Here is a 72,089-nt window from a genome sequence, read left to right on the forward strand (position 1 = left end):
TCGGTTACCAGTGCCCTATGGCGCCTCCTGCGTTCCATGAGCACGTGGTGCATAGATGGCCTTTCTGATTGTATCATGTCTGGAGCACGCGACCGTATAACAGCGCCTTGTAAATGATGGCGTGCTAAGGAGACGATCTGCGCTTTCGCGCGATTGACTGTGATCTGCCTGTCAGGTGAGGGCTCCATAGCAAGACATTCCCGTAGGACGGTGTAATAAAAGTTTTCCGTGCTCCTCCTCCATGCCGCTGCTTCCCGGCCGTAAGCCATGAAGGTGCGCCTAAGAGCTGGCTTCGCACATTCAATCCACCAACTGAGGGTCGATCGGTAACGACCACGACGCAGTAAGGACGCGTTCCACGACTCTTCGACAGCACCTTTACATGCCGGCTCGTCCAGATGGGCGACGTTCAGTTTCCAGGGGGGCCTACTGCGCCACACACGTGCAGGTTGGAGGGCAATGGTACAAATATAGGCTGTGTGGTCGGTGAATGCAGTGGGCCAGAGCTCTGCTCCTCTCGTCGCCGTCGAAAGGGTGCTTGTGACGTAAATCCTGTCCAACCGACTTGATGAATGGCTTGTATAATGGGTGTAACCAGGAGCTGGGCCATGGATGTGGCGCCACGTGTCAATCAGGTGGAGGTCACGCACTAGCATTTCCAATTCCGCACACGGGACGTGATGTGGCTGCTGATCAGATGGAGATAATGTACAGTTAAAATCTCCTCCGATCACCATATCGTCTATGCAGCCCATGAATAGACGCGTAATATCTTCCGAAAAAAAGCGGGCCCGATCTCTCCGTCTCCCTGATCCTGAAGGGGCATATACATTGATGAGTCGTACACCGTTGACAGTTACTGCCATGGCTCTTCCACTCGGTAAGTACAGTACGTCCGTAGCTGCCAAACCGTCCCGTAGCAGAACAACCACACCACAATCGGTAGAAGAGGCGTGGGAGATGTGGGCGGTATATCCGTAGAAGTCAGGGAAACTAGCGACACATACTTCCTGTAAGAGGGCCACGTCGATGTCCGCCGCATCAAGCATGCGTTGTAGCATTGTTAGTTTGTGTGGTGACCTTATCGCGTTGATACTGATTGTGGCAAGGCGAAAGGTGTGCTGCCTAGCCTCTTCACCTAGGGTAGACGCCATGGCAATCAAAGCTAACCGCAAGAGATGCCGGACCCACCAAACCCGTTACAAATTATGAGCCTTTCACGCTAGGAGTGGCATCCCCAATGCCGCCCCCTCCCCTGTCACCTGTGCCCTCTTCAGGAAGTTCCTCAACATCGCCCGACCACAGTGGGTGCAACACGATGCTGTGTAGCTGATTGGCACCTCAATCTCTCTCACGTACGTCGTCTCTGGTAGAGGTAGACGGAGCGTCATCCATCGACGCGACCTGCCGTGTTTGTGATGCAAGAAGTAACTGGGCACTCGTAGTATGGGCAAGTGAACCGTCTACACCACTTAGATCCTCAGCAGGCGCAGCATCCATGCTGTCTGATGAGATGTCACCTTCTTGACCGGCCGTGTGTAGGAGGCAATCGTCAGAAGGGGTCCGCCGACGTCGCTTGCGTCGTCGAGGCGAACGTTGCTTTCGAACGTGGACATCCGTATCCGAATGTGGGAGGCAATCCAGCGTCGTATCACCTTCCGCGAGGAAAGCCGCGGTCGGGACAATGTTCGCGTCCACGTCCATCGCGTTCTGAATGTTATGTTGCGTCTGGAGTCCGTGGGACTGTTGCTGCTGTTGTTGCTGTGGAGGGGGCGACATATAGGTTGGCACGGAGGGTCCTTCCTCTTCCTCCCTTGGTACTTCTGGCGTCGATGGATGTGTCTGATCGCCCGTTTCATCCTCAACTATGGTGCCCATCGTCGTCTGAGCGTAGGTGAGGGGCAGGATTGTCGTCCCCGTCGGGGAAACGGAGTCTCCCACTGGTATCTGCGTAATTCTACGTTGTAAGCAGCTCGATCGAATATGGCCTTCCTGCCCACATCCGGAACAGGTACGCGGTTGACCGTCGTACATGATGATTGCACGACAGCCACCGATGTTCAAATAGGACGGCACATGTTTCTTGAGCTCAAGTTTAATTTGGCGCACACCATTGTAGACCTTATACGTCGAGAAAGTTTGCCATTTTTCTGCAACGTGGCTGATAACATTGCCATATGGTCGGAAGGCGTCCTTGACAACTTCCTCTGGGACCTCAAAGGGGAGCTCAAAAACCCTTACAGTCCTTAGGCCCATGCCTGCATGATCCACCGTCACTGCACCGATATGCCCGTCAGAATGTTTGAATCGGAGAGAGTTCGAGTATTTAGAAACCACTGTCGCGCAGACCTCTGCACTGGTCATTTTAACATAAACCACGCTCGCCGTTATAGAAAAATGTATTCCGACGACAGTCGCCGGATCTAAACGTAGATCGTCGCGTATGAACTGTTCTACTTCATAGGCTCGAGGACGCGCGTGATCTGGTTGGAAAGTAATTTTGATCGTATCGTGGCGCCATGTGTGTGCCATAGTCGCACTGAACTTGGAACAAATACAACTCGCGCCGCGAGAAGGTAAACACAAGCAAGCGCTCACCGTCGCGCACGGCGGGGCGCAGCGGACGTCCTCGCCCCACCGCAGCCGAAAGCTGACTGATCAACTGAGCTACCGAAGCACGACTCAGGCCCGGTACTCACAGCTTTACTTCTGCCAGTATCTCGTATCCTACCTTCCAAACCTTACAGAAGCTCTCCTGCGAACCTTGCAGAACTAACTCTCCTGAAAGAAAGGATATTGCGGAGACATGGCTTAGCCACAGCCTGGGGGATGTTTCCAGAATGAGATTTTCACTCTGCAGCGGAGTGTGCGCTGATATGCAACTTCCTGGCAGATTAAAACTGTGGGCCCGACCGAGACTCGAACTCGGGACCTTTGCCTTTCGCAGGCAAGTGCTCTACCAACTGAGCTACCGAAGCACGACTCAGGCCCGGTACTCACAGCTTTACTTCTGCCAGTACCTCGTCTCCTACCTTCCAAACTTTACAGAAGCTCTCCAACTCCAGCATACAGGACAGGTACATTTCATGTAACAATAGAAAATGCCTTATATTAGATTTCTAATAAAACTTAACTAATCCCTGAAATAAACTTTTGGTTACACAATACAATGAATATGTACATCAATAGACCTAAAAAGTAAACATCATTCTGTTAGAATGCAGTGCCACTGTTTATAAACTTTGACTGCTATCATATGGCTAGGGCGTTGCCTTCAGCATATGATGGGTCGATGTCCATTCACAACATGTGACGTCCAGTACTAGCGCTGTGACTCATTCATACAGACGCCAGCTGTTGCCGTACACTTTAACTCTGACAGACATCTCCGCGCCGTATAACTGTTTCATTACGCAGACTTATATGACTGCACCTCCAACTCATTCTCCTACGTTATTTCTACATTTTTCAATACAGTATCATTTTAGATATTACGTAAAAAGTTTTCTTAATCATTAATAGGCACACTGTGGTGTCACCGCTAGACACCACACTTGCTAGGTGGTAGCTTAAATCGGCCGCGGTCCATTAGTACATGTCGGACCCGCGTGTCGCCACTGTGTGATCGCAGACCGAGCGCCACCACACGGCAGGTCTCGAGATACGTACGAGAACTCGCCCCAGTTGTACGACGACGTTGCTAGCGACTATACACGGACGAAGCCTTTCTCTCATTTGCCGAGAGACAGTTAGAATAGCCTTCTGCTAAGTTAATGTCTACGACCTAGCAAGGCGCCATTAGCCTTATATAGCTTGTATCTAAAGAGTCGCATTTGTATCGCCACAATCTCCAGATGTCTCATCAAGAACGATGTATACAAAGGAAGGATTAAAAGTTAAGTAGTCCAGAAGATACGTACTTTTCTTTATAGCATTCATTAAATCTCCTGTTTCAGACCTCACTCCATCCTTCGTGAGTTAGCGCGTGCATCTTGGCCGCCTCTTTCAATTAGTGTGCGTAGTGTTGGCAAGTCTGCCGACACAACAATTTTGGCGCCGCGGATTAATCAGGATCTTGTTCTTTCTCATTGCTTGCATTTCCTTGTGTCATGGCTTCGCCAGATGTACTGTCCGAATTTTATCGCTTGCAGAATCAGCAGACGCAGGCGTTATTGGATGCCCTTGGACAGCTCGTCCAGGGTCAACGTGCGCTGCAAAACGATGCGGCCGCCGCCGCTTCATCGCTACCGCAGCCACCACACGCGGTTGCACCTCCGTTTCGTAGCTTTGACGCAGCCTACGAGACCTGGCCGGAATGGTCCCGACAATTCGGCTTCCATCTAGCCGCCTACAGAATTCAAGGTAATGAGCGGCAGCCGTTTTTGCTTTCTTGTGTCGGTGTGTCCACCTACCGTGTGATAGTGAAATTGTTTCCCCGACGCGACGTAGCAACTCTGTCCTACGAAGAAATTTTGTCTGCTTTAGATGCCTATTTCAAGGAAACAGTTAATGTAGTTGCAAAAAGGTATACGTTCTTTCGTACCAAACGTACGGCCGGTCAGACTAATAGGGAGTAGGTTGCAACATTGCAAGGACTTACTAGGGATTGTGATTTTGCATGTGAATGTGGACTTCCGTATTCAGATACTATGGTGCGTGATGCAATAGCACAGAACGTTTCTGATGTTCGCATACGGGAACAGATTTTGAAACTCGTTAATCCATCCCTTCAACAAGTGATAGACATATTGGATAGGCAAGACACACTTGACTTTGCTCAGGAATCATTTGAAACTTCGCCAGCAGTGTGTCGCACTGACCGGCCCGCCGGGCGCGCAGCACGGGACGCTAAACGGCCCTCGCGCACGTCAGCGCAGCTGCTGCCTAGCTCGCAAACACGTGTGCCACGTAAGCATGCCAATGCAGTTCTAAAATCATGCCCGCGGTGTGCCACTAGACATTCGCGTGACAATTGCCCATCACGCCAAGCTATTTGCTTTTACTATCATAAGAAGGGACATGTTCAAAGTGTTTGCCAGAAAAAGCTACGATCAGACAATCAAAACCATTCCAGGCCCTTTGCTTCGCGCCGGATTCGAACCAGGGACGATCAGGCTCGTGGACCTTCGCCCATGGACATTCATGTCGTCAATTCCACCCCGTCCAGTGCCACTTTATCTAACAGTGACTGTGTTCGTCCCACAAAATGTGTGCGTCGACGTCGCCGGAAATCCCGTAAAGTCGCAAGTGCTTCTGTACCTGTATCAGTTCCAATTGCACGTGAACGTCGCTCTTGTCGTCAGCAGGACAATAAACTTTTTGTAGACTTAGACTTTGGAGGCAAAGTGATCCCATTCCAGCTCGATACCGGAGCTGCAGTTTCATTGCTCAATAAAGACACGTACAAACAACTGGGCAAACCTCCGTTGCGTGCCGCATATGTTCAGCTCAATAGTTATTTAGGACGGCAGATACCTGTGTTAGGACAGTGCACCCTTCTTGCCACATACAAGGGATAAACAAAACTTGTGTCATCTTACGTTCTTCGTTCTTCTACGGCAGTGAACTTGTTTGGTTTAGATTTATTTCAATTGTTTAACATGTCTATCGTAAATCAGGTCCTATCAGTGAACCAGACTGTGCCTTCCGCCAGTGTTTCTCGTCTTTGTGAGGAATTTGCAGACATTTTTGCACCGGGCCTTGGTTGCGCCAAGAACTATGAAGCACATTTGGAACTCAAAGTGAACGCGCAACCGAAATTTTTCAGAGCGTGCAATGTTCCCCACGCATTGCGTGATGAGGTCGCAAGAACATTACACGATTTAAAATCTCAAGGTGTAATTGAACGTGTGCAGGCTTCTCTCTGGGTCTCACCCTTAGTAATTTTGCCAAAACCTTCCGGAAAGTTGAGACTTTGCGTGGACTTCAAGGCAACTGTGAATCCACAACTTGTGACTGCAACTTTTCCTTTGCCCCGCCCGGAAGATCTTTTTGATAAACTGTGCCCGGGTAAATACTTTTCAAAATTGGACCTAGCAGATGCGTACTTGCAACTACCAGTGGACGAAGAATCCCAGCGCCTCTTGGTGGTTAACACGCATCTTGGATTGTACCGATTCAAAAGACTGCCATTCGGGTGTGCATCCGCCCCTGCATTGTTTCAGCAATATTTACAAACTGTTTGTGCGTCGGTCCCTACTGCTGCGAACTATCGGGACGATATTGTGATCTCCGGAAAGACAGAAGCCGAACATTTAGCCAACCTACGAACGTTATTTCAGGTCTTGCGACAAAATGGTCTTCGATTGAGGAAGGACAAATGTGTGTTTTTTGCTCGTGACTTACCGTATCTGGGACATGTAATTAATGCCCAAGGCATACATCCGAGTCCCGAGCACCTCCGTGCCATACAGGACTTGCCTTCACCGGAGAACTTGAAACAGCTCCAGAGTGTGTTGGGAAAAATTAATTACTACCATAAATATGTTCCCCATGCCTCTTCCATTTCAGCTCCGCTTCATCGCTTACGCCGTAAAGGTGTTCCGTTTGTCTGGACGACGGAATGCGAACGCGCCTTTCGCCAGTTGAAATCGGCGTTGCTTTCAAATACTTGCCTTACGCCATTCGATCCCCAGAAACCCCTTTTGTTGATGGTCGATGCATCGGAATTCGGGATCGGTGCTGTGCTTGCGCACAAAGATGGATCGCATGATCGTCCTATTGCCTTTGCTTCAAAATTGCTCTCGTCTGCGCAACGCAATTATTCCCAGATAGAGAAAGAAGCTTTAGCTCTCGTGTTTGGTGTTACTAAGTTCCATGATTTCTTGTATGGTCGTCACTTTACCATCATCACAGACCACAAACCTTTGACATCGCTTTTTCATCCGAACAAGCCTGACCTCCACGGACAGCGCAGAAATTCATTCGCTGGTCTCTTTTCCTCTCGCAATACCGCTACGATATCTTGTATCGGTCCACTGCTAAGCACGGAAACGCTGATGCGTTGTCCCGTTTGCCTGTTGCTGGGAATACAGCTTTCGATTCTTCCGAACTTGCTTGCATGTTCATTGATTCGGAAACCGATGACGTGGTCGAATCGTTTCCGATTGATTTTCGTCGTGTCGCTACAGCCATAGCTGCTGACCCTGTCCTTGCTACTGTTTTGCGTTTTGTTGCTACGCAATGGCCCTTGTCAACGTCACGGATCGAGGATCCGTTGGTTCGCTGATTTTTTGCTCACAAGGAGAGACTTTTTGTACGACGTGGTGTTTTGTTGTTGCGTTCGGATAATGATCAATCCAGAGTCGTGGTCCCACATTTGTTACAGTCCTCTGTCTTACGGCTTCTTCACCAGGGACATTGGGGTATAGTGCGAACGAAACAACTTGCTCGTCAGCACTGTACTTGGTTCGGAATCGATGCTGCGATTACGAATATGTGCTCTTCTTGCGTGGCGTGTGCCGAACAACAATCCGCCCCGCCGCGGAAATTCTTTGCATGGCCGAAAGCCACTTCCCCTTGGCAACGCTTACATATCGATTTTGCTGGTCCATTCTGGAATGCTCGATGGTTGGTTGTGGTGGATTCCTTCAGTAATTTTCCTTTTGTTGTCCGGATGCCTTCCACGACGTCATCTGCCACCATCCAAGCGTTGTCCGCTATTTTTTGCATTGAAGGTCTTCCCCAGACTATTGTTTCCGACAATGGCCCACAATTTATGTCAGCAGAATTTCAGTCATTCTGCAAGGCCAATGGTATTCAACATCTGACATCCGCGCCGTTTTCGCCTCAGTCAGACGGTGCCGCTGAACGGTTGGTCCGGACTTTCAAGTCACAGATGTTCAAGTTGAAAGAGTCGCTTTCTAGGGAGGACGCATTGTTGCTCTTTTTGTCTTCGTATCGCTCTCAGCCCCGCGATGGTCGCTCGCCGGCTGAGTTGCTCCATGGTCGTCATCATCGAACCTTGATGTCTTTGCTGCATCCGCCGCATCAGGTTCCAGTGCAGCGGCAGACTACTGCTTTTGCTCCTGGCGACGTTGTTTTCTATCGCAACTATCGCGGTTCACGGCGTTGGCTCGCAGGGCGCATTCTTCGCTGCCTCGGCCGCGCGATGTATTTGGTTTTGGGGGCCTCTGGTGGGGTGCGTCGGCATCTCAATCAGCTGCGCCTCTGTCGTCGCCTGGGTTCTGCTGCTCCCCGTCTGCTTTCAGCGACGGTGCCATCCGGTCAGCGCCCTGAGGACCCATCTACTGGCTCGCCTCATCCCCAGGTGTTACCGATGCTGCCTTCCATTTTGCCCCATGGCGTCGCGCCGCCGCCGCAGCCGTCGCAGCCGCCGCCGGCGCCGCCCGCAGTGGACGCGTCGCTGCAACCGCCTTCGCCTCCCGGGGTCACGCGCCGCCGCTCGCTTCCCGTGACCAGATGTCCTCCGCCATGGACCTCTTGCCCGCTCCGGACCAGATGTCGTCTTCGCCCGTCGGGTGCCCCGACCACACGGAGGTCGACCCTTCGGCCCCTCCTGTCTCTCTACGGGCGCATACACCGCATGTTGACGTGCACCCTGGACTAGGTTTTCAGGCGTTTCCTAGCTCCCCTCGGACCGAATGGCCGGGTGCGGGTGGCACAGCCTCGCCTGTTGTTAGGCTCCCCACCTCATCGCATACGTCAACTTCGGGTCCTCCCCACGGCGGGCGGAAGCCTTATAACACGACCGTTCGCCGATTTGCGGGGGAGGAATGTGGTGTCACCGCTAGACACCACACTTGCTAGGTGGTAGCTTAAATCGGCCGCGGTCCATTAGTACATGTCGGACCCGCGTGTCGCCACTGTGTGATCGCAGACCGAGCGCCACCACACGGCAGGTCTCGAGATACGTACGAGAACTCGCCCCAGTTGTACGACGACGTTGCTAGCGACTATACACGGACGAAGCCTTTCTCTCATTTGCCGAGAGACAGTTAGAATAGCCTTCTGCTAAGTTAATGTCTACGACCTAGCAAGGCGCCATTAGCCTTATATAGCTTGTATCTAAAGAGTCGCACTTGTATCGCCACAATCTCCAGATGTCTCATCAAGAACGATGTATACAAAGGAAGGATTAAAAGTTAAGTAGTCCAGAAGATACGTACTTTTCTTTATAGCATTCATTAAGTCTCCTGTTTCAGACCTCACTCCATCCTTCGTGAGTTAGCGCGTGCATCTTGGCCGCCTCTTTCAATTAGTGTGCGTAGTGTTGGCAAGTCTGCCGACACAACACACACAGTTGCGATTCACAGATATTGAGAGAACACTTCAGAATAAATCTCTTAATGAAAATTTTGGCTGTTAGAAACGTTGCGTCACTCAACAGTAAAAGTTACCATACCTTTCTCTTCTCGTTTAAACGTTGTTACTATTTCTATACACAGTGGAACTGTATTAATGTGTTCATATGTGTACACTTCCGTAATCATTCCTGTGTCAAAAGTCGTATGTAAGTATTAAGGTGACTTCGTGCAGGGGTTGTCTGAACTATTCATTGCTCGCATTGTAGTTTTAATACTTCTTATTATAAACGAGTGAGCTATTCTCCATATCTTATATAATGTGGCCTTATCTTTAAATCGTAATTGCATTGTGTCTGTGTCCCTTGAGATATTAGTGCTGGTGTTGTGTGTTGCTCACGTCAATAACAATACGTCTATTCTCTCGTAATTCATAACCAGTTGGCGGAACCACTTCGGCAATAAATACCTCCTTAATAATGGGCCGACTCACACGTTGCCTTGTACCTACACTTCCTCATACTTCATAAATAATGGGCAGACTTACACGTCGCCGAATAATTCTCATCTCCTCGCTTCTTCATTTACAATTGGCCGACTTACCTGTCGCCTAATAATATTTCTCCACAACATAAACCTCTTTGGCAAGACCATCCCTTGCCTATAAATACATACACTCTTGCCTCAGCGGAAATTGCGTCGCTGGCAATTGATACTTAAGAATATAATATATTTATTTCCACAAAACGTGACACAACTTTTGCACTAATAATCTTCTGACATCATTTTCTGCCACCAAATCTCATTCTTTCGTCATGTTCACTTACCTGGTTTAGCGTCGTCCTCTTCTTCAACAACTGCTAGCTTAGGTCTGTAATAAGAGCCCATATTTCACTTATCTGCTACTTTTCCTAATTTTTCAAACATAATGTGTGATGTGTAGTACTTACTAGTTCTTGAAATTCAAAATTAAATCGTTCCACTGTATACTTTGTGATAGATGTAATGTCATTAAAAGCTTAAACTGATGTTTCTTAAGGCAACGTAATACTGTGTTCTGTAGCTTGTGTACCTGTGATGCTATACTTTGGTGTTATAAAACTCGCTGTTCACATATTTTCCATCAGTTCATGTTTTTCACCCGTGCAATGCAGATGTTTATACTGCTAAGTTACAATGCTATCACTAATTATGTTTGTTGTCACAAATCGGGTAAAAAATTGTCATAGCCATGGATAGACAATAATGTAAAGAAGACAGAATGTAACTCAGAATGAAAGAAGAGGAAGAACGAACAGCATGTAAGAAAATGAAGTAATGCTGTCAGTTAACTCGGGTACCTGGTAGTCGTCATCTACCTAGCAATGCAAAGAACGCTATTACCCCTTGAGGGTTACTAATATTCGTAGTAGTTTTTGATGTCTACGATACTGTAGAGTCCTTTGCTTACTCCCATTTTTATGTTAGCTACTTCCACAGCATTGGGGTGTGGTATCCTAATTATATTGTATGAACTTCATACAATTCATGAAACTTCTTAATTTCTGAATTTATCTTAGAAGACCTGTTTCTTGCCTTGATCAATGCTAATTCGACAATTTGATAAGCACCTCTCCCTCTTCTTGAAGGACTGTGACTGTAACGAGGTGGCCTATTTTCCTCTCGGTCGCGACGCTCGTCGCTTCTGTTTGTGCCTCTGCTTCAACTTGACTCACGGTCATTTTGGCGGTCTGCACGCCACCTGTTACTTCTCCAGCCTTCCTGCACTTGCTTGTTGCCTGACAACGCATCTAACTGCTCGAGGACGTGCAGTAGGTTATTGACATCGCTTTTGTTTACATTGATTAACTTCTCTCGTACAGAAACTGGAAATTTAAGTATGATTGTTTCTATGAGGTATGATTCTCTTAAAGGTTCAGTTAAGTGTTGATTATTTTTCCAATAGTGTTGAGAAAACTCTTTGTAACTGTTACAACCACTACTAGCGAATCTCCTACCCTCAAAAATTTGACTCCTGACGCTATTTTGTGTGCTAGTAGACCAGTATTGATTTAAAAATGCTTGTACAAATTCCTTGTATGTGTTACTGACCACGGTTCCCCATGATATTACGTCTCCCTGAAATCTACTTGCCACAGCTTTTATTTTTTGTTGTTCTGTAAGATTTTCAGGAAGTGTACCCTCGAACTGTTTAATAAAATCAGCTGGATGTATATTACCTCTACTAGAGAAAGGATGGTAAACAATAGTGGGATTTGTTACATCACTAGCATGTACACACACTCTATTCTTACTTTTGTCAGGAAATTGGTTAATTGCTTGCTCAAATTCCTTCAATTTATCTTGAATCGCATCTGTGGTACCTCTACAATGAGCACCTATTTGTAAAACCATAGGACTAAGTGCCTGATGCTCATCGTTGATGTTTTCTAACTCACTTAACTGCTGTTCATGTTTATCATTACATTCTTTAGCAGCCTTGCTTTGCTCGTTTATTACTTGGCTAACATTACTACTTATTGTTGATATTACACAACCCTGAGCCCCCATATAATCATTCAGCTTTTTAATTCTACAATCAAACTTCTGATTTATCTCAAGCTTACATAATTCTAATTTCTTACCCCATTCTTTTGTTTCTCGATCTATTTTTCTGGAACAAGCCTCAGTTTTAGCTTCAAGTTTTGATACCTTTTGTTCTAAGGCCTTAAAATTGCTATGGATTTGAGTCATTACTGCATATGCTTTCCTGACATCACCTTTTTTTTCTCTTAACTCGGCTTTTATCTCTTCTGTAGTGTCATTTTGCCCGTTATCTATTTTATCTATGTTTTCGTTAGTTTCTTTTAAAAGTAATAATAACATAGATAACGTATTTTGCTCCTTGCTGATTTCTATCTCCCCATTATCTACTGTTGGCAATGTTTCAGCTGAAGCAGTGCCATCACTTAATCTGTGTGACTCCACTGTTGGCTCATTTGCAATGTTGACGTCAGATTCAGTGTGTCTGACGTCATCATCCAAACCTACTACGTCGTTGTGGTCAGGAGCGACAGTGTCTACATTTTCAGTACGATCATTTAACACAGAATCACCATTTTCCGAAACATTTTCAGTTTCATTATCTAAACTTTGCAAATTATCTGATAGATCATCAACGATGTTATCTATTTGCAAGTTTTGTGGCTGATCTGAAGGATCATTGCCATCAATATCTACTTGATCCCTTTCCCTACTTCTAAGAGGATATCTTTTTTCAGTTTTGTCAGACATTTTACACTTAATATAATTTACAACGTATTGAACATATATTTCCACAGTCATAATATCTGGCTAAAATTACATGAAATACATCCTGCCACAGAAAACATGTCTGTCTACTGAAACCGTCAGAACTGGAGAATAAAATTACATAAATCAAATACTACTATTACAGACAACATGTCTGTACCTAGCGACGGTCGGAACTGTAGTAAATAAAATTGCATGAAACAAATACTGCTATAACAGACAACATGTCTGTCTACTGGAACGGTCAGAACTGGAGATCCGGACTGCCCGAGACACTTCGCCCGCCAATCCAGTAACGCGTGACCCGAACGCCACCGAAGGTCATCGGCAGTAATATCGTCAGTCTTTTGTTTTAGTAATACTTTGATTTTAATAATTTTGAAGTGACTGATTGACAGCTGGCTGCTGAGACATCTTTTTTTTTTTTAAATAAAGTAATTTGGATGACAGGTTTCATTAATAATAGCAACTAAAGTTTAACGTTCTGGCGCCCTGCCGCCGAACACAGCAGCCAATCACAGAGCAGCAGCATCATGCAGGCGGTATTTCTCACGGGAATTGTACCGAATCTGATATCTGTCACCGGTACCTCATCCCACATTGCGTCATCTCTATGCTTCTTACATCTCCACTGCCCTGGGAATAGCCAGAAATATTACAGAGTGTACCGTGAATATCAGGAATCCGCTAAAACACCGAATCTCCGACATCGCTGCAGCCGGAGAAAGATCCTGCAGGAATGGAACCATCGACGACTAAAGAGAATCGTTCAACGTGACAGAAGCGCTACCCTTTGGCAAATTGTTGCAGACTTCAATGATGGGTCACCAACAATTATCAGTGTGCAAACCATTCAGCGAAACATGGTCGATATGGACTTTCGCAGCCGAAGGCCCAGTTCCTTGAGTTTTAAAATTTAATTCTGGCGAATTTCTGGTAGCAAGATGTATTGTTAATGTAATATGGTAAAAGGAATATGGAAAATTCAGCAAGCGTTGTTGAATTCCGAAGGAACAATAAAATTTTTTATAGTCATTAAAAATAAATTTTAGGTACCTTAATTGTGTGTCTGTCCTTTTCCCCTAATCAGCCACTGGCAATAGAGTCTAGTCTCAATATCCTCTCAGAAGGAAATGGAAAAACGGGGTCAGTCTGATCGGTGTGAGGTGTAGTTTTTCAATGAGAGATGTAATTTTTGGAAGCAATCAGGGTAACTAATAAAAAGGTAATTAGTGATATGGGGAAAAATTACACAATGTATTTGTATTAGAACTTCCTTAACCACATAAGCAGTGAGAAATGGACAAAGTAACCAGCGGGAGGTCTAGTTTGCAATAAATAAATAAACAGCTAAAAATAAAAGTAAAAACTAGTTCCTTAACTTTAAGATTAGTTAAGATTCTAATTTCGTTACAGTATATGACTACGAACCGTATAACGTATTATGTATTTTAACTAGATATTGTCTCCCCCGACACATACGTCTTTCTGAATCAATAAACTCCCCATCATCCACGTATTGCTTTCCGCAGAGTACATCCTTCATTGGGGCAGACAGATGGAAGTCCGAGGCGGCGAGATCCGGGCTCTAGGGTGGGTGAGGAAGGTTTGCAGTCATGACAGACGCCTCACTCAACGTCTCACCGTGGTTTTGTTCATTGCGAGCTCTGACATTCTGCAAGTGCCCACGAATATCTGCGATGCATTGGTTTTCCCCCAAAAGAAACTCAACGGCATCTCTCTGCTTGGAACGCACCTCCGTTACAGGCAACGTTTAGAATGCTACGTATAGCGCCGCCATGTATCGGAACTTTGTGAAACTATAAGGGCTGAAGCGAGAATATTACTCGATGTCCCACACAACATTTCGCATTCTTTCAACCTAAACTGGATGAGAAAAAAAATTCCTTGAATGACTTGTTGAACGCTCCTCGTATTAGCGTGATGGCTATCGGGGTGACATTTGTCCGGTGTGTTGCTACCTTTCTTGGCCTCAACGTCAATGTATTTACCTTCTTCGTTTCAGTCTTTGAACGGGCACTAGAGATGAATCGTGTGGCGTATCAGAAGAGGAAGTGAAAGACGAGAGACGCGCAGGCGCAGCCTCAGCTGGCGGATTGCCTTAGTATTGATCGTCCGCGCGGCATGCCATGTGTATCGCGATTTCTGACTCGCACTCCTGCCACCTGGCACGGCACATACTTTATAAACTTACAAAATACTTTCTAAAACTTCACTCGTTTTTCACTAAAATCTCTTAGCACAACATGTTTCAGCAGCGTGCTGCTATCGTCAGGTGCTTTACAGTTACATATGTTCTAACCGTATAGTAGAATCTTTCCTCACCTCCTATGTGAAACTTAGATGCTTTATATTCTTGCTCCATGACAGGGCGAATGTGCGCTATAAATTACATTTTGTGGACTAGTTAGTAACACATTCTGAAGATTCAGAGAGGACGACTGGTCAAAGGAAGGAATACTGGTGTTCAGTGTCTCTTCGAAAGCAAACAAGGTCCTTACGGCCATTTCATGTACTCAGTTTGAGAAGTATGTGGGAAGTAATTGCATTCAATCCCACAAAAGTAAAGTTTTATGTTAACCACAGAAAATTAATGCGTCGAGAAGGGGAGGGAAGTGACTGCAATTTCTCCACAATTAGGGTCCAGTGTTTTAATCAGAGAGCTACCTCGTTCTGTAACGCTTGGAAGTAGTTGGAGTTTCACGTCTCGTCCACACACACACACAAATACATACATACAAGTCAGCGCACAAAAAAACGTAGCTTAGTCCACTAAGCGTTCGGAACGGCATCGATCCTGGCTCTGGAGACGTGTGATGGAATTTGCCCTAAATGCTTGAGGGAAAATGCAAATCATAATGTCCGGAAAACGCCTCAAACACTTTCTTTCAGAACAAGAGCCCAGTGTCCCCACAAGAGCGATTTCTGACTCACACTCCTGCCACCTGGCACGGCACATACTTTATAAACTTACAAAATAGTTTCTAAAACTTCACTCATTTTTTACTAAAATCGATTAGCACAAAGCTTAGAAAGCTTTTCCCTGTGACACGCTTCTCAGCTGTCGCTCTGTGTATGTCGCGGTAGTAGTGTGGATAGTAAAGGCTGATCACCTGATGCAGAGGCACATTTTGTACACCTGTGGTGTACGGAACGAGGGCGATGTATCTTTTTGTGCCACTGGCACGCAGCTGGCACTTTACATATGACAGTTCTGGTAGTTGTTTGGGAGGAGCACGGATTCTCCAACAGATAAACTGTAAAATCCCGTTAAAATTCAGTTCTGAGCATAATGCACTCATATGATGAGTCTGCAGTTCCTTAAGCCAGTAAAATGTTTAAAAAAAGACCATTCTTACAGTAAGTCAAACTGCGTTACTTGAAGACAGTCAGCAACCAGAAATTATTTTTGTATTCATTTGACACCTCTCAGGTTTTTCGCTATCTAGTTCTGGGTAATACATATTTTGCAGTTTAAAATGTTCGTAACTGTAATTCTTAGGTATTTAGTTGAATAATTACGCTTAATTAATTAGTGCACTTAACTTTTTCTGTAATAAGGAGTCATTTTTTCCAATTTGTATGCAAATTTTAGAGTCACTGATGGTGTGCAACGTTCACCATGTGGGCGACTTATGAGTTTGTCTATATTGGAAATTACACCTCAACTCAAGTTACAACTCTCGTATACATTCCGGAATTACTTTGGAAGTCAGGTGTGCTTATCGACTTAATACTGCCGACCTTAAAGCTTCATACATGCCTCTGAATGACTGAAAAACGCTGTTGTGTCATTTTATTGTTTAATATACAGGGTGTTACAAAAAGGTACGCCCAAACGTTCAGGAAACATTCCTCACACACAAATAAAGAAAAGATGTTATGTGGACATGTGTCCGGAAACGCTTAATTTCCATGTTAGAGTTCATTTTAGTTTCGTCAGTATGTACTGTGCTTCCTCGATTCACCGCCAGTTGCCCCAATTGAAGGAAGCTAATGTTGACTTCGGTGCTTGTGTTGACATGCGACTCATTGCTCTTCAGTACTGGCATCAAGTACATAAGTACGTAGCATCAACAGGTTAGTGTTCATCACGAACGTGGTTTTGCAGTCAGTGCAATGTTTACAAATGCGGAGTTGGCAGATGCCCATTTGATGTATGGATTAGCACGGGGCAATAGCCGTGGCGCGGTACGTTTGCATCGAGACAGATTTCCAGAACGAAGGTGTCCCGACAGGAAGACGTTCGAAGCAATTGATCGGCTTCTCAGGGAGCACGGAACATTCAAGCCTATGACTCGCGACTGGGGAAGACCTAGAACGACGAGGACACCTGCAATGGACGAGGCAATTGTACGTGCAGTTGACGATAACCCTAATGTCAGCGTCAGAGAAGTTACTGCTGTACAAGGTAACGTTGCAGGCACTACCAGCAGCTGAATGGCCTCCACGGGTACACTTCTGCGAATGGTTCATCCAACAATGTGGCAATCCTCATTTCAGTGCAAATGTTCTCTTTACGGCTTCATTCCTACGTGATCAAATTGTAAATTTTCACAATCAACATGTGTGAGCTGACGATAATCCGCACGCAGTTGTGCAATCACGTCATCAACACAGATTTTCTGTGAACGTTTGGGGAGGCATTGTTCGTGACGTCTTGATTGGGCCCCATGTTCTTCCACTTACGATCAATCGAGCACGTTATCATGATTTCATACGGGATACTCTACCTGTGCTGCTAGAACACGTGCCTTTACAAGTACGACACAACATGTGGTTCATGCACGATGGAGCTCCTGCACATTTGAGTCCAAGTGTTCGTACGCTTCTCAACAGATTCGGTGACCGATGGATTGGTAGAGGCGGACCAATTCCATGGCCTCCACGCTCTCCTGACCACAACCCTCTTGACTTTCATTTATGGGGGCATTTGAAAGCTCTTGTCTACGCAACCCCGGTACCAAATGTAGAGACTCTTCGTGCTCGTATTGTGCACGGCTGTGATACAATACGCCATTCTCCAGGGCTGCATCAGCGCGTCAGGGATTCCATGCGACGGAGGGTGGATGCATGTATCCTCGCTAACGGAGAACATTTTGAACATTTCCTGTAACAAAGTGTTCGAAGTCACGCCGGTACGTTCTGTTGCTGTGTGTTTCCATTCCATGATTAATATGATTTGAAGAGAAGTAATAAAATGAGCTCTAACATGGAAAGTAAGCGTTTCCAGACACATGTCCACATAACATATTTTCTTCCTTTGTATGTGAGGAATGTTTCCTGAAAGTTTGGCCGTACCTTTTTGTAACACCCTGTATATACTGAATGGAGCAGTGCTGTGTTATTTACACTTAGTTTCTAATTTTTTCACATGAATTATGTACAATGACTACACTAGCATTTGACACGAACGGTTACCTAACTAGTGTAGTAGAGAATTACTATCATTAACAAAATGACAAATAAATTAGATTGAATGTTTCGAAAGTAACATTGGAATTGTACACACAACAAGTAATATCACATACTTTGCATGCAGTTAATAGAATGACATATTGCAAAAAAACCATGGTCACATTCTGTCTCCTCGCTGAAAGTGTCCACAACAGAGTTAAAGCCGTCATTAAGTCGAAGGGTAGACACGCCCTATATTAATGTCCGGGTACTTTTCATTAGATAGTGTACAGGGTAAGAAAAATTTGTATTCGCGTGCAATTCCATAATTGCACATGATGGATCAGCATTCTGCTGTAAGGACCCAATCAAGTGCATTTTCTTAAGGGCGGTCTTTTCCCAATTTTAACCACACCTACAATTCCCGTAACAGCAAGGGAATAAGTTCTGTGCGCTAGTCCGAGAGACCTAGGGCAGTGGTTAAGTCACTGGACACACATTCGGGAAGACAAGGGTTTTGATCTCGCTCCGGCTATCTAGATTTAGGTTTTACCTAAACAGATTAAGGCAGATTCGTTAATGATTTCTGTAGAAAGGCCATGATCGATTTCCTCCCTTATGACTGACCAATCAGAGCTTCTTTCCGGCCGTAATTGCGTCATCATCCATACATCGTCAAACCCGAATTTTCTTTTTCTTCTTTCTGACTGCTAAGGCAGAAAACAGTGATAACTATGGTAACAGTAGTATTAATAATGTCAAACGAAGTAGCTACAAAGTAATCGTTTGTACGAATATATTTTGAATTTTTTAGCAGAACAGGGCCTTCTGCATTAATTCATGTGCGACGCAGTGTTAAGGAAACTGCATTCAACACAGGTGCTTTTGCTTGACTTGCCGGATTCGTTCTAATAGTTGCTGATTTGCTATATTTGCTGTTCCGTTATTCAGACGAGATAATTTGTAAGACCAGAATCTCTTAAAAAGTTTTCGTTAAATACGTTAGCGTCAGATAAATACAGAATCATTTATTTACTAGCCATTTCTTCCAACTTTACGCTAGGGGGGTGGACGATATTGCTTAGCATAACAGAATTAACAACTTGACTTTGAATCACTGAATCTACGTGTTTGTTTATTGTGGGTGTCAGTCTTTTAAACGCAAAAGGTGCTACATGTAGGACAATATTTCCAAAATCTTGGATGTGATACAATTTGCGAGGAAAACAAAGACGATCAACACCAATCACTGGAAAAACCACTGGATTTAATAGTTCATAATGAGACTGTTGGAAAAGTCCTAAAATAGAACTGTACAAATCAAAAAGTATTTAAATATAAGCTCAATGGGCAAATTATTACTCAGCCCTCAAAGGAGCACACCGTGGCATTGGAAAGCTGTAAGTCGTTTAGAACTAGTACCAGGCAGTCATGTGGCCCTGTACCGGTGATGTTAGTCATGGCAATGATGTGGTGTGAATGTGCCAGTCGGTTGTATTCGAATCAATGTAATAGGATGGTCGACGTGGAGACGTCACACAATCAAAGAACGGAGCTATCGTAATAGAACGTGTTCATGGCCACACCGCGATAGAAGTTACCTGGTTTGCTGGTATGTCAACAGAGATAGACCAACGGGTCCGCAAGGACCGATGTACCTGTCGCAGCCAAAGGGAACCACATGTAATGGATAACAGGAGGCGGGTACCTCGTATAAGGTCATTGCTCACAGAGCCATATAAAGCACCACGTCTCCAAAGCACCAATCAACATACACTCCTGGAAATGGAAAAAAGAACACTTTGACACCGGTGTGTCAGACCCACCATACTTGCTCCGGACACTGCGAGAGGGCTGTACAAGCAATGATCACACGCACGGCACAGCGGACACACCAGGAACCGCGGTGTTGGCCGTCGAATGGCGCTAGCTGCGCAGCATTTGTGCACCGCCGCCGTCAGTGTCAGCCAGTTTGCCGTGGCATACGGAGCTCCATCGCAGTCTTTAACACTGGTAGCATGCCGCGACAGCGTCGACGTGAACCGTATGTGCAGTTGACGGACTTTGAGCGAGGGCGTATAGTGGGCATGCGGGAGGCCGGGTGGACGTACCGCCGAATTGCACAACACGTGGGGCGTGAGGTCTCCACAGTACATCGATGTTGTCGCCAGTGGTCGGCGGAAGGTGCACGTGCCCGTCGACCTGGGACCGGACCGCAGCGACGCACGGATGCACGCCAAGACCGTAGGATCCTACGCAGTGCTGTAGGGGACCGCACCGCCACTTCCCAGAAAATTAGGGACACTGTTGCTCCTGGGGTATCGGCGAGGACCATTCGCAACCGTCTCCATGAAGCTGGGCTACGGTCCCGCACACCGTTAGGCCGTCTTCCCCTCACGCCCCATCATCGTGCAGCCCGCCTCCAGTGGTGTCGCGACAGGCGTGAATGGAGGGACGAATGGAGACGTGTCGTCTTCAGCGATGAGAGTCGCTTCTGCCTTGGTGCCAATGATGGTCGTATGCGTGTTTGGCGCCGTGCAGGTGAGCGCCACAATCAGGACTGCATACGACCGAGACACACAGGGCCAACACCCGGCATCATGGTGTGGGGAGCGATCTCCTACACTGGCCGTACACCACTGGTGATCGTCGAGGGGACACTGAATAGTGCACGGTACATCCAAACCGTCATCGAACCCATCGTTCTACCATTCCTAGACCGGCAAGGGAACTTGCTGTTCCAACAGGACAATGCACGTCCGCATGTATCCCGTGCCACCCAACGTGCTCTAGAAGGTGTAAGTCAACTACCCTGGCCAGCAAGATCTCCGGAGCTGTCCCCCATTGAGCATGTTTGGGACTGGATGAAGCGTCGTCTCACGCGGTCTGCACGTCCAGCACGAACGCTGGTCCAACTAAGGCGCCAGGTGGAATTGGCATGGCAAGCCGTTCCACAGGACTACATCCAGCATCTCTACGATCGTCTCCATGGGAGAATAGCAGCCTGCATTGCTGCGAAAGGTGGATATACACTGTACTAGTGCCGACATTGTGCATGCTCTGTTGCCTGTATCTATGTGCCTGTGGTTCTGTCAGTGTGATCATGTGATGTATCTGACCCCAGGAATGTGTCAATAAAGTTTCCCCTTCCTGGGACAATGAATTCACGGTGTTCTTATTTCAATTTCCAGGAGTGTAGAAACAGGGCAGTAGACGACTGGAGGCGAGTACCGTGGTCCAGCAAGTGGCGATGTTGCCTGCTTTCAAGTGATGCAAGACATCACTTACACCGACGGCCTAATGGGACGTTAAGCTCCCAGTACATTGATGGTATAGTTCAGCGAAGGGAATGGTTCTATGATGTTTTGGCATACTTCTCGTACCGTAATTTGGGCCCACTGATACAAGACGTTTATTTCAACATTCTCGAAGATAAAGTGTTTCCTTTTGCTCTACAACTTTGTGATGAATACTTTGCGGACAATTCCATGTTCCGAGATTAAAACTGTCATGTTAGCAGAGCTCCACGCATATGCTTCAGGTTTGTCGAACACTCAGGTACCCCAATCTTCCACTGTTGGTCCGCTAAATCAACAGGTGAAACCTAGCAATCTGCTCATCTTAAGTTTCTTAGTATCAGTGTCTGATCAGGCACCAGATATAAATCCTGTTGCGTTTCAGATGAGGAAGCAAAATTCGAGAGTGAAATGAACCTTGCAGATACATGCTCGATAGGCGGTTATCCTTGCGTTGATAAACGAGCAGCATCCGACGTATACTGTGACTTCTGATTGGCACACCTATTGCTCGGCTCGGCAAATATGTTCTAATTTATGGAATAATTCTTACCACCTCAGTCACTTTTTCTAAAATCTGTTACCACGAAGCGTTTCGTCAACATTCTGCCAGATCACTTGCATTTCAGTTACTCTTACTTCTGCAGTGCTATAGCAGATCCTTCACTTTTCATATTAAACTTAAAAGCTCTATCATCTTGCTCTGTACAAGGTCTCATCTGCGCTATAATGCATTTCTTGCAGACTACACAGTAACACGTGCCGCGGTTTCAGAGAGGAGGAAATGCTAGTTATTAGCATCTCGTTGTCAGCGGGGTTATTAGGGCTATTATACACTCAAGAGCCAAAGAAACTGATACACCTGCCTAATATCCTGCACGGTCCCCCGCGGGCACTCAGAAGTGCCGCAAAACGACGTGGCATGGCCTCGACTAATGTCCGAAGTAGTGATGGAGGGAACTGACACCATGAATCCTGCAGGGCTGTTCATAAATCTGTACGAGTGTAAGGGGGTGGAGATCTCAATAATGTTCATGTCTGGAGAGTTTGGTGGCCAGCGGAAGTATTTAAACTCAGGCGAGTGTTCCTGGAGCCACTCTGTAGCAATTCTGGGCGTGTGGGGTATCGGATAGTCCTGCTGGAATTGCCCAAGTCAATGGGAACGCACAATGGACTTGAATAGATGCAGGTGATCAGACAGGATGCTTACGTACGTGTCACCTGTCAGAGACGTATGTATCAGGGGTCCCATATCACTCCATTACAGAGCCTCCACCAGCTTGAAAAGTCCCCTGCTGACATGCGGGGTCCATGAATTCATGAGGTTGTATTCATACATGTACACGTCCATACGCTCGATACAGTTTGAAACGAGACTCATCCGACCAGGCAATATGTTTCCAGTCAACAACAGCCCAATGTCGGTGTTGACCGGCCCAGGCGAGGCGTAAAGCTTTGTGCCGTGCGGTCATCAAGGGTACACGAGAGGACCTTCGGCTCCGACAGCCCATATCGATGTATGTCTTTCAATAGTTCGTACGCTGACACTTATTGATGGCCGATCGTTGAAATCTGCAGCAATTTTCGGAAGGGTTGCCCTTCTGTCACCAACGATTCTCATCAGTCGTCGTTGGTCCCGTTCTTACAAGATCTCTTTCCTGCCGCGATGTCGGAGATTTGATGTTTTACCGGATTCCTGATATTCACGGAACACTCGAGAAGTGTTCGTACGCGAAAATCCCCACTTCATCGCTACCTCTGAGATGCTGTGTCCCATCGCTCGTGCTCCAACTACAACACCACGTTCAAACTCATTTAAATCTTGATAACCTGCCATTGTACCAGCAGTAAACGATCTAACAACTGCGCCAGACACTTTTTGTCTTATACAAGGCGTTGCTGACCGCAGCGCCGTATTCTGCCAGTTTACAAATGTCTGTATTTGAATACGCATGTCTATACCAGTTTCTTTCGCGCTTCAGTGTATGTGCTGAACTGGAGAAATATGTGGAAAGTAATTGCAATTAGTCGCATCGAAATAAGGTTTCATGTTAACCACAGAAAAGTCAAAGTACCGAGGAGGGTAGAGATGTGAATCGAATTTCTTTACAATAAAGCTCCCATGCTTCAAGACGTAGCTCAGCTCACCAAGCGTTGGGAAAGGAATCGATCCTGGCGCTGTAAAACGTATGATGGAATCTACTCTAGAGACAGTGGGACAAAATATAAATCAAAAAGGTCGGAAAACGGTTTCAAACGCTTTCTTTCTGAATAAGAGCCAAATGTCGCCACGACAGCAATAAATTTCCTGGTCAAGGTGTGTGGAAGAAGGGTTTCGTGAGTGGCACGCTTCTCAACTGTCACTCTACGAACAACATTTGTTTCAGTTTCTGTAGCGGTCGCAGTGTGGCCAGGAAAGGCTGATCGCCTTATGCGGCGGCCCATTCTTTACACCAGTAACCTCCAGAACTAGGATGACGGCCTTTCTTGAACCACTGCACACAACTGACACTTTACATATAACAGTTCTGATAGTTGTCTGGGAGGATCACCTATTCTCCAAGAGAGAAACTATAAAATCTCAATAAAAATCAGGTTAATTGTAAAAACTGCACTCATGTGATGAGTCTGCTATTTCATTAAGGGAGTAGACTCTTTTTAAGAAAAGTAGGTCACTCTTTCAGCAATCCAAACTGTGTTACTTCTAGGAATTCAGCAACCAGACACTTTTCATATTCAGTTGATTCAACTAAGACGCATTTCATGCTTTTCCCTATCAACTGTTGGCGTAATGGATATGTTGAAATTTCATTTGTTTGTACCTGTAATTCCTAAGTATTTAGCTGGATAATTGTGCTTAATTAATAATTTGATGGCCTTAATTTTATTCGTTAAGTAGGAGTCATTTCCGTATTTCCTTGTATAGCACACACTTTTAGATTTACGGATGGTGTGCAGTATTCCCCATGTGGGCGACTTATGTATTTGATTATATTGGAAATTACACCTAACATCAAGTTACAACTTTCTTATACTTTCTGGAAGTATTTCTAAAGTCACTTGTGCGTATCGAATTAATACTGCCGACCTTAAAACTTCATACATGCCTCTAAATGACTAAAAAACGACATTGTGTCATATTACTTGCTTAAAACATAATTTATATACTTTATTGAGCAGTGCTACGCTATTTACAGTTAGTTTTTAATTTTTCACATTAATGATGTACAATGACTACACCAGCATTTTACACGGATTGTTATCTAACTACGGGGTGTTGAAAAAGTCTCTCCGCAGTGAGGTATGATTGTTAGCAGCGCGTGCCCTATGAATATTCCCCAGCTTGGGTTACTTCCCTTCAAGTGGACTCTCTCAACATTCCACTGTTTCGTTTATCTTAGCCAGTGTCAGTAGTATCGTTGGTGTGTGTCATTATGTGTTGACGTGAACTTTTAAGTTCAGTTCCTTTGTTTGTTTGTTTCTCTTTGTCACTGTTAAAATGCTAACCACTGATGAACGTGTGTTTTTAGTGGAACAAGTGTTCAAAGCTGGCGGTAAATACACAGTTTCAGTTCGTCAAACATTTAATTCAGTTTTCCCACAGCGTGATACTGTGTGAGATTTTATTAACAAATTTCGAAGTACGGGTTGAGTGACAAATGCACCGAGAAGTGGTCGTCCTAGCGTTTTGTCTGAGGATAAACTACTCGGTATTTCCGATAAAATGTCCATGAGTCCCAACAAGTCAGTAAGAAAACTAGCCCAGGAAATCGATGTTAGTGCCGGAACGGCCCACACAGCTGTAAGCAAAAATTAGAACTTTTACCATACAAAATGACATGTCAATGTCACTGCTTGCTGATGTTTTTGGTGACTGTATAATTTTACAGGGACTTTGGCCTCCACGATCGCCTGACCTAACACCACCTGACTTTTTCTTCTGGGGTGCAGCGAAAGTAACTGTCTATAAACACCGTCAAAAATCCATCGATGAATTGAAAACTGCAATATCCACTTTCACTGCTTCTGCTACATAAGAAATGTTACAGCTTGAGTTTGGAAACATGATTAAACAAACTGGATTGGGTAAACAATAGCAGTGGGGGCACTTTCAACTTTTAATGCGAAAATTTGTAAGTAAAAATGAATATTCAATAAATTAATAACTTGTATTTCACTGAGTTTCATTTCGGTATATTCACTGCGGCATACGGCACGCGCGGCTAACAATCATACGGCACTGCGGAGAGACCATTTGAACACTCCGTAGTTTAGCATAGAATGCCTGTCATTAACAGAATGACATATAAATTTAACTGAACGTTTAGAAAGTGATACGGAAATTTTACACACAACAAATAATATCATACAATCTGAGTGCAATTATCGGACTGACATATTGGAAAAAACTTCAGAGGCTGGCCGGGGTGGCCGAGCGGTTTCTAGGCGCTGTAGTCTGGAACCGCGCGACCGTTACGGTCGCAGGTTCGAATCCTGCCTCGGGCATGGTTGTGTTTGATGTCCTTAGGTTAGTTAGGTTTAGGTAGTTCTAAGTTCTAGGGGACTGATAACCTCAGAAGTTAAGTCCCATAATGCTCAAAGCCATTTGAACCATTTGAAAACTTCAGAATTAAGAATACAAGACGTGTTAATCATGTAACCAATGAGGTGGTACTGAGTAGAACTGGGACGAAGGGAACTTTGTGTAAGTTCTATTAGCTATTCGGAGATGAAGACGCTTGTATAGCGTAGTGTGGAGAGCAGCATCAGAGCAGTCTTCGGACTCATGACGACAACAGCTACAACAACTTTAGGAAGAAGAACAGAAAATTATGGCATTTTTATTATGTGTTTTTGCGAGGACTGTATTTGATGAGTAGATTTTACGAGTCATTTATGAAAATATTTTACCACTATGTTTATGGGTTTCTGAGTTTGAGCCATTAGTATGCCATTTGAGATCTGCACTTGTGGGAACAAATTTCTGTCTTCGAAGCAGATTCATTCTCTTGCCTTTGATGACCAGGCGCAGGATTTCTGTCAGTTGATGTCCGTCTACAGCAACGTGGAAGGCAAAAGTCGGTTTGTTCAGACTTTTTAAATGAGGAGTATCGACATGTTCGAGAAATCGTGTACTAAAATATTTTCCTTTTGGGGATATGTGCAGTGATGAGCCTAGACATTATAGCCACCTGCTTAACAGCTTGTTCGTCCGTCTTTAGAACTAAATACATCGTTGGTTCTGCGTATCAGGGATCCTACGGTTTGTGGGTAGGTCTGTGGAGATATATGGCATTAGATGTCTACGCACAGGTTATGTAATTAGGGGAAATACGAGCCGCTGATTTGTGCACACGGTGATGGTGCCTAATAGCGACCCACACGGGTTCTACTGGATTTACATCGGGTGAATTTGCTCACCAAGACATGAACGTGAGCTCACTATAATGGTCCTCAAAGCACAGTGGCATAGTTCTGGCTCCGAGAGACTGACAATTGTATTGCTGAAAGATGACGTCACCGTCGGGGAAGACATCAAGCATGACGGGATGCAGGAGGTTCGCAGCTGTCGGCGTGTCATCGATTACTACCATAGGTAGCAAGCACAGGAGAATGTCTCCCATGGCATAATACTGGTCCCACCAGCCCGCACCCTTGGCGCGCCGCACGTTTCGAGTCATCGTTGACCTTGATGTGGACAAGACCATCGACATAGTGTAGCAAAAACGTGATTCACCTGAAGAGTCGACACGTCTCTGTCGATCGATAATCGAGTCCTGATGGTCCCGAGCCAACTGCATTCGTAATTGCCGAAGTCGTTGGGTTCAAAATGGCTCTGAGCGCTATGAGACTTCACATCAGAGTTCTACTTAAACCTAAGTAACCTAAGGACGTCACACACATCCATGCCCGAGGCAGGATTCGAACCTGCGATCGTAGCGGTCACGCGGTTCCAGACTGAAGCGCCTAGAACCGCTCGGCCACACCGGCCGGCTGAAGTCGTTGGGTCAATATGTGAACACATAGAGGTAATCTGCTGCGGAACTCCATGTTCAACAATGTACGATGAACGGTGTGCTCCGAAGCACTTATGTGTGCACCAGCATTGTGCTCTTTCGGCGGAGATGCCACAGATCAGATTACCGTCGATCCTACTTTACAGAGCAGACAATCCTCCGTACCCCACGTTCCGCGAATAGTCGTTGATGTCCAACCATTTAGCATCTAGTGGTAGATTCACTGTCCTTCCACCTCTTCCCGTAGGTACGAGGGTTGGAACTTTAATAGTGGCAACTATTTATTTGTAGCTCGTAAAAAATAGATACGTGTTTCAAAGTTTTACTAACCTTCAGAGTAGTCACCAACATTGTGTACAACCTGTTATCAGCGATGTGGAAAACGTAGGATACTCTTAACGGTGCCAGTTTTGTTGACAGTTCGAGCGGCGCGGTCTATTGCCCGCCGAATTTAGTAGGTTTGAAGCGAATGCAGGGAAGTGTTTCCTTCAGTTTAGAAACTGTGTTGAACTCATTAGGGCTTAGGTCAGGCGAGTGCAGTAGGTGGTATAGCACTTAGCACCCCCATCAGTCAAGCAAATCAGTAACAGATTGGATTGTACATGCTTGAGCATTGTCCTGCAAAATGATGGTCAGGTCTTGCAGAAAGTGTCTGCACTTCTGTCTCTATGCTGTTCACTTTTGGAACACAACCTACGACCAGTTACCACTTGGATGGGTGACCATCCGGTCTGCCGAGCGCTGTTGGCAAGCGGGGTGCACTCAACCCTTGTGAGCAAGCTGAATAGCTCCGGTCCTAGAAACTGACATACGGTCGGAAGAACGGTGTGCTCACCACATGCCCTTCCATATCCTCATCCAGTGATGCTTGTGGTTGAGGATGACACGGCTGCCGGTCGGTACCGTTTGGCCTTCATGGCCTGTTCTGGAGGAGGTTAGTTTCGTTCTAATTAATTTTGTACTGTATTTTGGTCTGTATCCATTATCAGGCATAAATCAATGCCAAATAGAGGTATTATTGTGTCACTCTTTTCATGTTCACTGCGATACTCTTACTTCATCCACATAGGACCTTCTGAATCACTACATTTGCTACCAAGAGCAATACTTGATGTAAACACTCTAATGTTGTTATGTAGTTGATCTCAACAACAGCTCTAAAGGTTGAAGGCGAGGAAGCTAATCGGTCTAACTCGATGCAGTCATGGACTGTGCGGCTGGTCCCGGTGGAGGTTCGAGTCCTCCCTCGGGCATGGGTGTGTGTGTTTGTCCTTAGGATTATTTAAGTTACGTAGTGTGTAAGCTTAGGGTCTGATGACCCTAGCAGTTAATTCCCATAAGATTTCACATACATTTGAACATTTGAGGGATCTACTGAGTTACAATAGACTACAAGCTTTTATTTTTCGTCATGTAACTAAAATCGTTTATCCTCCATTTGGGTACGTGTTGTCCAAACATTTGAGCTTTCGTCAAAGGAGACGATGTTATACTTGCATTATTAATTCTATGCATTCTGCCACACCTGGGTATAGTTGGTGTTTCACCTGACTGATTCTTGGTGCATTTTAAAAGAGACAAGACACTTCGTTAATCCAAATATATTAATCGATCTTTACTCTTCATTATTTACAGTATTAATCAATTACGACACAGTATTTACCAGAAAATAAACTATTTGGCCTAAGAGTTACGGATATTTCACTTAATGCTTATTTTATATCCGGCTATACATCTGATTTCGTATAGAAATATCGATACAGCCATTAAATTTCCAGCCAGGGTTTAACCTTGAGAACTTGTAGCTGCGACACTATGTAATTCAAACGTTAGTCGAGTTTCTCACGATATAAGTGGAATTATCTACCACGCATTTTGCAGTCAGTTGGCTGACAATATTTTAAAATTGAGGCAGCACAGTCCGATTCCCTCGTTATGCCTAGAATGAGAATAAGAAACATTTTTTTTATAGAATGAAAGGGCGTATACGTTCATATCGCTCCATGTTCCATGGTACATGAATAATTATTCAAAGCAAACATAATCCAGTCCACGGGCCAGCAAAGTGAACGTTTCGCAGAATGATTCCTGAGTACACATTATGCACCAATTTTTAATGAAAAAGTGATGTTGCGTCAAACGACGTTCTAAGTTTGCCGCTGTTCTTGTTTTCTCACTCGCGGAGACGCTGTTCTCTTCTATCCGAAATTTCTGTAGTTTCATGATACACTATGTGATCAAAAGTATCCGAACCCCTGGCTGAGAATGACAAGTTCGTGGCTCCCTCCATCGGTAATGCTGGCATTCAATATGGTGCTGGCCCAACCTTAGCCTTAATGACAGCTTCCACTCTCGCAGGCATTCGTCCAATTAGGTGCTGGAAGGTTTCCTGGGGAATGGCAGCTCATTCTTAACTGCACTGAGGAGAACTATCGATGTCGGTCGGTGAGGGCTGCCACGAAGTCGGAGTTTCAAAACATCCCAAATGTGTTCTATAGGATTCAGGTCAGGACTCTGTGCAGGCCAGTCCATTACAGGTATGTTACTGTCGTGGAACCACTCCACCACAGGCCGTACATTATGAACAGGTGCTCGATCGTGTTGAAAGATGCAATCGCAATCCCCGAATTGCTCTTCAACAGTGGGAAGCAAGAAGGAGCTTAAAACATCTATGTAGAGTTGTGCTGTGATAGTGCAAAACAACAAGGGGTGCAAGTACCCTCCATGTAAATTCGACCACACCATAACACCACCGCCTCATAATTTTATTGTTGGCACTACACACGTTGGTAGATGACGTTCAATCGTCCAATGTTCGTCCTTACACCAAGCGAGGCGTCGTTTGGCATTTACCGGCGTGATTTGTGGCATAAGAGCAGCCGCTAGGCCACGAAATCGAAGTTTTCTCACTTTTCGCCTAACTTTCATTGCACTTGTAGTGGATCCTGGTAGAGTCTGGAATTCCTGTGTGGTCGTCTGGATAGATGTCTGTCTATTACACATTACGACCCTCTTCAACTGTTGGCGGTCTCTGTCAAACAGATGAAGTCGGCCTATACGCTTTTCCGCTGTACGTGTCCCTTCACGTTTCGACTTCACTATCACATCGAAAACAGTGGACCTCGGGATGTTTAGCAGTGACGAAGTCTGGTGCACAGACGTATGACACAAGTGACATCCAATTACCTGACCACGTTCGAAGATCGTTAGTGCCGCGGAGGGCCCCCATTCTTCTCTCTCACGATATCTAATGACTACTGAGGTCGCTGATGTGGAGTGCCTGGCAGTATGTGGCAGTACAATGCACCTAATACGAAAACCGCATGTTTTTGGGGCTGGCTAGATGCATCAAATCGCATAGTGTACGTCAAATATCCACTTACAAAGACCAATAATTTGCCAGTTACTAAAGTGAACAGGTATAAAATCCTCTAATATTCTGTGTATACTCATCTGATTCAGATTATCTCACGAACGTTGTGTTACTGGGTTATTGTAATTATTTAATTAAAATCCGGGTAAGTTAAGAGAGGACTCATGCACGGAGGACTCCGTACCAACTTCATTATGTATATAGATAGTTCATCCACCATCGAGAATCTCGACAATTTTTGGCTTTTGTCGATATCGATACAGGCAAGATATACGTGTACCCACTCCTGAGAAAAAGGGATCTTAATAGAAGGACAAACAGGCAGTCGAAAAACAAATGACAAAAAACTATTTTTTCGTGTGATATAATTACAGACTTTCAATTTACAATTTTTTTTCCTTTACTTGCGCCGCGATACCTCGCTTCTTACCAGATTTCATGATTCTAGGGCAACGAGAAGTACTCTATAGGTTGTGATGAGTGATGGTGCAAGTATCAATTTATGTGACATAAATGGCCGTATCTTTTGACTTCACTGCCTTTGAAAATCACATTTATTACAATGCCAAGGCACTATAGACCTTAGTATACGACATAAATCTCAGCCTGATAAATCTACGTGTTTCTGAGCCCGAGAAAAAGAGTTTTAAACAGTCAGACGGATAGACGGACAAATAAACACGTAGTGATCCTGTAAGTGTTACCTTATTACCAAGTGAGTTACGAAATCCTAATATGGAAATATAGACACACAAATTCGACGTTTTGTCCCTCTGTTTTCACACACTGGTAGTCCGATTTAATGACAGGGAAGTAATCCCTATCTCTTTCCTCCAGCTTATGGACACAGTCATGTTCATCAGACACGAATACCGGGGTTAGCGAAGTGAAGAAACGTGGCGAAGATTGAACACATGAAATCAGTTACATAGAAAACTCACAACCAAACTACTGCACAGAAGAATAAATCTCGCAAGACACAGGAATATGTGAAGAAAGCCGGCTGTTGTGGCCGAGCGGTTCTAGGCGCTTCAGTCTGGAACCACGCGACCGCTACGGTCGCAGGTTCGAATCCTGCCTCGGGTACGGATGTGTGTGATGCCCTTAGGTTAGTTAGGTTTAAGTAGTTCTAAGTTTAGGGAACTGATGACCTCAGATGTTAAGCCCCATAGTGCTTAGTGCCATTATTTGTGAAGAAAAAGTTTTTGCAAGACTCACGCATGAGAAATTATTGATTTCAATTCCACTGTTTAAGAACCTTGCCAGATGATTTTGAAGAAATAGTCAGAGTGCTGCTGCTACACTATGTGATCAGAAGTATCGAGACACATGGCTGAAAGTGAATTACAAGTTCGTGGCGCGCTCCATCGGTAATGTTGGAATTCAATATGGTGTTGGCCCAACCTTAGCCCTGATGACAGCTTCCACTCAGCAGGCATCCGTTCAATCAGGTGCTGGAAGGTTTCTTGGGAAATGGCAGCCCATTCTTCACGGAGTGCTACACTGAGGAAAGGTATCGATGTCGGTCGGTGTGGCCTGGCACGAAATCGGCGTTCCCAAACATCCCAGGACTTAGGTCAGGACTCTGTACAGGCCTGTCCATTACAGAGATGTTACTGTCTTGTAACCACTCCGCCACAGGTCGTGCATTATGAACAGGTGATCGATCCTGTTGAAAGATGCAGTCGCCATCTACGAATTGCTCTTCAACAATGGGAAGCGAGAAGGTGCTTAAAACATCAATGTTGGCCTGTGGTGTCATAGTGCCACGCAAAACAACAAGGGGTGCATGAAAAACACAACCACACCATAACATCGCCGCCTTAGAATTTTACTATTGGCACTACACACGCTGACAGATGACGTTCACCGGGCACACAACGTTTATCCACTGTTCAATCGTTCAACATTTACGCTCCTTACACCAAGCGAGGCGTCGTTTGACATTTACTGGCGTGATGTGTGGCGTATGAGCAGCCGCTCGACCATGAAATCAAAGTTTTCTCACCTCCCGCCTAACTGTCATAGTAACTGCTGTACATCCTGATGCAGTTTCGAATTCCTGTGTGATGGTCTGGATAGATGTCTGTCTGTTACACATCACGACCCTCTTCAATTGTCGGCGGTCTCTGTCAGTCAACAGACGATGTCTGCCTGTACGCTTTTGTGCTGTACTTGTCCATCACGCTTCCACTTCACGATCGCATTGGAAACAGTGGACCTAGGGATGTTTAGGAGTGTGAAAATCTCGCTTACAGACGTATGACATAAGTAATACTCAATCACCTGACATTCTTCGAAGTCCGTGAGTTCCGCGAAGCGCACCATTCTGCTCTCTCGCGATGTCTAATGACTACTGAGGTCGCTGATATGGTGATATGGAGTACCTGGCAGTAGGTGGCAGCACAATGCATGTAATATGAAAAACGCATGTTCTTGGGGGTGTCCGTATACTTTTCAGCACATAGTGTACATTTGTGAGTCTACTGTTTCTGTTGTTTCAAATCGTAAATGTGTGTCTTTTAGAGTACGTAATTCTGAATTCTGGAGTACCTGGCAGTAGGTGGCAGCACAATGCATGTAATATGAAAAACGCATGTTTTTGGGGGTGTCCGTATACTTTTCAGCACATAGTGTACATTTGTGAGTCTACTGTTTCTGTTGTTTCAAATCGTAAATGTGTGTCTTCTAGAGTACGTAATTCTGAATTCACAGATGACTGGCTTTTAGTTGGTAAAGAATGGAACGAAAGCAGTTAGGGATGAGTGAAACGAAGGAGCCAGTTATTTTCATTGCATCTCGTTGGTAGCCGCATCTTAACGAACAGTTTCATTCGCTAAGCTAACTGGTAATTTCTTTGGTTTCACTCCAGGGTTTGTAGATGCTTCTCAGTTATACTTTCGTGTCTTTATTCGTTGTTGAAGTGTATCTGTGTTTCATATATTTTCTGTGGGTATCAAATGAGTTTTCCTTCTACAGACACCTAGAGGTTGTTTCTTGTGGGCCTGCGAATGAGGTCGTTGTGCCAGGCCCGGATCTAGGGACTGGGGGACAAACCGAGGTATCTGCCCGGACGGCAATTTCAGGACGCGAAAAATTCATATTCTTGAAGAAAAAAATCTTGTTTCAGATAGAGCCTAGCATTCAGCTCACGTTGGTCTATCGATTATACAAGTGATTTTGAAACGCATCCCTGTTGAACACTCTTTAACACATTCTCAATTGATTTCTGAACGAATAATAAGTTGAATTTTGAATGCATGCATAGTATACGAGATGCCTCTGTCAGGGGAATCTCCATTGCATCAAGAAATAAAAAAATTAAGAAAAACATTTCCGCAGACAAAAGGGGACGAGGCTATATGAGCTGAGCCGAACAAACCTGAAAGGGTGAATACCAATCGCTGTTTGTTTATGTAGTTGATTGGTTGTACGAATGATATAATTACTGGCGAAATTCATAGATTCAGACTATCAGAGTAGAAATAAACGACTAACAGGAATAACAAGGAAGAAAGATTACATATTAGCTTCTGGGTGTATCCAAGGAAATGAAATTTTGACACAAAACATTTGGTCAGATCGCTACTCTGCTAAGGGCCAGTTGTACAGTCCTCAGTTCGCAGCCGCTTAAGTTCTTTCCTCCGAATAGCGCAGAAAACGCGTTGTAAGGAACACGCCATAATGCCTAACTGGAGAATAAATACGGGATAACTAAACCGGTGAGTCTGGCAGGGTTAGTGAAGTTAACCGGAGAATTAATTTTGACAGTGAATTAGTGACGACAAGATTGGTTGTTAGAATGAGGAAGGAGAAGAAACGGAGACATCACACAAATTATATGGAAGAATATGATGATTTCAAATTTCTATAGAAGTTTCGTACTACTACTACTTTTAGATCTCATGCTTCAGAAACCGGAGCATCGGAATGAAATGTGAAACTATTTCTTAACATAAAACTTTTTGCTTGTAATAAGTCTAATAGGCATTTGAGATGGGTACTTCGTGAATTATATTCTGTCGTGTTGTTTATGTAAATGAGGTACATAAAAATGACCATTTGTGTCAGAAAAGTCTCGCTTACTCCAGCACACAGTGACAAAATAGACGTGATCATGTCGAGAAACCACACTAATCTTGGGTAGTATTTGTGGTAACAGTTTTTTCAGTATTAGACAATAACAATTCGATTTTTCATGTAGCAAAACGTTTGACACTTTGATGAGGTACTAGATTCTTTAGCAGAAAGGAAAACACGCCGTGTAAAGCTGTCGCAAGGTTAGAGAGAAAAATGCTGGTACCTAAGGATTGAAGAAATGTGTACTGTCTTGCTAGTCTCTTGTCTTCGCTGGTTTTATGTGTTCTATATTTAATCTTATGTCACAGAAAAGAGAAAGTTATTAGTTAATAGTTAATAAAGAGTGCAAATTTTCGGAAGAGTTCTTATTCTCCCGGTCACAAATAATACCAACATCATTTAATTGTGAGATTTTATAAGGGGGTAGGATGTGAAACCAGTCGACTGGAAATAGGAGAGGCACCACAGGACATTTTAATTTCCACTGTCCTGAATGTAGGTTTGATGCCTTCCATTACAAAATATACACGTTTGAATTCCGCAGAGCGATATACAGTGACGTGCGATAGCATAATGCTGTGTGAAGAGGCATGGCGTTGCAGTTTGGCACACTTAAGACCAAATAACGTATTGCTTTTCTTGAACGTATATGTTTTATATATCAAACCCTCCAGAAAGACTTGCGCTAGAAAATTAAAATATTTTCGAAAAATCGATTATTTTCAATTTTTGGCGTCCTATCTGAAACGCTCGAATGGGATTATCAGGAGGTGGTGGGAGTTGGATGGAGGGCACCCTAACAAGTTTCTGCCCCGGTTCGGAAATATCGCAGCTCCGGGGGGTTGCGTCGTGCCATAGACGACGGAAAGCCTTTTCGTAGTCTATGAACACAGCCCCTGTTGTTTTGTTGGTACTGTAGCGGTCTGTTAGGTGTTCAACGACGCGAAGGCGTTGTTCTGTTCTGGAGTGGTAATTCCTGAAGCCGAATTGCTCCGGTCTCAGAGTGTTGTTGCTTATGCAGTGCCTAGTGAGTCGTTTTAGGACTCCCTTCTCGACAATCTCTCTCAGGGAGCTCAGAAAGCTGTTGAGTCTGTAATTTTGTGGGTTGGAGTGGTCGTTCTCTGTCTCCCTGAAAATCAGGACTTTGGGTGGCTTCCACGACGCGAGGAAGTGTTGTTGGTGTCTTTGGATGGTGAGTGTGTGTGTGTATTGAACGAGAGACCTAGAAACAACGGAGAGGCTTCGTCCCACAGTAGCCCTCAGTGGTTCACAACCCCACAACAGGCCACAGCAGTCCACCCACCCCACCGCCGCCGCCACGCCATACCGAACCCAGGGTTATTGCGCAGTTCGGCACCCTGTGCCCCCCCCCCTTGTGCCACCTACCCCCCCCCCCACGGGAACGTCTAATACCAGACGAGTGTAATCCCAAATATTTGCACGGTAGAGTAATTAAGGTGTACGTGTACGTGGAGACAGTGTTTGCGCAGCAATCGCCGACATAGTGTAACTGAGATGGAATAAGGTAAACCAGCCAGCATTCACTGGGACAGATGTGAAACCAGCCGGCCGAAGTGGCCGTGCGGTTAAAGGCGCTGCAGTCTGGATCCGCAAGACCGCTACGGTCGCAGGTTCGAATCCTGCCTCGGGCATGGATGTTTGTGGTGTCCTTAGGTTAGTTAGGTTTAAGTAGTTCTAAGTTCTAGGGGACTAATGACCTCAGCAGTTGAGTCCCATAGTGCTCAGAGCCATTTGAACCATTTGAACCAAGATGTGAAACCGGCTTAAAAACCACCCACAGGGTGGCCGGCGCGAGATCCCCTTCAGGCTGGTACTCTTACGATAGTATTCGACATCCACATCCACACAGATACTCCGCAAGCCACCGCACGGTAACTGGCGAAGGGTAGCCTATCCTGTACCAATACTAGTCATTTTCTTTCATAATTTGTGTTAGGTTTTCTATCGCTTTGCTCGTGAATTTCTGGAAGACGCGGTTTTGAATGGCATCTGGGGCAGGGGCTTAACAGCCCATGTAATTTCATGTGTGCTAGTACGTCTGATTTCGTCGCGCGAGGGCTGGATACAAGACCTGTAACCTCGTGACGTGTTTCAAGTGAGAATACCGGGTCAGGTTTATATCTACTTGAAGAATGTATATAGTTTCTTATAGTTTCTTGTGTCCCATCTATTAGGCATGTGATATAATTCGTTTGACTAACTGAGAATACGAATATAATCTACTGAAGATTATTTTATCCTATGTAATTTATAAACCTACATTACAGAAATAAGTCTACAAACTTTTCCTATTTCCCATCTGTGCAAGAAGGTAATTATTATATACTGAAACCAATAACGTAACTGTTTTAGTTTCAGTTGTAAATGCATCTATAAAAAGCGGGCTGAATAGTAATGCCTCCATGAAAACTGTTAAGGCTTTTTAAACAAAACAAACTTTATTAACATCCTACATCTTTATTCCACATGTCTCTGTGTTTATTTCTCAGCATAATCACACATACAACGAACACATTTCCCCAATGAGAGACCAGTTTGTAGATACTGTCACTATAGAATGTTTGACTTTGTTGCCGGGCCATGACCTCAGCTCTGCCTGCAGCGCTTCGGCGCTATCAAAATGACGTCCTCGAAGGCAAGTTTTTTAATCAGATGAAAATCGGATGGGCCAAGTCTGGACTGTGTGGAGGATGATCGATGACAATGAGCCCAAGGCATCGGATTGTTGCAGATATCGCAAGGCTCGTTTGTGGACTGACATTTTTATGTTGGCGCAGAGGGTGCTCCGTGTGTGGACGAACTCTTTGAGTTCGAAATTAGATTACAGCAGGAACCTCAATAGTTACGTTACACACCGCCATGTTACATGCCACACACAATTCCGAGCCCTCTACCTGCAGAAAACTGTAGACATAAAGAATAAATATGTAGAATGTTAAAAACGTTAGTTTTATTTAAAAACATTTCCATTAAAATTCGGTGGCCCATCTTTCCAGCACGCCCTTGTACTAACACAATTAATGGCCCTCCAAGTAGCAACCTTGCTGCTTTCTGTTATAATCGGGACTTAAATAAAAATGGCAAAGGTAATGTTAATCAGAATACAGGGAGAAGTTGTGATATAAACCACAATAGATTTATTCATTCTGAATATCACAAGACAAAAAAAGACTAAAGAAACGTCACACAAACATTTTTCATTTGGCAAACGCTTACACTAATATGGGCTCTATGGTGGACAAAATTATCAGCTGGGCATCGACACACGACACTAACCAGAACAATAATCGCTCTATCTGACTTCGTACACGTGAATCCAGGATATGGCACAAAACTACCCCACAGTCAAGCATCTATACTCTACTATTACAAAAAAATAAAAATATGGTTCGAAAGAACAGGGTGCTGAGAACGATATATTGGAGGCCTACGCCGTAGCAGCGAATACTTTACTCCTCTTCTGGTCAGACGGCACACCACGATGCATTTGGCGACTGAAGTCATCGATGGCAGCAATCTCTTATTAACGGCGTGCCTCCAAAAATGCAAGTATGCGGTCACATGTTCAGATAATTCGGAATGCATGTAATTCCCTATGAGCCTCTGAAACCCCGGTGGATTCCAATGTGCAGGTGGACCCGTTTGCTGGTCTGCCAAACCAATTTGACTCTGTCCCACGACTATGCGTGACGGAATATGTCAAATTTTTAGACGGCCGACTCAAGGCAAATAAGTACACCCACGCATCACTCGTTGTGTGCGTGATGCTGGAAGCTGTAGCTCTGATGGTTCAGAAGGTGACTGGTACAGGCTCTAAGCGGCACACTAACAAAGGACGCAAGTCTCACCGTTTAGGTACAGACCTGCAGTTCATTACTAACGAAGTGCCAGTACAAGAGTAATTTCTTCTCCTTCTCTCTGCTTTCCTCACCAGCTCTGTAGCAAAGCACATTTATATCTTAGACTACTCCCACTTTAGCACAAGCCAATCACGAGCTGGAGCACCGTATTCGAAGATGGAGACTGCTCCTTGCTCTGCATACACTGATTCGATCAATCAGAGACTTTAAAGTTAATTGGGAGAAAAGAAAAAACAGATTCAGCTTTGCAGCCTCATTCTCAAGCGTTTACGCCGTGTATTTGGCTAACAACATGACCAGGATGGAACCACAGTCCTCCATTAAATGACTGTTATCTCCCCAGTTGTGTCCATTTCGAAGTTTCCAAATAACAGCCATAAACTCGCTAAAAGCCGGGTATTTTCACAAATATGTTTTTAAAACAGAGTCTGGACGTCTGGGCGGGAGTGATCTGTCCCACGGAAATTCGCAGATTGCTCACAGTCGTCTCATCGACTTCCAGCCTAACAAGGGCCCATCCTCTGCTTTATTGCCGGTCTTCAATGCTTTGGCCATTGCAGCGGCGTCTCCTTGGCGCTAGTCAGCATACCTGGACGCGGCTGCCGACCGACCAGCGCCATCCAAACGTGTCTGCACAATGAGACCGCGGAACTGGGCAGTCGGAAATGTTTCCGCCCAGGTTCCGCAGAAAAAAACGCGCTCCCCTCGGCCCGTATTCGCTATACGCGTTTACTGCAGTTGTTTAAATTGGCACCCTATTCCTTTAAAAGCAGGTGAAGCTTACTGCTATTCCTTCACCAGAGCGCACAAGCAAGAGGTTTAACTACTGCCCACCATTTCATCATGATGTATGTAGTCAGATTGTAATAAAGATCATCTTCCCTAAGAACATTAGGTGGCATGACACCGAATCAGAAGTGAGACTACCCTGCAATCTCTCAGTGTACTGTAGTGTGCCTCTACAGGAAATGTGTAGCATAGTAACATCAACATACAAAATGTGCTTAACTGTGTTAGTACATTTATCTGCCGACTGTATAATGTTTGTTACTATTGACGGAAGGTACCAGTGTGCAAGGTGTTGCAGAGTCGCTTTTATTTTATTTAACTCCAGCAGTAATAATGTATCCATGTACATTGTTGTAAATAGCTTTATAATACCGGAAGGTAATCTGAAAATTGAATCCGGTAAATATAAGTAATTATTCGTTAGCAGCTCTTGGTGTTTGGACTATAAGTTCTTTTTAAAAAATAATAAAGAATGAAGAAGATATATTACATAAAAGTCGTACTGCACCAAGCTGAAGGCAATATTTAGATGTCTAGGTGTTTGTATTCCATGTATATTATGCATAAGTATACCAAAGATCATACTGAAGAAAGCTGGTCAGGTACGAAGATGCAGCGGCTAACTTGTTTTGTCCTTTTTTTACGGTTTCTTCGGGATTTACATATGATTTAAAGTTTAGTCTCTCTCTCCCCTCCCTCCCTCCCTCCCTCCCTCCCTCCCTCCCTCCCTCCCTGTCTCTCTCTGTCACACACACACTTCGCAGGTACACACCATTTTACAAATTTACTTGTAATACCAGAGGAAACTGTGGTCATTATCAGCTGGGAACATCACTTAATTATTCTTACATATATTGAGGAACAATACCGGCTCTGTAGAGAATTTATGTTTGTTCAGAATTTAGGTTTACCGAGGAAATTTGAAACCAAACCAAATAGAATGGGATTTGAGGACGCTGCCTCTCGAACGTTCTTTCTGGATTTTATCACTGCTCCAGCTCTGGGGCTGCTGCTTTTGTATCTGCATGACGGGTTGTGTGCCGTTAAATCGTTTGGCTTCCATAACGTGGAGGAGATAGAGGATCCACCCTCCAGACGTCTGGTTAGGGGCTTACAGGCGCTTCTTCAAGCCTATTCACATCACCGTAGCGTCGTTTCACACCACACCACATCACATCAGAACATCATGTTACAAGATGTCGATTTCAGAAAATACAGCAATAACGATGGACACTATTCGTCATCTTTTGTGCGTTAATTTGTAAACGTAAATTCACTGAATTTGATATGGGTGTTTTCTGCCTGCATTTTAATTGAATATCATAGAACCATTTCCCGTTTATTTGAGATGATCTTTCTTGAATAAACATTATTCATCATGATCCTCTGTCGCCTACATCAGCTACAGAGGATGGAGTAGAACCGTTGTTATTAAACAGTTCATTTAACTTTTAGTTTATATTTCTATGTATTTTATTAACTCGCATTTCTCGCCCAATGCCAAGACTACTTGACTGTAGGATCACAGCTCCAGGTTATTGTTTGCAGCGAATTAGCTGTGTGGTATGAAAACAGACGTCTGCAGCTCACCCCTATGACTAAATCGAGCTATCCTTTTTAAACAAAGCCTCGCATGGCCCAAGTACCTCAAGTACGAGTAATAGCAGGTAAAGAGGCGACTGGATTGCTTGTATGAGATGCTGTTTGGAAGAGCAACTACACTAGCAGCAGCCGTTTCGTACCGTCCAAATTATTGTTTTCTCGTCTTGTATGTGAATGTAATTCCTTTAGAATTACATCTGTAATTCTAACACTTTAAATATTCTGTGCTCCAGGTTCCAAATCTATTTCATTTTAGGCAGTTTGCGTGAGGGCTCCTAGCGTAAGATTTTGCAGTCGTAGTTTTACACCACTCCTTGACTAAATAACTTCTTGACGCAGAAGGGTAGAGGGCTCATTGAGGTCTGCGGGGGTGGTGGAGAGGGGGGGGGATTGGGGAGCTATCCCTATTCCACTCAACGGAATGCGAGAAAGAAACGGGAGCGATCATCATCATCATCAGATAATGGAGAGACAGGCATTGCATCATCTAGCTAACCGGAAGAGAATCCGAAGTAACCTGTTGCTGCACCGTATCAGAACGAGGAAAGGATAGTATTGCATTAGAACACTGTAAGATCAAAACAGCAAACGATGTCTCCGTTAAATGACCGGATCTCACAGGAACAGATGTTTTTACGGATGGAGGAGAGGACGCAGATGTGAAATTCATTTCAAAATCTGGAGAACCAGCCACATCATCTCTGCCGAACAAGAACCGCAGTTAACGTCAGTATTCAAAGCATCACCACGGGAAGAAACACCTTCCACCATCACCTTCTCGGAGAGGCAAGATTGGGGAGGATGACATCAAGACCTTCACCATCCTAAGTCAGCTGGATTTTAAATTTTGCTTCCGGTGTCGTCGCCTTAACGGCAGCAGGGGCCGCATCTGAACGTACCGGTGACGGCGGACAGTCGCTCTGAGTGGGGTGTAATGTCTCCACAGCGTCATCTAAAGCTGGACAATTATTGACAGCAGACTGCGGAGACACTGACTGAGCTAATGTCAACGGAAGATGTTTTCCACAGGACGACTTTAAAACCGTAACACGACGCGGGCAGTTGGATATACGATGGTTGCCTCTTTACAAAGGAAGGAGGTTCCTTCTCGCCCTACGTATGTAACATGAATCGGTTGAACACATTTTTCTGCGGTTCGGATACCACTGTAACATACGGCGTGTTGAAAAAGAGAGGGAGAGAGAGGGTGACATATTCGTGTGAATGATAAACACATTTCTCGAAAATTTCTCTCTTTCGTACCTCTCCCTGTGTTACCACAGATGACGTGCCATTGATCTCAATTGTACTAAGATGGCAGAACACTTGAGGTCTTAGCGAGGAACTGATATTGGGTAGATAATAAAATTTCAGTTAGCTTCTTTGTACTGGATGCCACTCATTTTTTATTAGCAGAATACGAGAAGCTACAAAACTATATTCCATTGTATGAATCACAAATAATCTCCAATCTTAACACTTTAATAAAAACAAAACAACAAACTGCGTATTTGCGAAATCGCTCCAGGCAAATGCAGGGATGGTTCCTTTCAAAGGGCACAGCCGACTTCCTTCACTAACCGATGAGACCGATGACCTCGCTGTCTGGTCTCCTCCAAAAACAACCCAACCAAGTTAGGCGCGATCCGAAAGTCTCCGAAGTGCTTCGTCTGCCTTTTCGTTTATCAATTGTTTACTATTCTGGTGGTAATTAACACTTTTCAAGTAACTGAAGGATATCCTACTATTGAGAGATGCTTTTACATGAAATGCAAGTAAATACACTGTTTAGTTTTTCTAATATTAATAACAGAAGGTTATCATTTTGGCGCGCAACTTTCGAATGCAACAGCCAATCGCGGACAATCACGATGGAACAAACCGTCTGTCATCGGTAGCTCACACCAAATTACGTCATCTTGCCACAGCTGCCTTCTCAACTTCATAAGATGACCTTCTTGTAGCCGAACATGATGGCTGTAAAGCCAAAAATATTACAAAAATTGCAAACGACGCTGTACTGACCAATGTTCCAGCCGGATACGTTGAACGCCTCCAAAAAGAAGCAATGCAGGCGTAAGAAATAAGTCGTCCACTTCGGGTGGAAGAGCATGACCTCTAACTGGAATATACTCGATCGATGGATTTGGAAGAACGACTGGACTAATGGAACCATCACGATGTGTAAACATTACTTGAGAACCAACTCGAGAGAGAAGCAGGTCCACATGCGAAATACCTTGACACTTCCCAAAAAATACATATAGATCAGAATTGATATAAGCAGTATCTACCTGATCAGGTGTAACGCGAATCATATCGACCAACTAATCGTGAATTTTATACAGCCTGGATGAACAGGACGAGCATTCTTGTCAAAACTGAAACCAAAGGTACACCGACAAAGAATATTTTTGTGAGATTCGGCAGACTGATCTATGCAAGGGCGTAGAAGTCTGTCGCCTGAGAGCACACCAGCAATAACCTGCGTTAAGCAAGAACAATGCGACACACTCACAAACACAAACTCGCTCGATGCGCAAGGCTGAACTAGCGCTAGACAACCACATCATACGCTAATTGTGTTACGTAATGCCCTCTCTTAAGGAACTGTGTCTTTCTCGAATTTTAGCGGCTGCTCGCTAGGTGGCAGTGACATCGCTTTCACAACTAAAATATAATTCATCAAAATTCAGACAATTCAAACAAAATATTTATAGCTAACTTACAAAAACCATCCTCATGAATCAGTGCAATTATTAGTGAAAACCGGATCAAAATCCCTACAGCAGCTACTGACATTAGTCTGCGCACACAGCAGGACACGAAAGTAATTATTTTCAGCGTCTTGAACTGGACACCAGAAATATTACTTTTTTTTACACATCAGACTGCAATAGAATCCACCAATTCACAACACCGTATAACACTATTTGTTTGTGGTTCATCTAAAGTTTTGTAATATTTTGCTTTATAATGTTCCCATATTGATGCTATATTTTCTGTATATGTAAAGTAAAGTGTTCAAAACAAATGGCTCTGAGCGCTATGGGACTTAACATCTGAGGTCATCAGTCCCCTAGAACCTCGAACTACTTAAACCTAACTAACCTAAGGACATCATTCACATCGATACCCTAGGCAGGATTCTAACCTGCGACCGTAGCAGTCGCGCGGTTCCGGACTGAAGGGCCTAGAACCGCTCGGCCACCGCGGCCGGCAAAGTAAACTGTGCTGTATTGGAGTTTGAAGTTCTTTGAATTGTATGTGAGTAATGTATGTAAAATACTATGTAAATTGTTTATTACGTTAAATAATTTTCTGATGACATTTTGTATTTAAAATATTGGTGTGTATAAACTTCATGTTCATGTAAATTTGACAATTGTAAGAAATGGTCACGCTTAGGAACAATGTATGAAATAGATGTTACGTAAAAGCCAATGTGCTTTTGTTTGAAACGAAAGTGGCTCTGAGGAGTGGAAAAGGTGGCAAGGACGGATTGGCGCGCTACCTAGAGCAAGTGCTGGAAGTAAGTCATACAGTCTGTAGGCAGCAGCGATTGAGGCAACACCCTTTTGGAGCAGGAGAAGTTTTGCCTTAAAATTTGCACAAAAATGCCTCGGATGAAGACTGCAAACGGCTTACGGCATAGCTGCGAGTTCTTGGGCTACTGTATAAAAAATTGAACGACGCCAAGAAGAGAAATTGAGCCCATACAGTAAGATATTTGCATGCCGAACTGTGGGTAGTGTAGCCGTCATAATTGTACGCCAGACCCAAACCTACAGCCACCAGGTAACATTTTTGTGTGTTCTACTTTAATACAGCGTTAACCATTAACTTAAACTGTGTTTTAATAATCATTCTTGAACTTAAAAGAAACTGGTTCAGCTGTTCTTTCATCCCAACCATTCACCTACACAGGGTTCCTTCCTGGCGTTTGATTAATCTGAGTATCCTGTTTTACAGACCTATGAAGTGCCAAGTTAATCTACAGAGGCGCCATTTAAATTGTTTTCGTGTAAATAATGAGAAAGTTTTCTTAACTATTGCAAAATGTTATAGTAAAAGTTTGCTTACGCAAAATTCAGTCAGAGTGAAGCAAAGTTACTAGAATCTATTAAAAGAATATAAACATTTAGTTCAAAGAGAAATAGCTTTTGAAAGTAAATTACAGTAAGAAAGAGGTTCGCTTGACGTGAAATGTTCTCTACAAAAGTGTGCTTTAGTATCTAGGTATTTTAGTATTTAAGTCTGTTGATTACGGAAAATGCTTTTCTAAAGGTCCCCCCCCACCCCCATGGCAAAATTTTTTTTAGCTTCATCGATGTTATCCACTGTCCTTTTGCTCTTTTAAGAACGTAATGTCTAAGGACGTAGTCCAACATTGTTTAAGTGGAGTACCATTTATTTGAAGAAGCAACTTAAACAGTAGCATGAAAGTAGGCAAAACTCATACTTTTGCTTTTCCTATACTTAACTGTTTCATTGCCGGAATAGGCTGGCGATCGTTAGTACATATGTTAAACCACTGAATGGACTTGGAACTAAGTTGTCCTAGCTTCAATATAGTACTATTCATACTGCGTTTCTTTCTAACCGCTGGGAAAGATCTTAGGAAAAGAATTGAATAGTCTGATTTACTTATTCGTTAGACACAACACACGGTCAAATCCTGTAAAAAGGATAACTCAGTTATTAGCTTTTCCTGTTAACGGGACTATCCTCCCATACTGTACATTATTTGGAAACTAAAATAAATTTCGTAAGAGCTATACGTGGAAACATAAACAGGATTTTCTGTTATTTATAGTTGTAGGGTTATAACCGCTATCGGCGATAGAAAGAACTTCTGCGTAGCATGACGTATTTGACGACATACACGTCACTGCAGGACGCATCTGATAGCAGTGACCGCTCAGTGCTGTCACAGCCGACACACCAAGGAGCAAGAGCGCAATCCGCACGCCTTACGGACCGCTAGCGTGAATGCACCAGAGGTACCGGCAGTCTCTCTTTAAGTGTGTCCATACTATTACGATTCGCATACAGTGTAAACTATGTGTGCAGTGTGCGAATTAAACTTCACTCGTGTGTCATCTTTGCATCCGCGAGCGAACCTGTTATATTCCGGTAGTGGGGGTGTAGCTAGGGGTGCTAGACGGACTTGACCCGCCACGTGTAGCGCTGCTGACCCAGCCTCCTCCCTGCTGCCCCTCGGCGCGTGGGCGCGACTAACACGTGGCTGACCTCTCAGGCAGCGGCAGGCAGTATCCTAGACCTCACTCTCCGTCTTGCACAGAACCCCGTCGTAACAGGGTTTGCTTACAACACATTTTACTTATGTCCTGAGTCGGGTAAAATAATTTTCCGTGGTTGCTCATCACCTGAAAAAGTGTCGATTACACAGGAGTTAGCTGTGAGAATAATAAGTGTTCACCAACAATAATCTTATACACCTTTCTTCATAGAGTTAGGAATTTTAAAATCTCCGTCACAAGAAGGAATTTCACCAATTAAATTCGTCTTAAAGAGTTCCTTACAATTTGAGCAAGAATAGTGAAGTCCACGGTTTCGTCACGAGAAGAACAAAAGACCTTTATTAGTTGTTACTACAGTTGTCACTTTCTTAGAAAGGAGTCCAGTATTCAGCCACAAAAGTCATTAATTGTTTGCTCAATAACACAACATGCCTGAAATAGCAAATTTTTTTATCCAAAATAAAATTATTTTTATAGATAATTGGTTTAGTTACAATCTGCCAGAAAGTGCAGTTTAAAATAACTAAATTTTAGTTTATCACTCGTTAAATAAGTAGTATTTGAGAGCAATATGTCGATTCATGTCAATTTCTGCTACTGTCCTGGGTAGTAATCTGTAAGTGGTCAGCAAGTAGTCATACAAGTAAATTATGTATGCATAGCCTGTGCACTGATTCATTCCACTTCATTTGTACAAGGACTAGTGGAAATAAACTATGGAAAATGTAGCTTACTAACTAATTAACAGCGTGGCTGCGAATTTATATCAAGTTGGTGGCGTATCTGTAGTTTTTATTCGTATTCATTTTATAAATTTCTCATCTACGTGACATTGTGTGTCGTCTGGCACCAGGCAGCTGCTATATGTGATGCTATTCTTACACCCATGAGCCTGTCTGTTGTGTCGCCATACAAGTGATCTGGGAATGAATGGAAAAAATAACATAGAATATTGCTGAGAAAGAGACAGAGAGAGAGAAAAAAAATAGGTCACAATTCATTTCTTCTTTGACTTACAACCATAATGCTATAACGCTTACAAGCAACAGGATGCATTCAGTCGCTACACTTGACATCTCAAGCCTACGATACTAACCTTTTTGTTGAAAACTGCTCGAATTAGTATTTTCGAGTCAAATATGCGTGATGATGATGAGTGGACAACGTTGTAAATGAGAAAAAGCATACAGTTGAAGAACTGTTTGTGACTGAACTAGCTTATCAAGGCAGCAATGGACAGTTCCAAGGCAGCCGCTGTGGCCGAGCGGATCTACGTGCTTCAGTCCGGAACCGCGCTGCTGCTACGGTCGCAGGTTCGAGTCCTGCCTCGGGCATGGATGTGTGTGATGTCCTTAGGTTAGTTAGGTTTAAGTGGTCCTAAGTCTAGGGGAATGATGACCACAGATGTTAAGTCCCATAGTGCTTAGAGCCATTTGAACCATTTAATAGTTCCAAACAATTATTAGATATGACATTATTTGCAAGGAAGTGAGAGTACGACTGGCTGTGATGGTTTTACTGTTCACACGGGATATGCTATTCAGGCGCACTGTGATAACAGCTTGAACCAGTAATTTTTTTTGTGTTTTTAGAAATAATATTTTGTTGCTACCATACGCTGGTTCAAAGAAGTTCATTGAAAGGTGGCTATAATTTCGCAACTTACAAGGACTCATCTTCTTACTTTGTGTGATTTACAATCGAATTAGGTATCATTTGATAGGCAGTGCATGGTATATATGAATATTTAAAGATGACTGTCATTGTCACGGATACCTTTTAATAGCTGTTAACGCATATTGCATGAAAGGTGATGGACTGTCTTTATTATCAAAATGGCGTAATGAATGATTGCTTATACTAGCAAAGATCGGAACGCCAGTGGAAACGAAACGGCAGGCATAACTCATGCCCTGGGTGCAAAAGGCCCCACAGGTGTGTTGGTCCAGCTTAACACAAGCTGAGTGACAGGAAATGGCCGATATGGCATCCCGACTGCATAACACAGGAAGTAGCCCAAGACTGACGGTCAGAGGACCGCCTTCTGCCGTCATAGTGTCTGAATGAGTTTTTTAAAATATTTTATGGCTGGAGTTCTTCCGTCGTTGCAGACGTGTACGAGAATCATCACTCCGATGCACTGGACGCAGTACAAACGGTGATATTGCTAATCGCTTCGGCTTATTAGGGCTATAAATCTCAACAGCTGTGACCACGTAACTTTATTTCCACTGAGGTTGCACACTACTGTAGATCATCTTTGAAAGTAGTGTCTTCTAGTATTTGTACCTAACTGATGTCAGTGATCTCACGTTATTTATATAAGATCGCATATCAATAAAAAGGTCAGATTTGGGCAATTTATCAGTAATACTAGTTAGGAAATTCATTTGTGTCTCTTTATGTCCATTGGACATTGGTATATAAACATTTGTGATGTACAAATGGTTTTTTAATCTACAGTGAATGTATAAGCTGAAACAACATTTATCATTTTGTAGTTACCAGTTCCCTTAATCATTCATTTATGTTTATGTTGTAATTTTTATGTTAAAGAATAAGAAGGAGGAAATAATATTACTATTAAGAGATCCTAAGATCTTCTTCAGGAGGTGGTCAGACACAGCCAAATCTTCATTTTCGCGTTCAGTATTCGCCATTGCGCACTTTCATTTTACACCCGCCTGGAGTAGCATCTTGGATCATTTTCCCTTGATATATACCTAGAAATGGTCTTATCCTACTAAGGGTTGGGTTGTTTTGGGGAGGAGACCAAACTGCGAGGTCATCGTTCTCATTGGATTAGGGAAGGATGGGGAAGGAAGTCAGCCATGCCCTTTCAAAAGAACCATCCGGATATTTGCCCGAAGCGATTTAGGGAAATCACGTTAAACCTAAATCATGATGGCCGGACGCGGTATTTAACCGTCTTCCTCCCCAATGGGAGTTCAGTATGCTAACCACTAGGGCACCTCGCTTGGTCAAACATATAACCATGCCCGAGGGAGGACTCGAACCTCCGACGGGGGAGAGCCGCGCGAACCAGTGACAAAGCGCCCCAGACCGAGTGGCTACCCAGTGTGGCTATCATAGTGAAAATGCTTCTTAGTATTCTGAAATGATGCAGAACTATAATTCTGCAAACTTAATCTAGTAAAATATCTTGAAATTTTTTGTATAATCACAAAAAGATTTTTTTGTTGAATTTAATTTGTAATTTTATGGAAGTTACACTGTTGCCGAAGTCCACACGTTAGTTATGAAATGAAGGAAAGACTGCTTAGTGAAACAAAAATAGCAAAGAAAATTATTTATAAGTAAATGATCTTGCTAGTTTGATAAATAACTTTGAGTGTAGCATATTCTGATAATATAAAGTACAATAGTATACTGAAATAGTTACAGTAAAATATGCTATACTGTTGTATAAAAGATTAAACTGCTTAAATTCGGTACTATAATGAAAATCGAAATTAATCAGTTAGATTTTTCTTATTTTTGGAACAGTGTTTAATGAAGTACAGTTTAAGGGCCACCATTAGATTAATTACTGAGAATAATAAATTCTAAGTGTGAGTTAATATTGTGTTAGTACGATAATAATGTAAATTTGCCTTAACTAACTAATAATAATAACTTGTTGGTCAAATCTTAGTTGTAGAGATTTGTTTTGCTGCACTTGAATAATATTATTTACACAAAGAACAGAGGAAGTGTTAATGTACCTGGGTGCTGTAGTATAATTCCTCTGGATCTGACATAGTCACAGTAAAGGTTAGTACTTGTCCTGCACATGAGAAACAGATTCTACTTTCCTAAGTACATTAAGGCACAGTATATGCAAAATAGAAACTCACAATTACACTTCAGAATAACCCAGTGAAGGTAACTTCGTGCCTAATTAGGCTGCTGACCGTCCACATATAGTGTTGACCACATAAAAGGTCTGTAACTAAAAGATTACTGGTTCGATTCCTGATATTGCCCTATACTGGAATCCCTTCAGGACAGGAAGTAGTAGTCTGATACTTGTATCCATTATGGGTAACGTTAACTTATGAAGTCTAAGATCTAGAATTTACTTTGGTAATATGCTTTATAGGAATTCTTAGAGAAGGTACTGATCCAAATACTCCAGCAGGAGCTCACATTTAGAGGACGCTTTAATGTTACACATGAGTGTTTTCTGTGACGGTTCTCAGAATACTCTAAAAGAGTTAAATGCTATATTTGTCCCTTGACAGTGGGTTTTAGTGGGTATTTTCTATATATTTATTCAAAGCATTCATCAATGATAACTATCATTACATGGCACATTTAATAAGAAGATACTGACCACAGTGCAAACATAGTAGTGATAGAAAGTGTCCAGTGACACAAACCTAATACAGTAATTAGGAAGAAAATAGAGCAGGAGATTAAATTAGTACGTGTGGTTCCAACAGTATTTAAATATGGAAAAGAAAAGGCAGGCAAAACATTCAGAACAGAACAGGGAGTTACAAGAACAAGAAACGGGGGCAGAAGCATCATCAGAAAGTAGGTATGTTAACACGTAGACAGAGAAATCTATTTTACAGGCGCAAGCGTATGGACGACATACTGAATATCGGAGTAAATATTTTGATATACTGAACTCGTCACAGATCATGAAAGAAACTTCAAATTAGGAGGAAGCAGAATCAATTGAAGAAAACAGTCCAGAACAAAACACACACATATACATAGACATGTGTGGAGTACTGCAAAGTTTAGTAGCACAAACTAGTGATATGAATAGCCAACATCAAGCACACGGAAATACTATGAATGAACAGCTTAAAAAAACAAACTGGTAATATAAATGACCAAATTAAACCACAAGATAAACATACGAACGAACAAGGAGATAAAATTAACCAGAACCTCGAAAATGTATACTACAAATCAGGTATCATAACTAATGAAATGAAAAACATGAAAATAGAGACTGACTACCTAAATAAAAAATTTAATAGCATGCAGGAAAGAAATCAATAATATTAAAGAAAAATTCGATGTGGAAATATAGAAAATTAAAAAGTAATGTCATCCTATGTAGTAACTAAAGTCCAGGACAAAATTTCGGGTTTAAGAATGGCAAATGAGGCAAATGAGAACTATTGCTCGCGAATCTGAGAAATTATTAAATGAAAGAATGTTATGAAAAGCGTAACAGACAAAATTCGGGTATTCACGGAAAATTCCGTTATCTTGAAAAGAAAACCAACACTGCAACTACATACGTAGTAGACAGGATTGCCTACGATAAAGTTTTACAGGGCGAAGAAAAATTCGACCCATACCGAAAAAACTGTGGGTTATAATCAGGAGATTTTATAAAAATCTCTGAAAAACTGTTTCCTAATAATCTCACGGATCAGGAAAAAGTAAATACTGTTAATAGCGCTACTAAACGATGGGGGATCAAGCTAAGCACTGAAGAAACGTCATTCGGTAAGTTTAGACACAAGTTTTACTATTAATAATGGTCCGAACAAATACGGAACTGTCCTTGGAGAGAATTTATTATCGTGAAGATGTTGGAAGGAAAAGGTTAAATGACCATGAAACACTTCTGTGAGGCATGGTATAGGAAACTGACTTATTTATTGAATCGAAGGTCGTGTTCCGAAATAATTTGAGAAGTTTGGAAAAAGTTACCGGAAGATTCAAAAAGTTATGTGGGTAGCAACCACAAATCCTTTTCATCGCTCTTAGAAAGAATGATCGACGAAGGCTAGTGGCGTGAAAATTATAATTTCCGGCAGAACGAATACATTAGGAACCACAGACACAACAATCACGAACATGATAATAACAAGTACAGAGTATAAATGCTTCAAAAGGGAAGAGACAGAGGCAGGCTTACGTCAAATAATCGCACTAAGGGAAATGTATGGCGTAATGATTCTACAAATGTGAAGCAGAAAACTAAGATCCACGAATGTTAGGGACCTGACGGACTTAGGAATAATGCTGAGAACAGACAGAAATTTTAAAGCACACCAGTAGCGTGCTAATAAGGTGCGACACAATGCGACCGCCGCAACAGATGGTCAGAAGCATGAATCATGGTCGGCTAAAAACAAGAGCTCTTCGCCAGCAAGTGAAAACCGCCAGCAGCGATCAAAAGCGGAAACACCAGTGTCAGTTGCTGTGCACGCTGTGTGTGACGTCACAGGGGCGAGTGGGAAATTTTTCGCTCGTAGTAAAGGAAATTAAAACTAACGACAGTAATGATACTAAACAAATATTAAAGGAATCAAAGGAAGAGTTATTCGGAATTGACGAATGGCATTTAGAGATGGATTATCCGTATAACAATTTAAGGCAACATAATGGCGAAAAATATGGCGTTGAAACGACCGAAAATTTTGGGGAAGCAATAGGTGAAATGGAAAGTGAGAGATTATTAAAATGTGCCGCGCGGAGTTCGTGTGCTACCGACAAAGGGCAAAGGTTTAGTCGTCAATTAAACCACGCCGTGCAAAGATCGCGAACTGCAGTGGTTAGGGAAAATAACAAGGCCTTGGACAAGCATTGAGCAGAAGATGAAATAATGAGTATTGCAGAATAATCATTCTGAAGAAAATAAGATGCTGAAGAAGTTGTTAAGAATGAATATATGCGAGGAATAGAAATCCGTAAGGATTACAATCAATCTGAAGAACGAGGTGGCGTCATAAGATAAAGAAGACAGTTCGGATAAAAAACTGTTCATAAACGAAAAAATGTTACTGCTCCAGAATAAAAGGAAGATCTAATTACAATTGAATGCATTCAACTATGCATGAATTGCGAAACCAGCGCTGATATGGAGTTTACGGCAACATTAGAAACAGTTTTTATGTTGAAACCAGAAAGCGACTTTGAAGAGTCTGACTCACATGAAGGTGAAAAGAGCGACGAGATACGTGCTTCAAAAATAGGAGAAGAAGAAATTTACGAAAAACTCAGTTCTACAGAAATGTTAGTACAAAAGGAAGCACTTACTCCGTGTGAAAATCTGCCAAATCTAAACATGAAACAAGAAGAGTACATTTATAAAGGAAATGTAACACCACCAGATTATGAAAGATGTAAAGTAGACCTTATTTTTATCCAGGATCCAAAATACATTATGGATGTAAAGAAAAAAAAACAGCGGATGAAAATTTCAGTAATCAGCAACGAATGGCTATCGTGAAATAATTCGCAATCAAAAGAGGAAAGAAGTCACATGATGAAGAAAATATAGAAATGAACATCATAACCTATAACTGCCTAATGGTGGAACAGTAACTTACCTCCATGATGTTAGAAACAGGTACCGGTACTGAAAATGATGGATTATCTGAAGTATTCGAAGGATTCCAAATGCTATAAGAATTTAGGAGACTTGTCAGTGAAATAACTGATTTAGATCCAGTTCAAAGAGACTAACTGTTACAAATTCTCGAACAAAACTTTACAGTCTTTTCGGATAAACCTGGAAGGGTAAAGAATTTCGAAAAACATATGAAAATCCTACCACATGAGTCTTCTATTCTTTGCCCATATTCAGCACCGTTAGCGAAAAACGAACCGTTCAAGAAGGAATTGACAGAGTGATTGAATGGGGAATCGTAGAATGTAGTAACAATGAATACAATAATCCATTGATTATTATCAGCAAAAACGATAGAGGAGTGAGAATAATCATTGACACCAGGACAGTGAACAAAATTGTGAAAAGGGAAACAGATCGGCCAGAATCGTTGGACGAAATGTTGCGAAGATTGTATAATGTTAGATATTCAACCAGTCTGAATCTGACAGTAGGGTTTTGCCAAATCATCCTTGATGCTCACTCTAGAAAATTTACCGCTTTTCTCTTTGCTGGCAGTTGTTATAATTACAAATTGATAACTGTCGGTTTAAACATGTAGGTTACTGTGTTTATACGTGCGTTACATTGGGTGTTCGGAAGAGTCTTAAGTAAAAAACTCACAATTTACGTAGACGTTTCATTAACAGCTACGCAGCAATGGAAAGAACATTGTGAATTATTAGAACAAGTATTCATTGCTCTACAAAACGTGGTTATGACTTTGAAATTTAAAAAGTTTGAATTAGTGAGGAAAGAAAATTCTTAGGCCATGTCATTATGACTTCTGGAATAGAAAAGGAACCTGAGCAGTTCAAAGCCATTGAAAAATGTCGTCCCCCGAAAGATGGACGCAATTAAAAGCTTTCCTCGGATTATGTGGGTATTAATAGAATTTTATTAGAATAACTATAGCGAAAGCAGTGTTTAGAAAAATGTTAGAATATTTTAACGAAATAAGAACATCAAAAACAGTACTGTCGGACAATGAACGTCGATTTATTGCTAAAATATGGTTAGAGGCCATTGAGAAAAGTGGGTACAAGTATCATGCAGATCGGTATACTACCTGTGTAGCAATCCTATAGGACGTTATTTGAGAGAATTGGCAAAATTATGTAGAACTTACTGTCACATAAGTCATAGAACTTAGGGCAAATTTATCTCATATTTTGAAGTAATCACGAATACATTGAAACAGGAATCCACTGGTTTCACAACTGTAGAAATAATGTGAGGCTTAATAAGTAAAAGCTTAATCGAAGAAATACTTAAATTTCCAAACAACAGTGAAATAAGTCTGGACAGATAAAAGGAACTGGTAAAGGAACTGATAAAAAGGAAAGCAGAATCTGGAGCTAAAAGACATAATGAAAAATTAAAAGCAGTAAAAGTCACTATAGGCGAATTAGTTCTAATTAAAACACACAAGAAATAAAACCCATTGGGGGTCAGAAATATAGTTGACCTGAAAAAATATGGAACTAGAACTGAACAGAAGTGAGTATTACTTAATGATGATGATGATGATGATTATATAATTATTGTGTTATGTTATAAAGCAAAATTCCAACATTTACAATAGTTTCAGATTCCAAAATACGTATGTACATGGAATATGCAAAGAAGCCCTTAGTGTCAGATAGTGGTCTGCAAAGCAATGTTTTTTGCAGCCAAGGTAGCATGAAATGGAAGATGAAATCACATGGCAAAGAATGGACTGCCTAATTTGTTTATATAAGGGGCAGCAGCGAGTCGGTGAAATGTGATAAGAAAGACATACGACAAATGGACTGCCAAACTCTTGTCAAGAGGCCGAAAAGTGCCATGCAACGAAAATATTGGTTTTTATATCCCAAAATAGAAAACTGACTGTCATCATACATGTATGTAGCGGAATATAAACTTCTGTTTTTATGTAAAATATGTGTGCTGTATGTAAATAAGTTTATTTATTCAAATTACATTTTTCAGTCATTTTAAAATAAAATTTATAAGAAAATAAGTAAATATGATGATTTTAGTATAAAAGAAATGAAAAGTTTTAGTGAATTTTCTGAGTAAATTTCAAGTGTTTTTCAAACTAGGTTGATAAATGCTATGTGTGATGCATAAAAATGTTATTATGAAAGAGATTTGTGATTAACGATTACACAGCTGTAGTTTCCTGTTAGTGTTTTAATGATGATTACCTATTGAGAAACGTCATGGAAACAGGAGCATATGCAACACAACTGCCCTGATGGATACGTAACTTTCTAAATAAAAAACATTTCCTTACAACCAGCTTATAATACTCCATTGTAAGTTTTATTGCTTTTCTGTGAAAGTCAATAGCTTTACACAAATGTGCTGTAAGAATATTGGTGTCTACAGAGTAATAAGATGAATTTGTAAAAGATTTTTGTATAACAATGTTTGAAAACAATTTAGGGCTGAATAAGATAAATGCTTTAAAAGAAATATTGTCGACATAAAAACAGGTTCATGCTGAGGGCATTAAATTTACAAAGTTGAAAAGTAAAAGGGGTAGTAATTCCCATCTCAAACCGCATTGAAAGGAAGCAAGGCGAAAAGATGAAAGGACTTGGCGCACTGTTGTTAAGTGGAACAAAGAAGAGTGCCCAAATAGCTTTAGATGGTGACTGCTATTTTACAGTAACACTGAATTTACAATTGGGCTATATTATATACATAAATCGACGCCATTAGGAATTTATTAAGCCCAAAAACTCAAAGATCCATGACTTCTAGTACATAGGTTTTGTAGTCACCACTCCCATCACCACACACATCACCTACAGCACATGGTTAACAAGTTCATTTCGAACTGTTGTAACAGGGTGAAACTGTAAATTTTTGTGTGTGCATTTAGAAACAATAATTTGTTCCTACTATATACTGATTCAAGGAAGTTCATTTTCCGAAGACTTATTCCTAGACATGGTCCTCTCCGAGTGAAAATGGATCTCAGTATTCTAAACTTATAAAGAATCTTAATTTTGTACACTTAATCAAGTAAAATATTTTGAAAATTATTTTGCATAAACTCTAAATGTTATTTGTGGAGAATTAAATTTATAGTTTTCTGGAAATTACAGTTTTTCTGATCTTCTACATCTACATCTACATGACTACCCTACTATTCACAATAAAGTGCCTGGCAGAGGATTCAATGAACCACCTTCAAGCTGTCTCTCTACCGTTCCACTCTCGAAGGGCGCGCGGGAAAAACGAGCACTTAAATTTTTCTGTGCGAACTCCTGATTGTATTTATTTTATCGTGATGATCATTACTCCCTATGTAAGTGGGGCCAAAAGAATGTTTTCGCAATCGCAGGGGAAAACTTGTGATTGAAATGTCATGGTCGCAACGAAAAACGCCTTTCCTTTAATGATTGCCATTCCAAATCACATATCATGCCTGTGGCACTATCTCCCCTATTTCGCGATAATACAAAACGAGCTGCCATTCTTTAAACTTTTTCGATGTCATCCGTCAGTCATCCTGATGCACATCATACACCGCACACCTATAGTCCAGAGTAGGGCGGATAAGCGTGGTGTAAGCAGTCTCTTCAGTAGACCTGCTGCACCTTCTAAATGTTCTGCCAATGAATATCAGTGTTTGGTTTGCTGTACTCACAACATTATCTATGCGAACATTCCAATTTAGGTTCTTTATAACTGTAATCCCTCAGTATATAGTTGAATTTACAGCCTTCAGATTTGTGTGACCTATCGCTTGATCGGAATTTAGTGGATTTCTTTTAGTACTCATGTAAATAACTTCACACTTTTCACTATTCAAGGTCAATTACCACTTTTCACACCATAGAGATATCTTATCTAAATCATTTTGCAATTCGTTTTGGTAATCTGATAACTTTACAAGACAGTAAATTACAGCATCATCTGCAAACAATCTAAGATGGCTACTCAGATTGTCTCCTATGCCATTAATATAGATCAGGAACAACAGAGGGCCTATAACACTTCCTTGGGGAACGCCGGATATTACTTCTGTTTTACTCGATGACATTGCGTCTATTTCTACGAACAGTAACCTTTCTGACAGGATACCACGAATCCAGTCGCACAACTGAGGCGATATTTCACAGGCACGCAGTTTGATTAGAAGACGCTTGTGGGGAACGGTGTCGAAAGCCTTCTGGAAATCTAAAAATATGGAATCAATTTGACATCCCCTGTCGATAGCACTCATTACGTCATGAGTATAAAGCTCTAGTTGTGTTTCACAAGAACGATATTTTCCGAATTCGTGCTGACTTTGTGTCAATAAATCGTTTTCTTCCAGGCATTGTACTGTATTATATTGAACTGGGGACCTAGAAATAACGGAGAGGCTGCATCGCAGCTGTAGCCCTTAGTGGTTCACAACCCCACAACAGTCTACAGCAGTCCACTCATCCCACCGCCGCCCCACGCCGGACCCAGGGTTATTGTGCGGTTCGGCCCCCAGTAGATTCCCCCCCCCCCCCCACGTCACACACCAGACGATAACTCCAAATGTTTGCGTGGTAGAGTAATTACGATGTACGCGTACGTGGAGATTGTGTTTGAGCAGCAATCGCCGACATAGTGTAACTGAGGCGGAATAAGAGGAACCAGACCGCATTCGCCGAGACAGATGGAAAACCCCCTTAAAAACCATCCATAAAATGACTGGCACACCGGACCTCGACACTAATCCGCGGGAGGATTCGTGCTGGGGTCCAGCGCGCCTTCCCGCCTGGAAAGCAGTGCGTGAGACCGCACGGCTAACTGGGCGGACTTCTTCCAGGTTCTTCATGATGTTCTAACATAGAATATGTTCCAAAACCCTACTGCAAATCACGTTAGTGATATGGGCCTGTAAATCAGCGGATTACTCCTACTTCCCTTTTTGGGTATTGGTGTGACTTGTGTAGCGGGACTTTGAATTTCGCCGCGCTACACTCGTTCCCTCAGATAAAAAATATCCCGTCGCAGCGGTATGAGCGCTCAACGGCAGAGAAAATACTAAAATTGTAACTCCTTTTTTTTGTTTTTCTATTCGTTTCTTGTTTGTCTCTTGATAGCCGAAGCTTAAGGCAGACGTGATCTGATGAAGACGTTAAAAAAACTTATTAGCTAGTCTTCATCTGATTTTAATGTGTAGACATGTTGTGGAAGTTGTTAAGAAATTCGGAGGATGGAAGTAGCGAAGTAAATTAAATTGCATACAGTATCAAGACGATTTTAATTGGTATAAATTAGTGATTCCTGGACGATTGCAAGATTTCGGAGCAGACTTTTCACGCAGAATTGAAGGAGATTTTTGAAGACCTGGACGCCGCACGAAAGAAGACATGTTAACCTGGTAAAGAATGAACTCAAAGCTACGCCATTTCCCCCTGTCAGTTACATTTTGTTGTTCTCTGTTCTTTTTCAAAAATTTTTGTAGTGGAAATTGGTTTAACCTTTGCTCAAAAACGCCACAAGGACCACCCCAACAATAGCGTTTCCGAATAACGAAGTCCGATAGCTTTTCTGTAATACAAAGTCCGATTTGCTTTTCATTTTTCCCCTTTTTCACGGTCTCTCTTCTCCCATTTATTTTTTTATTAACCACTACACTTGACCAATTTTCCAGTCTTCAGGTACGGATCTTTCTGTGAGCGAGCGGTTGTATATAACTGCTAAATACGGAGTTATTGTATCAGCATTCTCTGAAAGCAACCTGACTTGTGTACGATGTGGACCACAGGCCTTGCCTTTTTTAAGTGATTTAAGCTGCTTTGCTACACCGAGGGTATCTTCTTCTATGTTTCTCATCTTGGCAGTTATTCTTGACTGGAATTCAGGAATATTTACTTCGTCTTCTTTGGTGAATTAGTTTCGGAAAACCGTTTTTAATAACTCTGCTTTAGTGGGACTGTCATCAGTTGTTATCGCGCAGTGAAGATATTGATTGGGTCTTGCCACTGGTGTGCTTCATGTATGACGAGAATCTCTTCGCGTTTTCTGCCAGATTCCGAGACACAGTTTCGTCGTGGAAGTTATTAAAAGGATCTCGCATTGAAGTACGCGCTGTATTTCGAACTTCCGAAAAACTTTACCAATCTTGGGGATTTTGCGTTCTCTTACATTTGGCATGCTTTTCCCGTTGCTTCTGCAACAGCGATCTGACCCGTTTTGTGTACCATAGGGGATCAGTACCATCACTTACTATTTTATGTGATATATATATATCTCGATTTCCATCGATACTATCTGTCTGAAATCATTCCACATCTTTTCTACGCTTACATGATCAGATCGGAAGGCGTGACGACTGTCTCTTAAAAAGGTCTTAAGAGCATTTTATCAGCTTTTTTTAAAAATATATGTACTTTGCGTTTCTTTTTTATCGTTGTGGATGTTACGGAATTCAGTCTAGCAGCAACTGCCTTGTTGTCCAGATACTCACTATTTGTCCTGGATTATTTGTTGCTAAAAGGTTAAGTATGCTTTCGCAACCATTTACGCTTCGAGTGGGCTCATGAGCTAATTGTTCAAAATAATTTTATGAGAAAACATTAAGTATAATTTCGGATGACGTTTTATACCTGCCGACGGCTTTAAAGATATAATTTTTCCTGCATATCGAGGGTAGACTGAAGTCACCACCGACTATAGTTGTATGATTGGAGTACCTATTTGAAATTAGACTCAAGTTTTCTTTGAACTGTTCAGCAACTATATCTTCTGAGTCGGGTGGTCGGTAAAATGATCCAATTAATAGTTTAGTCCGACTGTCAAGTATACCATCTACCCATACTATTTCGCAGGAACTATCTACTTCAATTTCACTACAAGGTAAACTACTTCTAACAGCAATAAATACTCCACCACCAACTGTATTTAACTATCCTTTCTGAACTCTGTTAGTTTGAAAAAATTTCGGATGAACTTATTTCGGGCTTTAGCCAGCTTTCTATACCTATAACTATTTGAGCTTCAATGTTTTCTATTAGGGCTTGGAGCTCTGGTTCTTTCCCAAAACAGCTACGACAATTAAAGACTACAATACCGATCGTTTCTACAACTACCTTACTGTGTTGTACCAGCCCCCTTTTAGACGTCCCCCTTTCTGTGGTTCCCTGAGACTCTCTAACCTAAGTTTAATTATAACGTGAAAGACCTCCTTAAGACCTCCTAAAACAAAAATACTAAAGAAAATTGTTTACTTAAAAACAAATTACCTTGCGATAGATAAATAACTTTGAGTGTAACAACGCTGATCATATAAAGTAAAGTAGTGTACTGAAATGGTTATTGTAAAATATACTGTACTGTTGTATAAAAGATTAAACTGCTGAATCTAGTGCTATAATCAACACAGAAATTAATCAGGTAGTTCTGTCTTATTTTTCGAACAGTGTTTAGTGTAGAGTTCATTAGAGTTTATACAGTTTTTAGCGTTCTCAGACTAAATACAATTTAAGGGCCACCATTTGATTAACTGCTGAAATGATGCATAAATGAAAGAATGATAAATTCAAAGTATGTCTTAATACCGTGTTAGTAACATAACGCAGCAATTCCGCTTAACTAACTTAGAATAATAACTGATTCACCAAATCGTGTTTGTAAAGACCCCTTATGGCCGATTTTTCTTTGTTTGCACTTGAATAAAGTTTCAATATATCTGGGGGCTGTAGCATAATTAGTCTGGAGTTGACAAAGTAAGAATGAAAGTTAGCTGTTCTGCCGCTCATGAGAAACTGGTTCTGCTTTCCTAAGCACAGTAAGATGTATACGAAACAGGAAATCACAATTTCGCATTAGAATAATCCAATGAAGGCAATTTCGTGCCTAATTAGACTGGCGACGGTTCATAAATAGTCTTGACCACGTAAAACACCTGGAACCAAAAGATTACTGGTTCGATTTCTGATTGCCTAATGTCTTGCTCCAAACTTGAATCGCATTATATTCCAAATAATAGTCTGACAATTGCATCTAATACACATACACTACATGGTCAAACAAACTTCTAAAATTCCTGTAAAAGGGGCAACGTTAACTCAGGGAATGTGATTTAGAATCTGCTTTTAGGATAGCTTTTATTATGAATTGTTAGAGTAGGTGCTGATTCGTTGATACCGACAGGAGGCCACATTCAGAAGAGAATGTTACACATGTATAGTGTTGTACTTGCGTCTCTGTGACAGGACGTTTTATTGTTACACGTGGCTTTTACCTATGACAGTACTAATAATACTACAAAAAGAGTTAAATGTTACAAGGGTACTACATCACAAATGACAATGATTCAACTAATTATTTAGGATGTCAAGACATTTTGTACTGAATTCGATTTGATAGTTAATGAAAGTATTCACAATGCCGTGGTCACTTACTTCTTACAAATTTGACAGGCCCACAAAATGAATTGTACCGTACTATTAAAACATAGTGAACATTTATCTGCCTTGTTCGCAGATGTGCGACCGCTCCTGATTCGTCCATACCCCATCCATCGCCAATTATGATCTCATCTTTTGTGTTTCTTCAAATGAACGCAAGCTTCTGTTCTTTTCCCCCAGCCAACAAGATGCAAGGAACAGCCACACAGCTGACGAAATGCGTCTCTTTCCGTAGCCGCAGATGCACCAGTTTGAGACAAGACAACGTTTTGTTACCTTATAAGACAACATCATCACGCTGCAAGATTATTACCTGCGGTTGATTGACAGCTTTACCTTATGATTTGTAACACATTCATTCGTTAAGGCTGGATATCATGCCACCTGCAACAACACGATTGTTCTGGAAGATGGGGCAGACTTATGAAACTCAGAACCTCGAAGTGTTATGCGCTTTTTTTCTCCCAGTGGTCAGTACTATACGCTCAAAGCGACTTCCCACCTCACTTTGATGATGTTGTATGCGATAACATAGGCAAAATCTCTCAAGATCGCCCCCAGTATACCGTGCCAAATTACACTGCACATACAGTAAACGTGGGATGTGAGCTGTTGCTTGTTAGCGCTCTGATTTTCTCTATTTCTCGGTGGCTTGGTCATGAGTTCAAAGATTTTTCTAAATTTGTTGTCTACATGACATCCTATCTCAAATGTAAGTTTTTAAATATTTTGTTGTAGTAAATGAATATACCACGTTTGGGAATTTTTTGCTTACGGAGGAGGAGAAAAATTCCTTTTCGGCTGTTTCACTTTGCTCGATACTGACGATGTAATTTGCTACATATCTCGGCACACAGACGTGACATCACTTGATGTGTATCATTTCGTCATTATCGGTCGTTGTCAACACTGCTGATACCAACCAACATTATTTTCGTCATTATCGGTCGTTGTCAACACTGCTGATACCAGCCAACATTATAAGAATGATCCCTGAAGCACTTCACCTCCATAACGAAGTATTAGTATCTTTCCTCTTTATGGTCAAAATTATTGGCGTGCGTTGTAACCTTTGTCGCCTCTGTGCACAGTCGGCGATAGTATCCATTCGTGGTCAAGAGAACGAAGGTTTTTTCAAAGAGAGTCTTACGGCTTCCTCTTTGCAAAACGTGTGCCAGTGCAGCTAAAAAAATGGCTCTGAGCACTATGTGACTTAACATCTGAGGTCATCAGTCCCCTAGAACTTAGAACTACTTAAACCTAACTAACCTAATGACATCACACACATCCATGCCCGAGGCAGGATTCGAACCTGCGACAGTAGCGGTCGCGCGGTTCCAGGCGGAAGCGCCTAGAACCGCTCGGCCACTCCGGCCGGCTCCAGTGGAGCTAATGTGTCCATTTCATTCCACTGAACGTTAATTTTATGCCCCTCTGTTCGTTTTCACTACTTTCTTCGTGCAATCTATGTACATCTATTCACAGTTACTTTGTAGTCTACACAGGGTGGTCACAAACAGTTTGATAAGCTTGTGCGGGTGTAGGTAGGGAGATTGTCCTGAGATATAACTGTAGCAAAAAATTCGATACATTAAGCCTTTTCCGAGTTATTTAGCACTGAATTACTCAATCAGGTTCCTGCGAATGCAAATTGAAGCAGTTTGCTAGAGAGAAATAGTGTCAGTTTTCTCATAGCGTAGATGACAGAGCACGGGACTGTTCAGTCTTTGGCTCTAGTTCGACCATTACTACCGTGTCAAGTTCAATTTTTGTATCGCTGTCTTGTTCGGATTTAGGAAACCAAACGAAGTAGACGTCCGACGACGCTGTGTCTGGCGGGCTGCTTGAATTTGCGTGGGCTACGACCTGAATGGCTAACTTCAATGTTAACTAACTCGCAAAGGGCCTAACCCACCGAAATTTTGCTTAAAAATTATTCCTCAGTACAACGTATCCTGCAACACCCTTAGACGCTTTTCAGACTGTTTCTGAGAGCACTGTATATCCACGGTTCGGACGATTGGAGAATGACCTTGACCAGCGTAAACCATTTCTATATACTGCTATGAAAATAGGATATAATTATAAATCACGAAGACAGTGTCAGAGAGGATTACAACCTTCGTTCATATCCATGGCTGACGAAGGTCTTAAAATGAAACGTTTAAGTTTACAGTGACATTTGCTGATGGCGTTTGTCCTCTGTTTTCAGCACAGCTAATGTTCATAACAAGTCAGTTTAAAACACGAATATCTGAACTCTATACTAGTTAGCAGAGATATCATTAGTAAATCTTAGCTCACTGATACTGAATTACCAGGACATATACTCCAAAGTCCTAATGTACCTAACAGTACCTTTGACTGTTGCAAAATCTCAGCATTCTTTTTCAAAAATCAAATACTGCTTACATTCTGCAGTGAGTCAACAACGGTTATGTGGCTTGACAATAATACAAAAACGAAGGGGCACGAAACATTGAGTTTCCTAAAATAAGCAATTCTTCATTCACATAAGATAGGAAAAAATATTTTAATTAAGAGAAAAATTTAGTTCACGAACCATATGTACTTTACTAGCAGTTCATACTAAACGTAGAATACATACTAATGAATTACTTTTAAATTAACATTATGTATTCTGTACTGGACGAAACTTACACATCAAAAAAAGTTTTGCATCACCTCGGTTCCGAGAATTCCAGTACTTGTACACAAAATCGGAATAAAGATCAACATAAATATCATTTCCGCCCTTTTTGTTGCTCATGAAAACCACACATTGCATGTTGTACCACCATACAGCGAGACCTTCTGAGGTGGTGGTCCAGATTGCTGCACACAACGGTACCTCTAATACTCAGTAGCACGTCCTCTGTATTCGTTTTGGCATACTATCCACAAGTTCATCAAGGCTCTGTTGGTCCAGATTGTCCCACTCCTAAACGGTGATTCAGGGTAGATCCCTGAGAGTGGTTGGTGGGTCACATCGTCCATAAACAGCACTTTTCAATCTATCCCTGGCATGTTCAATAGGGTTCATGTCTGGAGAACATGTTGACCACTCTAGTCGAGCGATGTCGTTATCCTGAAGGAAGCCATTCAGAAGATGTGCACGATTGGTGCGCGAATTGTCGTCCATGAAGACGAATGCCTCGCAAATATGCTGCCGATATGGTTGCACTATCGGTCGGAGGATGGAATTCACGTATCGTACAGCCATTACGGCGCCTTCCATGACCACTAGCGGCGTACGTCGGCCCCACATAATGCCACACCAAATCAGGAGGAAACCTCCACCTTGCTGCACTCGCTGGACAGTGTGTCTAGGGCGTTCAGCCTGATCGGGTTGCCTCCAAACACGTCTCCGACGATTGCCTGGTTGAAAGCATGTGTGACACTCATCGATGAAGAGAACGTGATGCCAGTCCTGAGCGGGCCATTCGGCATGTTGTTGGACCCATATGTACCGCGCTGCATGGTGTCGTGGTTGCAAAGACAGACCTCGCCATGGACGTCGGGAGTGAAGTTGCGCATCATGCAGCCTACTGCGCACAGTTTGAGTCGTAACACGACGTCCTGGAGCTGCACGAAAAGCATTATTCAACACTGTGGCGTTGCTGTCACGGTTCCTCCGAGCCATGATCCGTAGGGTGCGGTCATCCATTGCAATAGTAGCCCTTGGGCGATGTGAGCGAGGCATGTCGTCGACAGTTTCTGTCTCTATGTATCTCCTCCATGTCTGAACAAGATCGCTTTGGTTCACTACGAGACGGTTGAGAGCCCTTTCTGGCACAAAGTAACAATGCGGACGCGATCGCACCGCGGTATCAACTGTCTAGGCATGGCGGAAGTACAGACAACACGAGACGTGTTCCTCCTTCCTGGTGGAATGACTGGAACAGATGGGCTGTAAGACCCCCTCCGTGTAATAGACGCTGCCCATGCATGGTTGTTTACATCTTTGGGCGGGTTTAGTGACGTCTCTAAACAGTCAAAGGGACTGTGTCTGTAATACAAAATCCACAGTCAACGTCTATCTTCAAGATTCTGGGAACGGGGATGATGCAAAGCTATTTTCTGATGTGTATAGTTGTCAATGGTTTTATTCTGAACGTGGGAAGGAGGTCTTGCTAGTTAACAAATTTTCATACAGAAAACTGTTTGTTTTTGTACGTCGATAACATTTAGATTGTGTAGTTTGCAGTATTTACTGCGGACGATGGTATAAGAATACAGAGACGTTTGTAATACTGATACAGCAGAGAAAATATTGCTAAGATTTTATTCCCTTTTACTATTAAAAACTAATTGAACTAATTTTTGAAATACTTTTTTTTCCTCAATTTACCTTTTTTCTGTGAGAGACAATAGACAGGGTGGTCCATTGATAGTGACCGGGCCAAATATCTCACGAAATAAGCATCAAACGAAAAAACTACAAAGAACGAAACTCGTCTAGCTTGAAGGGGGAAACCAGATGGCGCTATGGGTGGCCCGCTAGATGGCGCTGCCATAGGTCAAACGGATATCAACTGCGTTTTTTTAAATAGCAACCCACATTTATATTACATATTCGTGTAGTACGCAAAGAAATATGAATGTTTTAGTTGGAGCACTTTTTTCGTTTTGTGATAGACGGCGCTGTAATACTCACAAACGTTGAAGTACGTGGTATAACGTAACATTCCGCCAATGCGGACGGTATTTGCTTCGTGATACATCACCCGTGTTAAAATAGACAATTTACCAATTGCGGAAAAGGTCGATATAGTGTTGATGTATGGCAATCGTGATCAAAATAACCAGCGGGCGTGTGCTATGTATGCTGCTCGGTATCCTGGACGACATCATCCAAGTGTCCGGACCGTTCGCCGGATAGTTACGTTATTTAAGGAAACAGGAAGTGTTCAGCCACATATGAAACGTCAACCACGACCTGCAATAAATGATGATGCCCAAGTTCGTGTTTTAGCTGCTGTCGCGGCTAATCCGCACGTCAGTAGCAGACAAATTGCGCGAGAATCGGAAATCTCAAAAACATCGGGGTTGAGAATGCTACATCAACATCGATTGCACCCGTACCATATTTCTATGCACCAGGAATTGCATGGCGACGACTTTGAACGTTGTGTACAGTTCTGCCACTGGTCACAAGAGAAATTACGGGACGATGACAGATTTTTTGCACGCGTTCTGTTTAGCGACGAAACGTCATTCACCAACAGCGGTAACGTAAACTAGCATAATATGCACTATTGGGCAGCGAAAAATCCACGATGGCTGCGACAAGTGGAACATCAGCGACCTTGGCGGGTTAATGTATGGTGCGGCATTATGGGAGGAAGGATAATTGGCCTCCATTTTATCGATGGCAATCTAAATGGTGCAATGTATGCTGATTTCCTACGTAACGTTCTACCGATGTTACTACAAGATGTTTCACTGCATGACAGAATGGCTATGTACTTCCAACATGATGGATGTCCGGCACATAGCTGACGTGCGGTTGAAACGGTACTGAATTGCATATTTCATGACAGGTGGATAGGACGTCAAAGCACCATACCATGAGCCGCACGTCCACCGGATCTGACGTCCTCGGATTTCTTTCTGCGGGGAAAGTTAAAGGATTTTTGCTATCGTGATCCACCAACAACGCCTGACAACATGCGTCAGCGCATTGTCAATGGCATGTGCGAACATTACGGAAGGCGAACTACTCGCTGTTGAGAGGAATGTCGTTACACGTATAGCCAAATGCAGTGAGGCTGACGAACATTATTTTGAGCATTTATTGCATTAATGTGGTATTTACAGGTAATCACGCTGTAACAGCATGCGTTCTCATAAATGATAAGTTCACAAAGGTACATGTATCACATTCGATCAACCGAAATAAAATGTTCAAACGTACCTACGTTCTGTAATTTACTTTTAAAAACCTACCTTTTACCAATTGTTCGTCTAAAATTGTGAGCCACATGTTTGTGACTATTACAGTGCCATCTGTCACAAAGCGAAAAAAGTGGTCCGACTAAAACATTCATATTTCTTTACGTACTACACGAATATGTAATAAAAAATGGGGGTTCCTATGTTAAAAAATGCAGTTGATATCTGTTTGACCTATGGCAGCGTCATCTAGCGGGCCAACCATAGCGCCATCTGGTTTCCCCTTCAAGCTAGACAAGTTTCGTTCGTTGTAGTTTTTTCGTTTGACGCTTATTTCGTGAGATATTGGGCCCGGCCACGATCAATTGACTACCCTGTATGGACAGATTTTTATGTAACGCTAAGCAATTTCGAACTAAAGAAGAGATGAAAGGGGATCACTAGTACTGTGATAAGGGCTGCAAACGGGGAAATCCACTGACACAAGTGACTTTGACAAAGACCAATTTTTTACGGTCCAGCAGCTGGGATTGAGCAACTCGGAATCGGCGAAGCCTATTGCATTTCTGCATGCTATTGTCGCGAGCATCTATGGAAAATGAATCTAAGACGCGACAACCACAGTAGGCGACAACGTGCTGGATTTCCATACCGCATCACAGAACTTGGACATCAGGGGCTTGTCCATTCTATAACGCAGGATAGGCGGCGGTCTGTGGCACATCTGACGGCAGAGTACAATGCTCGTGCAGGTACGAGTGTTTCGGAGCACACTATTCAGCGCACATTGTTTAACATGGGACTCCGTAGCTGACGAACCTGCCTGTTCCTCTGATAACGACGTGAGCAAGCGATGTGACACAGTGATTAACACGTTTGAATCGTATTCGGGAGGACGCCGGTCGTAATCTCAGTACGGCCATCCAGATTTAGGTTTCCGTGATTTCCCTAAATCGCTTAAGGAAAATGTCTATGTGGTTCCTTTGAAATGGGTGTCTCTGATTTCTTTCTCCATCCGTAAGCGAGCTTGTGCCTCGTCTTTAATGACTTCATTGTCGACGGGACGTTACACTCTAATCTTCAAAAAAATGGTTCAAATGGCTCTGAGCACTATGGGACTTAACTTCTGAGGTCATCAGTCCCCCAGAACTTAGAACTACTTAAACCTAACTAACCTAAGGACATCACACACATCCATGCCCGAGGCAGGATTCGAACCTGCGACCGTAGCAGTCGCGCGGTTCCGGACTGAGCGCCTAGAACCGCTAGACCACCGCAGCCGGCTTTAAATTCTACCCTCGTATTTAATGTGTAGGCTAAATTAATTTCTATAGTACGTTGAGAGAATAAAGTTATCTGTGCATGACATGTATAAGTCGCATTGTAGTCGAGATGTGCCTGTGTCTTCTGTGAACTTCAAAGCTCGTTTCAGATTGCTTCATATTTGGGTTATAAATCTATATGGTGGATACTGTGTTTTTTTACCCATTATCCCTACTGCGTTTATGTTTTGCTTGATTCAAAATTCCTCGACTAAGATACAATAATATTACTACATGCACGGTGTGTAATATACTCTGATTCAGTCTGGTTGCTAATGAGAGCTTACCAAAAGGTGTAATATAAAACCTTGCAGAAGAAAAACTTTTAATCAGATGTCTTTAAATAAATCTAGTCGTCGGGAAGCATGGTTTCTTTACTAGTAAATGGTTGTATTGTATTGTATTAAACCAGGGACCTAGAAACGACGGAGAGGCTTCGTCCCACAGTAGCCCTCAGTGGTTCACAACCCCACAGCAGTCCACCCTACCCACCGCCACCCAACCACCGCCCCCCACCGAACCCAGAGTTGTTGTGGCGTTCGGCCCCTACTGCCCCCCCCCCTCTTGCGGGAGTCACTTATAACAGACGAGTGTAATCCGAAATGTTTGCGTGGTAGAGTAATTATGGTGTACGCGTACGTGGAAACGGTGTTTCCGCAGCAATCGCCGACACAGTGTAAATGAGGCAGAATAAGAGGAACCAGCCCGCGATCGCCGAGGTGGATGGAAAACCGCCTTAAAAACCATGCTCAGGCGGGCCGGCACACCGGAACTCGACGACACTTATCCGCCGTGCGTATTCGTGCCAGGGATCGGCACGCCTTCCCGCTCGGGAAGCAGCACGTTAGACCGGCTAGCCAGGTGGGCAGTAAATAGTTAGTTTTAGCTATGTTAATTTATGTAACGAAAATTGTTTCAGAACTCTGGAGTTTGTCCCACAACTTTGATTTTTCCTTGTAGAAACAACATTCTGAACGTAAAAGCGGTTACTTACCTTTTCCTGCTGCTGTTAATGAAGATTCGAGATGATCAGTTTTAAGTTACTCACTTACCAGTAATTATTTGAGCTAGCTGTCATAACAGGAACTGTGAAATCAATCCATGCCGACGTTAATAACAGAGGAGTGGAAATGGAAAACATACTACATGCCATTATATCACAAAACCCTTTTTCTGTGGTACTGTGTTCGCAGCACTCTGCGTGTGTCTAGACTTGATCCTGGTGCCAAACCACGGCGACAGTCTTTCAAAAATGCTTTAGTAGATGGCGCAAGGTCTTTGTGACAAGCTGACCTTCTCTCTGGAATTTCAAAATGTAAAAAACGTAATGCTGTGTATCTGCATTTGTATTATCAGAAATAAAACGTACTGCATTAGTATTAACGGCACTTGAACAAATACTATTTCCGTCTATTTTGTCGAAAAATGAGGTTATTGAGACTGTGGCTTTGATCAGAATACAAGTTGATTCATGCAGTGAACAAAATAGTAACCAGGGACTTTTCATAATTCTGTTTATGCAGGCAAATAGCGCTGTATTCTTTTCGAATCGACAGGTTCACCTTCCGACGGCTGCCCAGTTTTATACTACACTTTATGTTGTTTACATTAGCTGTTGAAAAAAAAACTAGTGCAAACAACACTAAATTTAATATAATCGTGAACAGGCGTGTGAAGATGAACCCGTCGGTTCCAAACCGGTAACAACGCTACTTGTGTAAACAGTTCTTGCTGTTTTCTGCTTTGCAAGAATCAACTTGTTGGCACATATAATTGTCTCCTTCTTGCGCTGATGCGTTGAACAGTACAATTAAGCACAATCAGAATACATTCTCAAATTTTTGGATACGATTTGGCACTTAGAACGTTTTCAATTTCCACTCACCAAATGCTAGTTGCGTGAAAATTAGGGATTATCGTCGTCACAGAAGATATTTTTCGAAACATTTTGCTCACATTTCTATTGCCGAAGATTCAAAACGTTCAGTTTCAAGCTGTTGCTCTACCTTAGCAACATGTGCGCTAGTAGAGCACGCTTCATCAATAGAAACATCTAAATATACTGTAGTGGTTAATGCATGACGAGCAGCACGATGGTCCCAAAACAGCAGCAGCCGGAAAGGTGCGACACTTTCCCTATACAGAGTTTTTATGAACCCCTCGTTGGTCCTGGTCCGTCCCCAGGCCTGTACAGTCCTTAAGAGACTGTCAGGTTTATTGAGGACGGAACAGTTAAGCCCCCCCACCTCGGCAAGGTCTGGGGTTCATAGGGGGGGACCAGTAAGCCGCCCAAAATCCAAGAGCCCACGTTCCTACCTTATGCTCAAAGCATGTGTAGAGACGTATGCTCTTTGGACCGTTCGCAGTTTACTGGCGACCAAATGCCAAACTCTAACTAAAGTGAGCAAATACATGTTGAGGACACCAGCAATTTCTGGCTATAAAACAACTGAATCTACAAACAGAAACTCGATGAAGGAGAAGTGTTTAACCCATTTTGGGTGAAGTGTGTATATCTTTCTGTGCCTCCCAGTCTGATAATAAAAGAACCGGGATGCATGGAGATATCTGCAATACAGTATTTTATACTAGGTCGGAATGTCTCTCTAAGGCCGGTGAATCGCAAATAAGCGACACTATCGACATGTGAAATGCAAAATGGAACGACAGCATTTAAAACTACGAAGTTATTAACAAGGCATTTGGTCTTACACTTATTTTAACTTCTCTCTTCGCTGCACCATGTCGGCACTTATCGATTGTCGCATCACAGAGCAATGATCTATCTTCGGGCTGGGAGGCTGTGGGAGGCTGTCTGGCACGATGGTCGGCGGCGAGA

The sequence above is a fragment of the Schistocerca nitens genome, chromosome 3, assembly GCF_023898315.1.
Source record: "Schistocerca nitens isolate TAMUIC-IGC-003100 chromosome 3, iqSchNite1.1, whole genome shotgun sequence".
NCBI lineage: Eukaryota > Metazoa > Arthropoda > Insecta > Orthoptera > Acrididae > Schistocerca > Schistocerca nitens.